Source organism: Indicator indicator, chromosome 9 (assembly GCF_027791375.1).
Source record: "Indicator indicator isolate 239-I01 chromosome 9, UM_Iind_1.1, whole genome shotgun sequence".
NCBI lineage: Eukaryota > Metazoa > Chordata > Aves > Piciformes > Indicatoridae > Indicator > Indicator indicator.
The window spans coordinates 4,085,774-4,157,862 of record NC_072018.1 but is presented as its reverse complement, the minus strand read 5'-3'; the positions used below and the strand labels follow the sequence as shown (position 1 = coordinate 4,157,862).

Sequence of the window (72,089 nt, the reverse complement as noted above, 5' to 3'; positions counted from 1 at the left end):
AATGATAGGGGCCAGAAGGGACCTTGAAAGATCATCCATTCCAACCCCCCTGCCAGAGCAGGATCACCTATACCACATCACACAGGAATGTACCCAGGTGGGTTTTGAATATCTTTAGAGAGGGAGACTCCACAACCCCCAGGGCAGCTGTTCCAGTGTTCTATCACCCTCACAGTGAAAAAAAATTTTTCCTCATGTTTCCATGGAACATCCAATGCCTCAGCTTCCACCCATTGCCTCTTGTCCTGTCATTGGGTGTCACCAAGCAGAGCCTGGCTCCATCCTCTTGGCACTCACCCTTTGCATATTTATAAACATGAATGAGGTCACCTCTCAGATTCCTCTTCTCCAAGCTAAAGAGCCCCAGCTCCCTCAGTTTCTCCTTGTAAGGAAGATGTTCCACTCCCTTAATCATTTTTGTGGCTCTGTGCTGGAGTCTTTCAAGCAGTTTCCTGAGGTCCTTCTTGAATTGAGAGGCCCAGAACCATGGTGGTTCCACCACCTCCCTCGGCAGCCTGTTCCAATGCCTGACTGCTTTTCCACTAAAGAATTTTTTTCCTAACTTGCAATCTAAACCAGTGCCACAAGCCTGCAAGGAGAACAGTGTGGGAGCTCCCTTGCCTTTGTGCACTGCATCTCTTCAGCACTCATCTCTCTCCGAGAGACTTCTGTGCAGTATGATACAGATTGCATCAATTTCAAGACAGAGAAGAGTGAAAAAAATGTGGAAGATCTATAAAAATAGCAAGATAACCTTAGAAGTAATAACCAGTAATATCAGGAAGAATCAAACACCCCAATATTTTGACAGTGAAGAGAAGGGACAGTATTATGTCACTTCCTTAACAGGGAAAGTGAGCAAACATGCAATAGGAAGCTGAAATGTTAAACATTAAACTATTCAAATACAAATCCTGGCCAGCCAGCCTTAAGAAGCTCTGCACTCAAGAATGGGTAAGTGAAATTTAAATATGAAGACATCTGTTTACTTCATAGCCAGCTAGTTAAAAAGTAGGGCATCTATCTTTTCTGTACACTCCTACAGTGCTTGAATGGACGTTGGTGTACCAGAAAGCCTGTGCCTCTCTGCCAGTTGTGCCTTGGCTCAGAGAACTTCTGAGGCAAAACTGAAGTTTTTCTGTCGTTATCCAGGAAACTGAAGGGGGCGCTTCGCTTTAGTGATCTTCCATCAACAGACCCAGGAACACAACTCTTCGACAAGCATTTAGGAAGCCTGAGAGCATCTTAGGACTTTCCACCTATTTCTTACCCGTTCCTCTGTGCATCTCATAGAAAACAGCAGGCACAGGTTTTCAGCCCTACTTAATCTGTCTGGTGGTGAAAAGCCAAGTTAAAAACCTAATCAGCAACTTCAAATTCTTCTTGCCAAGTAAGTACCCCTTCTGCTGTTCAGAAGGGATGGAAATGGCAAACTAAGCCTGTCTGAAGTGCAGCCAACAACTCACATTGCTGCAAATTAAATTAAATATATCCATTATGGACTTCATCTTTGATTTTATTTTCAGGTAACAGGGAATAGTACTCAAATCTTCAACTCTAAATATGTTACTTTGTCCTTTCGATTTTAATAAGGCTATAAAATCTAGATCATGACTTCAGAGTGTAAGAACAAAGCAATAAAACCATTTATCACTGGTTATTTAATACAGATAGCATTCCTAATTGTTTTCTACCATTTTGAAGCAATTCACCATTCACTGAACTTCAACAAACGAGACCTTTGAAAATACAGCTATTAGGGGAGATTAATAACATCTCCTTGCCTCTTATCCCAGGAGCACAAGATATTCTCGTTATTGCTATTCCTCTTCACACAGAACTAAAGAAAAGGGCATCAGAACAGAAAAAGCATAAGCAGTTTTCAGTTGTGAAGATACGGCAAGACAAGCAATGACATTTTGCTTCAAAGCACAGCCTATTTACTGCAGTGAAATTATTCTGGCTTTTAAAATGGTAAATCCACTTGAAACTAGACATCATTGAGCATTCAAGCTACCATTTAAGAGCAATACAGTCAGGTGCCTTCCAATGCTTGCAACACTCAGCTGTGACACACTGTCATAGTGCTGATGTCTAGCTTCAATGGTTTTCCATTCACATTTATTACCAACGAATATAATCCCTCACGCTTGATGCTGTTTATGCTAACTACATATTACATACTACAACTACTACAGTATTTTGGCATTTCTGAAAAGGGAGATTTCTTCAGACAAAGGTCAGAGTAATGCTAACAAAAACTTCATTGCTCTGGAAATGTCTAACTGCCTTCTGAATCTGTACAACTTTATTTAAGGAAGGTAGCAGTGAGTAATAATCAAATATCTGCATCAGACATTCCCCTAAGAGGAAAATACTGAGACTTAGAACTAACTATCTGTTCTGGGAGTCACTTGATGTCTACTGGGAGAAACCCTGACCCTTTTTCTATGAAGAGTCCAGCAGCTCAGGCAATACCATACATAGATAAAGAAGAATGTTCAAAACCAGTTAAATCTCTTTGGTAAATCTCTAGTTGTTATAAATCAAAATAAGGTTTTCACTTCTCCTTCATCAAGGTTAATCTACTCACAACCATTAAAATCACACACATGAATTATTGAGGATCTCTTTTACAGCTTCTCACTCCAATAAGCTGAATTATTACCAGCTGAACAGCAAGCAGCAAAATATTTCATATCACAGGTGTGGAAAAGCAAGAAAGGATTTGTGCCATTACCTCTGGCTTTCATGCTATGCTTTTAGGTGTACAAGGTAAGATCAGTAGGAACTGGTCAGCAACACATATCAAGGCAAAGCTATAAAAACTGGCATGTTATTGAGTTTGGTTGGTTGGTTAGTTTGTTTTTAATGGAAAATATTTCTGCACAGCAACAGAAGTGTTAACCCATCTCTTCGAAAGAGTAGGTAAAAGGTGACCAAGCTAAGTCTCAGCATTCCCAGATGCTGGACATTAAGGGAATATTGAAGCCCAGCCTGTACTCCTAGCCTCCTTTGCTAACAAGCTGAAATTTCATTTAGTTTAGCTGACCTTGATATACTAGGTGACAGATATCTAAGTAAAAGATATCAAGTCTTCCTGTAAAAAATCCTGAACTGCAGAGGGAAATTCTGAACCCTAATGTACTGTTCATAGAACCACAGAATGGCTTGAGTTGGAAGGGACCTTAAAGATCATCTAGTTACCCTTGATGTACCTGGCCAACTTTAATTCTGTCTGAGCTTTCCTAACCTGATCTGTGGCTGCTCAGACAATTTCTTTGTATTCTTCCCAGGTTACCTGTCCCAGTTTCCACCCTCTGTAGGCTTACGTTCTGCAACTAACAGTGTCCAGGAGCTACTTGTTCATCCATGCAGGCCTCTCTGTCGGGATGCATTGCTCCTGGGCTCGAAGGAGGTGATCCTTGAAGAGCATCCAGCTTTCTTGGGCCCCTCTTCCCTCCAGGGCTTTATCTCACAGTACTCTACTAAGCACATCCTTGAGGAGTTCAAACTCTACTCTCCTGAAGTCCAGGCTAGTGAGCTTGCTATGCACCCTTCTTGCTGTCCTAAGGATCATTAATTCAACCATTTCATGGCCATTGCAGCCAAGGTTTGAGCATTGCAGTGCATATCAGCCCCTCTTTGTTAGTAAGAACAAGGTCCAGCATAGCACCTTTCCTTGTTGGCTCCTCTACCTGTTGGAGGAGGAAATTATTGCCAATGCATTCCAGGGACCCTCTGAACTGTTGTTGCTTTGCTGTGTCATTCCTCCAACACATATTGGGATGGCTGAAGCTCCCCACGAGGACCAGGGCTTTTGAACACAAAGCCACTCCTGTCTGTAGAGGACCTCATCCACTTGGTTTTCCTTATCAGGTGGTCTGTAGCAAACCCTCACTATGATATCAATTGGCCCTTCCTTCCCTTTAACCTTGACCCATAAACACTCAGTTCCTCAATCTTCCCAGTGAGTCCATGGAATTCCATCTGGATGTTTATGTAGAGGCCAACACCCTCTCCTGTTCTCCCCTGCCTGTCTTTTGTAAAGAGCATGTGTCCATCCATTCCCATGCTCCAGTCAGAGGACCGTGTTTCAGCAATGCCTATAAGGTCATAGCCCTGTAGTCGACCCTGTTTACACTGCCAGGCAGCACACAGAGACATCTAGCTGTAACAGAAGTCACAGAATGCATCATGTTGGAAGGGATCCTCAGAGATCATTTTGTCCAATCCCCCTACCATCAGCAAGGATACCTCCAACTAGATCAGGCTGCCCAGGGGCACATGAAGTCTGAGCTTGAATGTCTCCAGGGATGGGGCCTCAGCCACATCTCTGGGCAGCCTGTTCCAGTACTTCACCACTCTCATTGTGAAGAACTTTCTTATGTCCAACCTAAATCTACCCTGCTCCAGTTTCAAGCCATTTCCCCTAACCCTATCACTACAAGCCCTTCTAAATAGTCCTTCCCCAGCTTTCATGTAGGTCCCCTTCAGATATTGAGACGCAGCTATAAGGTATCCCTGGAGCCTTCTCATCTCCAGGCTGAACAGCCCCACAGCTTCCAGCCTGCCTTCATAGGAGAGGTGCTCCAGCCCTCTGATCATCCTTGTGGCTCTCATTTTGATAAGAATAGGCAGACTACTCCTTTGCAAAAAGAGCAAATCAATAGCAGTCTTACAGCACCTGAAGATTTGTTTCTCTTCCTCTATGGTAACATATTTGTTTGCTGCAAACCTGAGAGTACTGTAAATCTGTGCTAGCTCCAACCAAAGTCTGAGTAAAGACAATGACAAAAGGAAGATAAATGCTAGCTGGAAGATTGTTTCCTCCACCACCAACAAGAATTGTTTCAAGGCATATTAAATTCAGGCTAAGTGCATTTAGTGATCCACTAGCATTTGTTGCTGAAAGCAGCTAGATTTGAAATGTTAAGCCTCAGCTTTGATTAACTATACAGTAATCTACAAGGGCAGCTCTAAGACACAGAACAGATTTATCTTTAGAAAAAAAAAGAAAGCTAAATGTTTCCTCTCATTAACTTTTGATAAAAATTAATTGGAAAGGCAGTAAATACCCAGATCAGATGAGGCACCTGCATTTTTAATTTTTTTTTCAGCAGAAGTAAACAATGTAAATTTCAGATTAAGTGTCCTACTGTTACCAGAGGTTACCTACTGTTACTGGTGCAAAAGATGAAACTCACAGCAGTGGCATGTTTAGCATAGGCAGTGCATTAGTGAATGGGAAAGCCAAAGGTGGAGGCTGAGTAATTTGTCTTACATTTAATAAAAGTCACGAGGTCCTCCAAGATCCATCCTGCGTGAAATGGCTGTGCTGATTATGTGGCTACTCCCGAGGAGCACTCAGGTGGATGCAGAATGAACAGGCAAAGAACGGCTTTGCAGCAGCAGGCATTCAGAAGCTGAAATGTGCCATTCACAAACAATCCAATCAATCAGGTTTAGCAGGCTATAAAGAGAGATTTCAGTGAATTACTATTTCCATGAGTTCATCCCTTGCCATATGCTTTCCAAAGCCACATTTTCACAGAGTAAAGCAGCACCAAGCTCACTGCATAACAAAAGCTGTAATTTTGGGCAAGGAAGATGACTGAAGCTTTTTATGAAGACCTGCACAGGCAGCACAGGTTTTAAAGGGGATGAAGGTTAAGCTTCTTAAGTTCACATAGAATAACAACATCACATTTAAACATTTCATGTAATGCTTCATGTCACATCGCCAAAGGAGCTGTAGGTCCTTCATAAGAATATGGTGAATGATGCAGGGATCCCCAGGAGAGCTGAGGAAGGGCAAGTGTTACACCCAGGACAGAGTACGTGTCCTGATGCTTTCAAACTAGAGAAGATTGATGCCCTCAGGTACTTTTTCCATGTGCACAATTTCTCAGTGCAAAAATTCACTGGCATCCTCTCACCACTCTGCCCTCTGTGTGCTCATAGCATGGTCTTAACCTTTTCATGTTTCTCTAAAAGGAAAAGTGCCATAAAAACTATCCACTATTTAATACAGTAACTCAGCTGGAACCCAGACCATCAGATCTACACAGATCACCTCTACTCTGCTCTTTTACAGACTGAATCTCAAAAAACTGGTGGTCCTTCCATCCACATCTCTGCTGAGTAACTAATTAGGCTAAGTGGATTGCTGGGCTAGGGGATTAAATGCAAAACTAAAAACAGGTTCGTGGAGCTTTCCCTTCCAATGTCATTTCTCTTGTAAATTAAGCAAACAACTGCTCAAACTGGGCTCCCAGGCCAGGAAAGGAACAGTGTCTAAATGCAAATACAGGTAAAGACAAATACTTTTCTCACCACCTGGATTAGTGATGCCAGCTGGTTCAGGCAGCTGCAACCGTTCAGCATAGTCAGTCAACATGAAGAGAAGACTTTCTGACAAAGCATTAAGAATGGCCATGTTCTCTGCCAAGATTTAACTTTAAATGGATCCCAATGTAGCCTGAAGTAAACAGCAGCACAACTGTACAACACTGATAAAGCTGAGGCAGGGTTGATTAGTAGCAAGTGTTTCACCCAGCTGCATAGCCAGATGCTGGCAGGAGCAACACAGTCCTGATTGTGACATGGTCATTGTAGGCCAACCAGATGTCTAAGTAGCACAGAAAAAAATTCACAAAAAGAAACATGCTCTGAAAACCATATTTGCTGTTTATGCCCACTTTCTTTCACCTGCACGAAACCTTCTACATTTGCATTTTTGCATGCCCTACCCTCTTTTAGGAGCTAACAGAATTTTAACCTTTCTTTTTGAAACAGACAGAGGGAGATAAGGTCTTCTGCATACCGGATAGTCCCCTTGTTCCCATAGCTCCACACCAACTCTTTCAATCAATCTACAACACTCCTAATCACTACTTATCATGGTTTGAGGCTGATGCCTTAAAAAAAAAAAAAAACAAACATAGAGATGAGACTCCAGGAGGACCAGAAAGGTTCAGGAATGGACTGGAAAAGTGTAAACTGTTTATTTTATCCCACAATTATGCTATCTCTTTATAAGCTGGCAGCAAGGCCAACTCGGTCTCTTTTCTCCTTCCTTTCAGCTCTCCAGAGGGAGTCCTTATCTGATAACAATATGGGGGAGGCTTGTTTGTGGCCTTGAGAAGCAAGACTAATTTTTCCTGTGTAATCTTGGCCTGTTTAGGCCTAATGGAAGGAAGGCATGGAGGGAGAAAAGGAGCACTGGGACTTGTAGTTTAGTATGTTTGGGGGAAGGAGAAGGTTTTTGGGGGGTTTTCATGCATTCTGTATATGTATTAGGTGTTAAGGATTCATGCATTCTGTATTTTCCTGTCTATTTTTGAATATAATTCTGTCTTTCTCTTCAATTCAACAAGAGCATCTTTATTTTACTTCCTTTGGGGGTAAAATTATTTCTGTCTGCTCTTTAAACAAAGACACTACTGCACGTTCAAGATCACGATGTGCTCGCCCCAGCATTCGGTGTACCAAAGGCAAAATAGCTTAGAAAGAAGTGAAGTAATTCCAAAGAGGAAGACACTGTTGAGGTTTTACACACCATTATCTAACAACAGTGTCTTAGTTTTACAGCTTGCATGCGTAGGCATCGTAAAAATCCCTCTGCCCTTGGGAAGGGCTACAGCTTGCTTTAACATTATGGCATCATGGATTTTCTTAATCTCTCCTCAAAGCGTTGGAGTGATTCTATAAATTTCCTGACTTATCTTGCAAATTAATTTGGAGCTGCAAATATGGCACTAGAGGCTGATTCTCCCTATGTCTGCACTCTGTTTAATTATGCTCAAGGAAAAGCAGCAACAGCCGAGGACAGAACTACTGCTGCTCTGCCAGCATAGCGTTCACCATAAATGAGGAGAAAAAGCACTGCAGAAGCCAGGACACTGGGGATCTGGCTTTTAATACACCCTTACAAGCCCCCTGGAGAGGACACTGCGAGTGGAAAGGGAGGTCCATGTACTCCATATCCTAAAGCTCTTGGTCTCTAGATGTTTCTAAGACTTGGAATAACGCAAGGAGAAAATGCAGGTGTTGCTAGGTACCCCGAAGGGTTCAAATGACATCTCAGAGCTCAAGAAAAAAAGCCCCACATGACTAAAAGCTGCAATCAGCAGCTTGGCATAGGGCCATCCAGCCATAAGCACGATTGCTACTGCGTTTGGTTTCATCAGATGCTATCCCTGTAACAGAACTATCAGCATGTTAGGAGCAAAATGTCTTTTTCTGATGCAATTTTCAAGGCCACCTTTGTAGCATACCAGAAATTTTAATTGAAGAACACTTCTGCTGCACCTCAGTTGGGTTCCAAGTCTTCAGCCAGACCTGTGGCTGCCCTCATTTCCATCCTGCGCTGAAGTTTCAGTTGTCCACATACAAATGCAGTTCATCTACTGACAAGTCACCCTTTGATATTAGCAATGCTTATAATAATTCTCTCTCTACCTGCTGCCAGCAAAAACTGATGCTTCCGTGTGTTCAGTTATTTTTGGTTGCTTGGCTTCAGTGAAGCTTGTCTTTTACAACCACCTATAATTTTGCCTCTTTTGCAGTCATGAAGGCACAAACTGCAAGTAGTTCCCATTCTGCTTTCTGTTTGTTTTAAATGACTGAATGACTGGCTGAAAATGTTTGTAGCTTAAATTCTTCTCCATGTAAAAATGGGGCTGTGAGCATAAGATGTAACATTAAGGTGCACAGCTTGGTATTTTTTTCTCCCCTCTTTAAACACAAATAGAAAAGGCATCCCAATGGACAGTTAAGGTCTGAAATGTGAGGGCACAGTGAGACTTTTTGGAAAGGTAGTTTCTGATGGTGAGCAAACTAATATTAGGCAACAGAATCTGTCCCCAGTCACTAGCTTCTATTTGCTCAGTCCAAATTCCTACAGCTCTTTCACAGGCAATCAAGTAATTCAATTCCTCTACTATTAAAAAATATATTTAAAATAGGCAGATACTAATTTCCCCCTGCATGTCAACCCCCCACCCCAATCTCTCTTTGGAAAGATTGTCTTCTATTATGTGTGGATAACACAGCTGAACAATAATCTGCTGGATGAGGATGTTCTTCTGCCACATCATCATCATCCCTGACTTTTCATTCAAATATTTGTTGTCTTCTTCAATAGCTTTGTCCAAGAAATATGTTATCAAATCTTTGGTCTTCATATCAGAGCATTTCAGCAACTTGCCATACTACCAGAGGTTAAACAATGTTACATCTCCAAGGATCTTGTCATTGCTTCATAATGCATTTACACTGACTCCAGAGGCCAGTCATCATGTCCATAAAGAAATCTCTTTAAAAGGCTATTTCAATAGAAAAACATAACATTAAGCTCTGAAGGACTGCAAAGAATTTAAACAAAACAAAACCCCACAAAGCCAAACCAATCAAACAAACAAAAAAAATCATGAAAAACAACACCCCGGCTTATATAAATTTCCTTTCACAGTTTCTCCAAAGAAAAAGCAATTTCTTCTGCATATTTTGTGAATTGACTTCAATCTCAAGGATAGAATAATGTGTGCTATTATCCCAGGAAAAATAATTTTAGAAGAACAAGCGCTGTGACATTTCTGGCTGCTGTGGTACCAAACTATTAGAAAATAAATGTTAAATCAATTGAAATAGTAGCTCCTAATAAAATCTAGCATTTGCTGAGCTAACAGTTTACAGATAGATTCATGTGCTGGCCAGTGTTGATCTGATTCAGCATGTCACCCAACAATCAATAACTCCCTTTGTGATATTCTAGCAATCCAAAACCTGGGTTTGAATGCTACCCACTTCTATGCACTGTCAAATCTGACCCTGTTTCACATAAATCACTGTTTTTTAGGCCAACTGTTCCTTCCTGTGTGTAATGTTGGTCAGTTTCTTATCAGCTGCAGCCATACCAGACCAAGAGTTGCTCAGACCTCCCTTATTTTCCTCCTCCTCCAGCCACAAACTTACAATACAATTATATATGGTTGCACATTACTGTTGCTACTACTATCTCCCAACCACGTAGCTGTTGTGAGCCAGGTGGAAGACCTGACACGTGGCCTTGTTGAACTTCATACAATTAATCTTGGCCCATCAGTCTAACCTGTCCAGATCCCACTGTAAAGCTTCCCTACCCTCTAGCAGATCAACACAGCCACCCAGCTTGGTGTCATCTGCAAATTTACTGAGGGTGCGCTCAATCCCCTCATCCAGATCATTGATGGAGAGAGTAAAGAGAACAGGCCCCATTACTCAACCCTGGGGGACACCACTAGTGACCAGGCACCAGCTTGATTTAACCAAGTACAACAGCAGCTTTTCATGACTCATTCTGACACCAAGACTGTGGTTTCGTGCCCTCAGTAGCCTCAAATGAAACTACCACTAGGCATTATTCTGATGAGTTAGAAGTCATTTCAAGTGTGTGCAGAAATAGCCAACATATGTCAACTGCAGTAAGGTTTTCACAGTATATTAATCCCTTTCTCAGATTAATCTTGAACTCCAAGAGCCCTTTAAATCTCAAGTAACTACCGAGGGGAAAAAAAAAAAAAAAGAAGAAAAGAAAATAAACTATTAACATTTAACGAAGCACCAAAAAATTACACAGACAGTAGAATGGGGCATGGGCTTTAAATACTTCATGTCTTGCCACAGGGATAAGCTGGAAACCTGAAGTAGACGAGACCTTCTGCAGGTGCCTAAGCAAGCCACACCTCTGAGACTCTCACTGCTTGATGCAAAAGTGCTTCATAATGACATGCTATGGATGGTAAAAATAAGGAAAAGGGGGGTGTCTTTTAGGTAAAAGGTGTCTTATGGGAACTGCAGAGGGAAATTCTTCTGCCTGCCATGGCAGAATCACAGAATGTTAGAGGTTGGAAGGGACCTCAAGAGATCATTGAGTACAACCGCCCTGCCAAAAGCAGGCAGTCTGCACAGAAATGCATCCAGCTGGGTTTTGAAAGTCTCCAGAGAAGGAGACTCCACAACTCTTTGAGCAGCCTGTTCCAGTGCTCTGTCACCCTCACTGTAAAGAAGTTTCTCCTGACGTTGAGGTGAAACATTCTATGTTCAAGTTCATATCCATTGTTCCTTGCCTTATTACTGCACACCACCGAAGAAAGATTGGCCCTCTCCACTTGACACACACCCCTCAGATATTTATAGACATTGATCAGATCCTCTTCATAGAATCATAGAATGGTCTGGGCCAGAAGAGACCTCTAAAGGTCATCTAGTCTGACCTCCCCACAGTCACAGCAGGGACATTCCTCTCTTCTCAAGACTAAGCAGCCCCAGGTCTCTTAGTCTGTCTTTGCAGGGGAGATGCTTAGGTCCCCTAATCATCCTTGTGGCTCTCTGTTGAACTCTCTTCAGCAGATCCCTGGGTGAAATGACAAAATGGAAATTGCAAAACCTCCACAATACTCAGAAAGGTGAAAGAGCAGGATTCTCTCTGTGGCAAAAGAACAGAAAGTAATGTTCATGGAATAAAAGGAGCAGAAAAAAAATAAAGCTGTTGAAGAGGTGATAATACAAATCAAAGCTCTTTGTCAACAGAGAATAGCAACGGCAAAAGACAGCTCTGATCACTCAGCTTAAACTTGAGGCTGCAGCTCTAAGGGATGAGGGTTAAATGTTTTAATAAATGCAGCGTTCAACTTCTCCCACTTAGACCTCCAAAGAAGTCTGCACATTTTCAGAAGAATCTATCTCCTACTGAGACAATTACATTAAAATTGCTCCATTTCCAAACACATTCTGCAGCTCATCGCACCCACTGAAAGAGAAGATGCAGTACTTGTACCTTTGAGTAACATCCAAAATAAACAAGATTGCCTCTGAAAATCCAAAGGAGCAACAAGCCTGACTGAGCTGTAGGATGCATTAAGCTTGTTATGAATGTTTCTACATTCAAAGGCTTTTGACTATGCAGTATGAGTAAAGGAGTTCTTGAGGAAGAGGCGAGATCCAGATTTCAGATCTGGATAAGAGATAGTAAAATGAGGAATTAAAGCATGACCAATAAAGTTCTATCTGGTGCAGCTAAAAGACGTTTAATCTCTTCATGCACAAGGCACGAGCTCTACATCACAAAATTTCTTCACCAACAAGCCAGGAAATATGTCATAAATCATTTGGGTATGTGTAATGTAGTCCAGGAACAGCAGCATAGATTAGATGATAATCCTGAGATCTCTTTCCAAAATGTTTTTTTTTCTAGATGAGCTATGTATTACTTTCAACTTAATTCTCTGAGAACACTGTTGAGAAATAAAGACAAACTGTGTGCCTTCTGCAGTTGTTAACCTTGTGTAGCACACATTCTTTTGTACACTGCCCACAAAAGCAGAAGCAGAGGAAAAATTCAAATTTCTAGGTAAACTCTCCAAGCTTTGAGTTTGAGAAGACATTCCTAGAAATTCAAACTAATTGCAGTAACATTCCTTCAAGGTCAACATCAAAACCAAACATTACAGCTAGCTTAAACTGATTGTTACCTGCAATTGGCAAAAAGTCTCCAAGCCCTTATCTTTGCTATTTCGTATATTGGCATAGAAAAGGCAGAATTTACAGCAATGTGGCTTTTCAGGAAACTCTGGAAATTAGGCTGACCATTTTAGCTGAAAATTAAGCAGTCCCTGAGTGATGACTGGGATTGTTGTGAAAGGGAAGAGTCTTAGCCAAGAACAAAGCTGGTAGGTGAGCAGGGCAAAGGAGGATCTCTTAGGGATCTTCTGCCTTGCTGCCATAGTGAGGATACACATTGCTGCATGATGCCACTGCCTGCCACTGGCACGTTAGTAACCCCAGAGCTCTGAGTGTGCCCAGGTATGATTTGAGGAGAGAAGAACTTTGCCTTCTGCTCAAGAGAAGGGGTTGTGGTAACAGGCATTTGCTCTTAGGGAGGCTGAGTTGAAACCACAAAACCTAACACATACAGAAGTAGAATCATAGAATTGTTTCAATTGGAAAAGACTTCCAAGATCATCAAGTCCAACCATCAACCTAAGACCACCATGACCCTTAAATCATGCCCTGAAGCGCCATGTCCACACATTTCTGAACACCTCCAGGGATGGTGACTCCACCACCTCCCTGGGCAGCCTATTCCAAGGCCTGACCACTCTTTCAGGAAAGATATTTTTTCCTAACATCTAAGTCTCTCCTGGCACAATTTCAGACCATTGTCCTCTTGTTCTGCCACCTGATATTAGGGAGAAGAGACTGACACCCACCCCCCCTCCCCCACCCCCCTTCACTCCAACCTCCTTTCAGGGAGGTGTAGAGAGCAATGAGGTCTCCCCTCAGCCTGCTCTTCTCCAGATTGAACAATTCCAGTTCCCTCAGCTGCTTCTCATAAGACATGTTCTCTAGACCCTTCACCAGCTTTATTGCCCTTCTCTGGAACTTCTCCAGCACCTCAATGTCCTTCTTGTTGTGAGGGACCCAAAACTGAACACAGTATTAGAGGTGTGCTCTCACCAGTGCACGGGGACAATCACTTCTCTACTCCTGCTGGCCACACTGCTCCTGATACAAGGCAGGATGCTGCTGGCCTTCTTGGCCACCTGAGCACACTGCTGGCTCATGTTCAGTAGGCTATCAACCAGCATCCCCAGGCACTTCTTTATTAGGCAGCTTTCCAGCCACTCTGCCCCAAGTCTGGAGCACTCATGGGGGTGTTGTGACCAAAGTACAAGACCCAGCACTTCCAGCATTTGTCCTAGTTGAACCTGATATAAGTGGCCCTGGCACGCCCAGACAAAGGTGGTATGAGGAAAGCAATATCATGACATTAATAAAATCAAACACCTCTCTGCTCTCTCCTTCCCAGGACTTTTCCACAGCCTAAGTCATTGAAACAGCTGACTTTGGTGGGATTACTCCTGTTTGGAAATTTTTGTCAAACTCTATCCAAAAGTTACTTTCCTCTACAGAAACCCTTTTATGTAATAGAAAAATATGCCTAATTCTTGATATCAGCAATTCTAGTGTCCTCTGGAACATTAAGGTCTGTTACATGTTTTTAGATTTATTAAAGCCCCTGAGATGAATGTCTGGTTGGAGTCTTGAGCAGAAATATAGATAGTTGTAATCCATGAGTGCTGATAGCTTTTGTCCGCTTTTTCCAAAAACTCGTAGGATGTCTGATGACCTTTGGAGGTCACTTCCAACCCAAACCATTCTATGATTCTATGCTGGTATTGTCACATTTCACCAACTGATTTTGTAAAACTCCATTTCTACTTTATGCAAAGCTTAAAAAAGTCCTCTAGGATTAATCATCTCACTAAGAGTCCAATTTATTTAGCAATTAGGAAAAATTAGACAGTGGCTGGTGAGTTTACTGCTTTGAAATGAAAGGCCAGAGTCCTTATGTCTGTTCCCAGGTCAAATGTTAGTTTCAGAAATTCATTATGTGAAGTCTCTAAACAAGTGCTTTACACTTTTTTTTTTTTCATCATTTAGCCTTCAAATAACTTCCATGTTCAAACTGTGAGCATACTAATGGAAAAACAAAACCAAACAAACAGGAATTTAAATTGTTTAAATGTGATCGTTTTCAGAATCAACTTTTCTCTCTCTGCCTGAAGCCAGAAAGATTCAGTATTTAGTGTTGTGACACTGTGTTTTGAATCTTGTGATACCATTGTGGAGCCACCAAGAAATGCTATGAAGGAGAAATCTTATCCTATGTAGGAATCCAACACCAGAATCGTGTTCTCTCTACAAAATAATGGGGACACTGAAATACAGTCATACAGCCACAGAATCATAGAAATATTCTGGTTGGAAGAGACCTTTAGGATCACTGATTCCAACCTTCATCCTAAGACCACCATTAAACCACATCTCAAAATGCCTTGTCCACATGCTTCTTGAACACCTTAAGGTACAATGACTCCACCACCTTCCTGGGCAGCCTGTTCCAATGCCTGACCACTCTTTCAGTAAAGAAATTTTCCCTAATATCCAACCTAAACCTTCCCTGGCACAATTTCAGGACGTTTCTTCTCATTCTATCAAATGATAACAGGGAGAAAACACCAACTCCCACCTCGCTCTAACCTCCTTTCAGCAACCTGTAGACAGCAATGAAGTCTCCCCTCATCCTTCTATTCTCTGAACTAAACAACCCCAGTTCCCTCATCACTCCTCACCAGACCTGTTCTCTAGACCCTTCACCAGCTTCATTGCTCTTCTCTGGACATGCTCCAGCACCCTAATGTCCTGTAGTGAGGGGCCCTACACTGAACACAGTACACAAGGTGTGGCCTCACCAGAGTGCAGGGGGCACGAAAAATTCTTTACTCCTGCTGGCCACACTATTCCTGATCCAGGCTAGGATGCACACTGCTGTCTCCTCTTCAGCTAGCTGTCAACCAGCACTCCCAAGTCCTTCTCTGCTGTGCAACTCTCCAGGCACTCTGCCCCAAGGCCTGTAGTGCTGCACGGAGTAATGTAATAGACCACAATCGTGTGATAAATGGATGTCACATATGGGCTGTGGGGAAGGATCTCAGTCACTGCAAACCTCCCAGTGCCCCATTCCCAGGAAGAGGAGGCCTGTAGGCTGCAAAACTTTGGGCTGGACAATGCTGGGACAACAAAAATCCTGGCTGTGCAGACACAGCTGCCCTGGCTGTACTGCAGCTTGGCTGCTCCAGGGTGCTGCTCTTCCCGCACATTCGCACCAGATGTCACAAGAAACCACTAGTTTTGAAGGTACATTTGGGGATTTGTTACACAGCATCCACAGCTGGGAAATCCTCCTGCATATATCCAACAGATTTAGAGCCCTTCCAGTATCACCCCAGCCCTTGCTTTAGCAAGGCAGGCAGCCAGCACAGTTAGGCTCCAGACCTACCTTTTAACTTCTGTTCTGTCCATGGAGCTGTAAAAAGGAGCTGTCAGGACCACTAGTTTCATTCAGCAATTTCTATTCAACAACTACAAAGCACTGCCTCACACAGCACATGCAAATCCCATCAGTTCACAATATTGTGAGTATTTCTGAGGAACAGCTTGACACAGATAGCACAATTACTTGGAGCATGGGGGATGAACAACTGCTGTACAAAAGCTACGTACCGAGTATGAAGTGCAGACTTGGAGGGGCTGTTGTTATCAAGGCTCCAGTTTCAACTTGCCTTGAGTCAATGGGAAGAGACTCTTCTGCAGCAGCTGAGGTTTTAGCCTAAAGGAACAAACGTATTTGGATATCTTGTTGCTTGATTAACTCACTAGATAACATGAGAGAGCTGAACCAAGTCTTAAAGAGATCATGCACATTATTAATGTAAAGCTTGCAAGAGCTCCTGTTAGTGTACTAGCTTTTATTAAAGGACATTTAAGGTTTAAGTGCCCCAATTTAAGGATCTTTTAGATTCCAATGTACACTGCAAGTTCTCAGAATCACAGAATGCTAGGGGGGTTGGATGGGACCTCAAAAAATCATCCAGACCAACCTGCCTGCCAGAGCAGGATCACCTCGAGCAGATCACACAGGGACACATTCAGGTAGGTTTTGAATCTCTCCAGAGAGGGAGACTTCACAACCCTGTTGGGCAGCCTGTTCCAATGTTCCATCACCTCCACAGTCAAATCACTTTCCTCATGTTTACATGGAACTTCCTGTGCCTCAACTTCCAAGGTTCACGTTGCCTCTCCATATTCTTACTACAGTTACATACTTTGTGACAGAATTCCACAAGTGGGGGTCTGTCTGATTTCCTCATTGTTGATATGGCTGTGTTCTTTCAGGATATTAAAAGATCCCTTCACGGTTTTTCAGGTATTATCATAGAATCATAGAGTGGATTGGGTTGGAAGGAGCTTTAAAGATTATCTAGTTACAACCCCCACCTGCCATGGGCAGGTACACCTTCCACTAGACCAGATTACTGACCTTGAACACCTCCAGGGAGGGGGTATCCACAACCTCCCTGAGCAACCTATTCCTGTGTCTCACCACCCTCACTGTAAAGAACTTCTTCCTAATAACCAGTCTAAACCTACCCTCCACAAGCTTAAATTCATCCCCTCTCATCCTATCACTGCAAGCCCTTGCAACAAGTTCCTCCCCAGCTTTCTTGTACTGGAAGGCCACTCTAAGGTCTCTCTGGAGCCCTCTCTTCTCCAGTCTGAACAGCCCCAACTCTCACAGGCTGTTCACTTAGGGGAGAATCTCCAGCCCTCTGGTCGTTTCCTCTGAACCTGTTGTTTAAAATAAAGCCAAGCTAATATTTGTTTTGAATTCTTAATGCTGTCTGCTGGGGACACTAGTGGCTCTTTTATTCCACACATATTTCACATGAACACGTTTCTTTCCTTCTCTCTACCTTCCAGTGATAAGTGCCCACCAGCTCAGGAAGGCTGAGTCTTGGGAGCGTGCATTGTAGGCCACATGGCTTAGGTTTTCTTCTCATCTTCTACATTCTTCACGTCCTTTTACAGCCTCCTCTGGTCTCATCTGCTGGGGACTACTTTATGTGTCCCAACTATGCACCTTGGAAAAACATCCACTAATCTGAATAAAAGGTGCAGAAAAGGACAAAAGATCTGCCGTGTGTTTTCCTTCCTTCTGGAGAACTAGGAAGCAAGAGAAATGCTCCCTGGAGTGTGAGTGCTTCAGAGCAGCAATAGCAAAGAACACCAAGTCCTTAAGGATTCACTGCCACTTTTCTGCTCTGAGTGCCTCGCCTATGAGTTTGCTTGCCTAAGAGGGCAAGGAAAGCTGTCAGCCATAAATCACACAGCTATTCACAGTCTGACCTTCCTTCTGCAAGAGCTGCCACAGCTGCAGTCCTGGAGACAATAGCCAAGGGAAGATTCACAGGGAAGGTCCCTAAGAAAGTAGTTCACTGCCCTTTATCCTCCCTCTTCCTCCTCCTCTCCACCAGGAGATGTATATTTTTCTCCTGTTTCACATCAGGTATAGGTAGCTGCTGTCCAGCACAGACAAACTCAGCGAGTTCAGACCAGGACTTTATACCTTCCATGCTCAAATTTGGTAACAAAGCCGCTCGATGAATTTGATGCATTCAAGGAGTTTAAAGCAGGAAAAAACAACCACGAGGAAGGGCAGTGCTCTATTGTCTCTGTGTTGCACTGCCTCTTTAAAATCAGAAATGCATGGACAGCTTCAAGGTGCCTCCCACTGAGAAAAAGCTTTAGATGCATGCACGGAGACAGCGGAGCCATCCTCCCCTGAGCAGCAGGGAGAGAAATGATCATTCATTCAGCAAAGTCCTCTGACTGCTTTCAGTGATCCTTTCTCTGCTCCAGTCACAGGAGCACATTTCCAGGGGAAGAACCTGGAGGCTATCCCCAGGGTGCTGGAGACCTCCAAGAAGATGAGAACAACTGCAGGTAGGGTTAGCTGGTACTGCTATATCAGTTTGTGGATGGTTATGTTTCCTGTACTAATTTAAAATGCTCCCTTGGTAATTTGAAGGGAACCTGTCTGAAACAGATACTGCACCTTGCTTTGACCAGCATTCAGATTTTGCAGCCAAGTATTTATTTAGTACTTCTCTTAAACGAATGTGCACATTTCCAGGCAGCTGTGGGCATGTCTTGTAAAGAAGGAAATTGTTTGAACTGTTGTTTACTTTTAGGCTTTGTCTTTTTGCTGTTCTTTTATCTTGCAACTCTCAGTTTGAAAAGGAACATGGAGAGAGAAGTTGTACAAGAGTGTTTCTCTCAGAAATTTATTAAGTGTTGGTACACCACGGGCTGAGGGTAGCTCCAGAGAAAGAAGGGGTGAACAGCTGCCCTATGGAGTTTGTCCTTTGTAGCTGTGATGGGCATTGTTCAATAGCATTGGACATCCTACTGCCTCACTGCAGAAAAAGTACTAGTGCCCCCCTGATTCTCTTCTGGGGCAGGGGGTGGGGGGAGCTGTCCTGACAACTGGGAGTCTGGGGTGAGAATTCCCAGATCCAGCATGGCAAGATGCAAAAAGACAGTCCTCTCAACATTTTGATACAGATTAGATCTGTTTCTTCATTGTGGAAAATAAACCCATTTTTAACCTTTGGTAAAACAGGCAGTACAACAAGGGGAGCCTGCTCCTCCCCATCTTCAACAATTCTAGGTGCTTTGTCTTGGTTAAGGAAGATTTTTCCCTTTCACTTCAAAAGCCAGTCTCTCTGAGACCACCAGACTTGCCTTCACACCAAAGCCCCAGAAGCTGGTTTGTGGGACAAAACCTTATCGATGTAAATTGGCAGAGCTCCACTAGTTTAAGAGAAGCAGTAATGGATTATGTTGGCTGAAAATTCAGTCCCCCTACTCAATTAATATCTGCCAAGAGGAAGCATTGGGTCTTGGCAACACTTACTTAATTAAGAAATGTATTTAGAAGCCAGGACATCAGTTCTCTTTTCATTCTCACTTACTGTGACATGCAGCATAAAGCAAAACCTTTGTCCAAAAGGCCCATCAGGCACTTTTCAGCGAATTGATGTGGCATCTCAGTTTTCATATCCTGCACAGGGATAATAGCACCATGGGCTTTAAGGCTGGTGAAGGTTTAAGCTGATTTTACACTTTTCCTGTATTGTCATTTCATTGTCCACTGAAAACAAAATTGCATTGTTGGTATATCAAACTTCTGGGTTTAACAACCAGCATGTTACACAGCTCAAGGGATTTCATGATGCAAGAGGCATCCTTTCACCAGGTATTTCTTCTTACTGAGCATAGCCAGCAACAAGGTGGCTATTGTTTTGCCTCAAGCACAGTATTTTTGTTGAAATCTCCTCTCAGAAAATTTTTTCCTCTTTTTGCTCCCACAGAAGGAGATAAATGAGACTGTTGCTCTGTAATCTCACTGGGACAAAGAGAAGGTGACTCATTACTCCGAAGGAAAATTTGGATGAGGTCTCTCACATGCCATGATTGTGCTCTGCCACCCTCACTAATTCTAACAAAAAACCAAGGGCCAGGCAAGGCACGCGTGTCAAAAGAAGACAGGTGTGGCCATGGAGCAAGCTGAACCTAACCCGAACGCTACTATCAGCCTCAACTTTGCTGCAATCTACGATCTCCACAGCGGCGATTTAACCTCCTTTCGCAACTTCTCCTTCCCGCTCGGTTTCAATTACAGTGACTACGACCTGCCGCTGGACAGCGAAGATGACGTGACCAAAACCCGCACCTTCTTTGCGGCCAAGGTCGTGATTGGGGTGGCTCTGGTTGGCATCATGCTGGTCTGTGGCATCGGCAACTTCATCTTCATTGCTGCTCTTGCACGCTACAAGAAGCTGCGAAACCTCACTAACCTGCTGATTGCCAACCTGGCCATCTCAGACTTCATTGTGGCCATCGTCTGCTGCCCCTTTGAGATGGACTACTACGTGGTGAGGCAGCTGTCCTGGGAGCACGGCCACGTCCTCTGCGCCTCCGTCAACTACCTACGGACTGTCTCCCTCTATGTTTCTACCAATGCTCTCCTGGCTATAGCTGTTGACAGGTAAGAGGGGTGCTATTACTGCACAAGGAGATAAGGCCTCAGCTGCTAGGGCTGGCTGGCCAGAATTCGAACTTAACATGCTCACCTGTTGTGTATAATCTGACCTTATAAAAGTATGATTGATTCAAATGTACAAAAGGATTTGTGAAATATAGGAAAGAAGAGAAAGACAGAAATACCCAGAGACAAGGGTGTTCATCAGCAGTATATGATCCTGATCCACACCATACATCTTTAAGGAACCTTCACTACTGGTCTACACAGCTTTTCTGAGGTTAACCTTTGCTGTAAGTGGTGAAGTAAACACACTTCAGCAAGTTAAATAGCTATTTGGTGATACAGAATTTGACAGGTGAGTTTCCAGCAGGGCTACTGCCTTACAGGATATTCGTTTCTCCCTCTAAAGTTATTTTTCCCAGCTTCTGTTTTGGTGTGAAAGAGAGCAAAATATAAGCCTTCTATGTACCCCGCAAAACAGAGTCCTATTTCTCTGCTATGCCATACTGAGAAACCCAACAATCATTAAGTTAACCGTTTTATAGTGCCTTATAAGGTCTTAAGCTGGATGCTCCAATCCACTTGGTGAATGCATCCAGCACTCTCCCATTAAAATACTTTCCTCTCATATTCTCCTCTGTGTTTACCTGCTTCTCTGAGGACAGCACAGTGGCAAGCCAGGAAAGACCCATAGGTCGTTATGGCACCCATACTTAAAGCATTGTCCAGAAAATGATAAAATGCTACACCAGCCCAGTTTAGCACAGATTTGCCTACGGCCTTCATGACAAGGTCAAGCAGAACACAACAAGATCCATCTGCTACACTACCTGCTTTATTCTACAGTCCTGGGGTAGTCCTATGCCTGCTTCTCCTGCCAGGAGTTTTAACAGCAGAGTTTGTTTTCTTTATGACTCCTGTTCTCTTAGCCTCATGCACCACAGACTCTGACAGCCCCAGGCACTGAGGAACAGCTTCATGCTGACAGAAGTCTGACATGACGGAGTCACAGAAAGCCAGGGAACTGCAGAGTAAACCTTTCCAGAAAGGTCATCACAAGAAGTCATCTTTTGCGTACAAACACAATATAGAGCTTCTGGATACCCTCTGCATTTATACTCTGCATGATTCCCACACCTCCTTCCCTTTTTTTTTTTTCTCTCCAGGTTCTCCTGTGTGCTATTTTATTATTATTTATTTATTATATTTATTATATTTTATTATTATTTATTATATTTATAGTTTAATGTTGCAGAGTTTTTCATGCCTGACCCAGAGGCAGCTCAAGAGTAGCTAATCTTGATGATGATGGTTGTACAGCTTGTGGTAGGTTGTTACTGACATCAGCTCTGTGGAAAGAGTCTGGGGAAGTTCATGGGTATTTTGCCCTGTGTGGGGGAAAGAACAATTGGCTCCTATTAAACAAACACTTTAAAAGTGTCTAACAAAATAACCTTTGAGTAAGCAGCTGAGAACTTGGGGTTAAGCTTCTAAACATTAGCACAGATGCATTATTGTTTTCTACTGGCTTCTCCAACTTCTAAACAACTGTCTTGGAAAGCCATGCCAGTACATCCCAGGTTGATGAAGTCATCTGGATCACTGAGTCCTTTAAAAACAATCCTGGAAAAGATTAATCACTGATGTTTGTTGTAAGAACACCCTGGTTTGGTTTCACTGCCCTTGTGTTTTGGTGAGATTTTAATTAACAGAGATAAAGCTCATTCATTTAACAAATATCCATTCCATATTGGTTATGTCACGTGGATCGTCAGCTTCAGTGTCTAAAAATAATAACAGGCTCTTAACAAAAGTCTTCTCATCTCTAGATCATTTAAGAGGGCTCACCTGTGTAGAGAGGGTGTCTGCCCCCCAGAATTTCCCTAAGCTCTTTTTCACCTTCCTTGATGTCTGTTCACATGAAACATAGGATTTTCACATATTTAAGGCCATGTCTACACTAGAAAATAACCCAATGTGACTGTAAGTGTTTCGGGGGGATTTAGCTTTAGTGGAATCTCTTGGAAGTGCCCATGGGCACTTGGCATGTTTTACATGCAGTTTTGGAGCACATCTTCTAGGGCAGTTTCATTTGAACTCAGTTCATGTGCTCCAGGACCAGTCTGCAAAAGCAGCCCAATGGTAATCACCAACAGTCTCAGAAAATCCACCACAAAAACTCCTTCCTGGCTCTTTTGCAGAGATTTACCCCATCCAGCCCAATATGCTGCTGAGCAGATACGCTCACTTATGATTGCCTACACATACATTAATTCCACAACCTTGTTTCCACAGGAGCCAATCTAAAAATGCTCACATAGCAGCTCCACAATGAGGCTGAGTAATTCTGCTGTCCCTTCACATCTAGCCTGCATTATTAAGAATGATGAACAATTCATCTTCTTCCAAGTTCTGGCTGATGAAAAGAACCACTGACTTCCCATTCTATTTTAGGATTAATATACCCTGTGGATGCTACTTCTGTATAGAATGCATACAGACAGAAAAGTGACTGAAAGAGAAATTTCTCTGTTTGAAGCACTCCTTTGTGTTAAACACAATTGTACTGGGAGCGCTGGAGCATCTCTGATAAAAATCTTCTTTTAGCAGAAATACCCTAATCTTTCTGGGACAGTGTACTCTAATGTAAGCCCTTCTTACACCTACAGTGTCTTTAAAAAAAAAAACACCAACCTCTCCAGTCTTCAACCAAAAAACTCCCTCAGAGTCAATGCCATTTGGTCCAAGCCCCTTTTTAACTCACCTCAGGGTGATTGCTGGAGCTTGCAAATCATATGCTTCCATTCCTCCACACTTCTTTGTGAAACACTGCAGTGCACCTTTGCAGCTTCACAGTCACAAGAAGTGAAAATGCCTAATTCAGGTTTCATGGTTTGGCAGATGTAAGATTACCTAACAATAGTCACCTGAAGCAGAGAGTCTCTTGGTGGCTTGAAAATATGCTCACCTGTAACCACTCATTAGCATCAGCTTCAGCTCTTTGCACTACATGGAATACCAGGGAAAGAATAGAAACTCCTATGTATGTTTGACATTTTGGGTTAAAAAAAGCATATTTAAATTGTTCTCTGCTTAGGGAAAACACTTCCCTTCTTCTATGTTTCTAACTTTTTGGACGCTAGTGCTTGGATGAGTGGACACTTTGCTGAGTTAAGAACTGCCTGGATGCCCAGGCCCAAAGAGTGGTGGCGAATGGAGTTCAAGGAAGCTGGCAGCTGGTCACTAGTAGTATTCCCCAGGGCTCTGTGCTCTCTTTGATATCAATGACCCGGACAAGGGAATTGAGTGCACCCTCAGGAAGTTTGCGGATGACTCTAAACTGGGTGGGAATGTTGATCTGCTTGAGGATAGGAAGGCTCTGCAAAGAGATCTGGACAGGCTGGATCAGTGGGCTGAGGTCAGTTGTATGAGGTTTAACAAGGCCAAGTGCCAGGTCCTGCCCCTGGGTCACAACAAACCTGTGCAGTGCTACAGGCTTGGGGCAGAGTTGCTGGAAATCTGCCGAGTTGAAAATGACCTGAAGGTGCTGGTCAACAGCTGTCCGAACATGAGCCAGCAGTGTGCTCAGGTGGCCAAGGCAGACAACAGCATCCTAGCCTGGATCAGCAGTAGTGTGGCCAGCAGGAGTAGTGAAGTGATTCTGCCACTGTACTTTGCACTGATGAGGCCACACCTCGAATCCTGTGCTCAGTTTTGGGCCCCTCACTACAAGAAAGACATTGAGGTGCTGAAGCATGTCCAATGAAGGGTGATAAAGCTGGTGAAGGGTCTAGAGAATAGGTCTTATGAGAAGCAGCTGAGGGAACTGGGGTTGTTTAGTGTGGAGGAGATTGAGGGGAGACTTTATTGCTCTCTACAACTACCTGAAAGGAGGTTGTAGTGAAAGGGGGTGGGGGAAGTATCCTGCTCTGGCCAGGGGAATTGGACTCGAAGATCTCCAGAGGTCCCTTCCAACCCCTAACATCCTGTAATCCTGTAATAGGTGGGAGTTTAAGACTGAGATCTTAAAACCATCCTCAGATACCCTATATATGCTCAGACTTGCAGAAGTGCTAGCTTTCCTAACAAGCCCTTGAGCCACTTATTCCAGAGATTCTGCCTAGATTTAGGAACTTGACTCAGGGTTGCTACTTCAGAAAACTTCCTTACATCTCCTCACAGACAAATTTGTCAGGCACCCTCATGAAAATGACAGCAATTTCCTTCTGCCTAATTCTGTCCACTTGCATTTTGCAGTGTGTTGTGACGACGAGTGTTTTCAGACTTCTTCATGTTGAATGTATTTGTCTGTTGCAGGTATCTGGCTATTGTCCACCCACTGAAACCACGCATGAATTACCAAACAGCAACCTTCCTGATCGCCTTGGTCTGGATCATCTCCATACTTGTAGCAATCCCATCAGCCTACTTTGCTACCGTAACGGTGCTGTTTATGGTAAAAAACCAGAAGAAAAATTTCTGTGGTCAAATTTGGCTAGTTGACCAGCAGATGTACTACAAATCATACTTCCTCTTCATCTTTGGCATTGAATTCGTTGCGCCTGTGATCACGATGACCTTGTGTTACGCCAGGATCTCTCGGGAGCTTTGGTTCAAAGCCGTGCCAGGATTTCAGACTGATCAGATCAGAAAGAGGCTTCGATGCAGAAGGAAAACTGTGATGGTACTGATGTGCATCCTGATTGCCTACGTCCTCTGCTGGGCACCTTTCTATGGCTTCACAATTGTCCGTGACTTTTTCCCCACCGTCCTCGTGAAGGAGAAGCATTACCTTACTGCTTTTTACATTGTCGAATGCATTGCCATGAGTAACAGCATGATCAACACCATGTGTTTTGTAACTGTGAAAAATAATACCATGAAGTATTTCAAGAAGATCATGTTGCTCAGGTGGAGGTCAACATACAATGGAAGCAAATCGAGCACAGATTTAGACCTGAGAACAAACGCAGTGCCAGTCACAGAGGAGGTAGAGTGCATAAAACTGAAATAAATTCTCTGCACTTCTAATCTCACCTCTTTTGGAGAGGGGATAAAGATGAAATAACACCACCTGAGAAGCTTTTCCCTTGCCTCGGGGAATACCCACCCTTACTGACAGCCCTTGAAAAGCAGCCTACTGTGCATTTCCACCATAACTCTTTTCACTGGACTACTGCATAATCCCATAACTCAGATTGACACTGTGCTTCAGTAAATCTGGGATGCAGACACTCATTTTAGAGTCATTTGGAAGGCAAGATGAACAAAAAACAGTCTGTGAATGCATTAAAACATATTACCATGACTGGAAGAGTTGATTGCTGACTCTAGCAATGACGCCTCTTTGTTTCTTCTTAAGAGAAATCTCTTAACCTCACTGATCTTACCATTTGTAACTTTAAGCTATTTGGTGCCCTTTTCCTTCTGATCACAAGAGGAGGGATGGGGGGAAAAAAAAAGCCGTTTTGGCTTCACATCACTGTTTATCCTCTCATTTTGTCTCTCATAAAGAAGCTCCTCGAATTCTAAAGACCACCAGCTTTCTGTTGTCCAATGCACAGCATGCTCTTACGAAAGGCACGCTCTCCAGCAGGCTAAATACTGCATCACAGTTGAATGAAAAACACAAATCCCTTCCTCTGACACCTTGGTGAAGAGTATTTTATCAACATTCCACTTGGTAGTTTTATGTAGAGTGTTACTCTGTTTATTATGTATTTAGAAATGTCACAGCTGTCGAAGGGACCGGTTTCCTTCTCTCACCTCCAGGCACTCTGTGGCCAGCTTCTGGAGTTGCTGGGCTCTTCACAGAATCAATCACAAAACCACTGAAGTGGGGAACATTATTTCCAGATTGTCTAGTCCAGCCCTCTGCTCAAGGAGGGTCAGCTTGAATGAGCTGCCCAGCATTGTGTCCAGTTGGGCTTTGACTTCAAGGATGGAGACTCGATAGCTCCCCTGCATCACCTGTGCCGGTGTTCAACAGCCTTCACAGTAAATAAAAAAGTGTTTTCTTATGTTCAGATGGAATTTCATGTGTTTCAGCAGCATGTTAGTAGGAGAAAGTCCTGGTGAAACAGGCCTAGACATCTTTCCAAGCCCGTGTAGACCTTTAAAATAAAGTGTAAGTAGGGCCAAAATAGTGTGAAGACCTCAAGGTGATCTGTCTTTCTGTAAGCCAGTCTCTGGCTGAGTAGCTCATTGTCTAGTCAAACACGAGGCAATGGCTCAAGATGAATCCTGCACTGCCGCCCTCAGTGCTTTAACTCCAGCATGGGTGATTATGACATAGCAGGTGATAGTAGAACTCCCACTCATTTAAACTACAAATAAGATACCATGGACTTTTGTGTATTGAAATCAAGTGTTTTCTAACATAATGACAGATGCTTCCTGTTTTAAAGTCCATGGTACTGCCTCCTTTTGGAATAAATGTTTTTTGTAAATAATTTGTCTATTTGTGACTCTAAAGTGAGCAGCAAATCCTGGTAATAAAACAGTAAACATGGAACCAATAACAGCATCGTGGATTTTTTTTTTTATATATATCTTTCCCCTAGCCAGAAATTTCCTCCCCAAGGGACTACTGTGAATTATCCCATTCCTGCTAAACAAAAACGATCAAGATGACCAATTAAATTTAATGGCAAAAGGATATTAACATCCATTAAAGTGCTCGAATCCTTTCACCATCAGCTGCTTTAAAAAAAAAAAAAATACATTGGAGAGATCTCATCGCTTGCTCTGTTAGGCAAAACAATTACTGAAGTAATTCTTCAAAATGACACTTTGAATAGGGGTAAGTACCAAATCCATTTGTTTCCTAGCCTGTCAAAGAAATTAAAAAGACCAGATAGTTGCATAATTTTGTCATCAAGAGGCTTAATCTTGCAATTTCTCCTGAAATCTCATGGTTTCTTCTGAAACAATGCACCTAAATTTATCTCCTGGAAGCTGTCCCAGTCATTGGGGATTAGCTATCAGCACTATCTGTTATTAGGCTCTCCTGATACTCCTTCCACCTACTTTTCCCAGACAACAATTTCCCACAGCTGGAAATCTACCTCAGGCTGGGTTGTGAAAGCAACCAAAGAAAGAAACAAAGAACTCAGTCCCCAGCAAGCAGTATAGTACCAAGCAGAAATCAGGGCAGGGGAGGGAGGAAATGGTGGTGGTGATGGAATTTTGCTTTAAAAATTATGGAAATCATTTTGAGAGCCTCAAAAGGGCTCTTCTGGTCCAGCCATTACTGCATAGCTGTTCCAGGGCAGGAAAGCAGCAGCTTCTTGGGCAGAGCAGTCACAACCTTGTCACGGGTTCGGTTCACTTTCAAGGGACTCCCAAACTGCGCTCTGGCAGCCATGAGCCCAGCGTAGAGAATCCAAGGCCCCTGCCTGAGGAAAGAAGCTCCACAGAGTACTTCTTTTCCTGACAGAATTCATTTTGCTCTAGGCAGTGACAAGAATATGGCTCCCTCCGTTGGCCAGGGCCTGCCTGCCACCCATGGCTACACTGAAACAGGGAATTTAAAAGACTCTTAAAGTCCCTCAAAAATCACCTTGAAACGGGGAAGTGCTCGGGGGACAGGCCCGGATCCGAGTGGTGCCTTCAGGCAGGGAGGAGACCCAGGCCCCACAGACCACCCAGAGCAGCTGAGGGAAAGGTCCAGGACCCACCAGGGTTGTACAGCAAAAAAGAACAGAAAAGCATTTTTGTACCCACACAACTCAGGATAAAGAGTGCAGGGTACCAGAGTGAGGTACCAGAAGGGCCACAAGAATGCTCAGAGGACTGGAAGCCCTGCTGCATGAGGAAAGGCTGAGAGCACTGCTCAGCCTTGAGAAGAGAAGGCTGAGGGGCGACCTCATTACCAAGTACCAGTACATAGAGGGTGGCTACCTGGAGCATGGAGACTCCCTTTATACAAGGAGTCGCATGGAAAAGACAAGCTACAAGTAACTTGGACAAGTTACTCCTGGGGAGATCCCCATTTGACTCCCCAGTCAGACAGCAGAATCATCTCCCAAGGGAAAGAGCAGATCACCCTATGCTGCAATTTATGACTCAGCTTGACAGGATGCTGGTCCATCTCATTTCAACTCTGCCATTACCTACAAAGGTTGGACCAGGAGACCCTTGGGGTCCCTTCCAATCTGTCATTCTGTCATTCTATGTGCTGTGATGTGATAGGACTTTTCACAAGGTCCTGTTGTGATAGGACGAGAGGGAATGGATTGAGGCTAAAGGAGGGTAGATTTAGGCTGGACATGAGAAAGAAATTCTTTATAGCAATGTTAAGTGAGACACTGGAACAGGTTGCCCAGGAAGTCATAGATGGTCCCTTCCTGGAAGTGTTCAAGGTCAGGCTGGATGAAGCCTTGTGAAATGTGGTCTAGTGGAAGGTGTCTCTGCCTGGGCCAGGGGGGTTGGAACTAGAGGATCTTTAAGGTCCCTTCCAACCCAAACCATTCTATGCCTCTATAATTCTGTGTGTGCTCTGGAGATGGATACTCCTTGTCAGGTGGGGGCTCCTCTGTTGTCCCCTGCCCAGCCCCTCCCTGCAGAAACCCTTTTTCACCTACAACAAATGGCAACGTTTAGTGAAGGAATTAAATACATGATGCACTTATGTAGAGCTTTGCTTGCAAGAGCCATCCTTAGAGAAAGAAAAAAATCACAAGCTGGCAGGAAGGTAGCTTCCTCCAGCACAAGCTGGAAGGCAGTTAAAAACTGTAGGGAGACCTCTGTGACCACCAGCTGCCCATCATTACCTCCAATGGCACAGCAGCACCATGATTTCACCACACAGGAACTGTGGGATGCATCTAGAATGAGGAGTGGGTGAGGCTGAAGCATCCTCCTGAGAGCTGTTACCAGGGTTTAGCTAACCACACAATGAAGAAACCAGACACTGCCACATCTCAGTTGAGGCTTGCTCCAATTTGTATTGCCAAAGCAAAAACTGCATTCCTGCTCAGCTGTCCTCCTGTGGCACAGATCCCAAAACCAGAGGCTCACTTCCTTCTACAAGAAAGCTGGGAAGAGACTTTTTACAAGGGCTTGTTGTGACAGGACAAGAGGGAATAGCTTGAAGCTTGAGATGGGCAGATTTAGACTGGAGATTGGAAAGGGTGGTGAGACACAGGAACAGGTTGCCCAGGGAGCTTGTGGGTGCCTCCTTCTTAAATGTGCTCAAGGCCAAGTTGCATGAGGCCTTGAGCAATCTGGACCAGTGGGAGGTGTCCCTTGCTCATGGCACAGGGAGGGAGGGACAGGGGATGGGGAAGGGGGGCGACTAGATGTCTTTAAGGTCCCTTCTAACCCAAACCATTCTATGATTCTGCAGCAGCTCCTCCAGAGAGAACTGAAAATAAAAATCAAATCCTGTTCCTTCACACTGTCTCTGAAAACTGGAAACTGAAATGGTGACACCCCTCCAAAATGGCTAGGAGAGGATTAAGAGAAGAAAAAGCAGTTATTCTCAGCAACAAGCACTAAGAAAATAAAGCATGCATTTTTAAAAAAGCAAGAGCAGGGAAAGAAAGCCCAAGCCAGCATGGGTCACAAAGATCTAGTGAGGGATGTCCCTGATTCACTGCAGGGGGAGTTGGACTAGATGACTTCTAGAGGTTACTTCCAACCCAGTGCATTCTATGATTCTATGATTCTGTGATATGAAACTTCCCTGAGGACTGGCTGATTCACTCATCAGTTCAGACTTCACCATGCTGCTGCGTGTTCTGGGATCCTGGCAGCCTTTCCTGTGGCAACAGCACCCTCCAGCTGCAGCACAGCATCACATGTCTACTGCACACAGCAGGCAACTGGGTGACAGGGCCATGCAGATATTCCCAGGACTTCCATGCCTCCAGGGAACAGCAGCAGATCTTCAGTTTTCATCACTCAGGCACACAGGCACTTATCCAGCACTTCTGATGTCTGTGTTCTCCATTGCTCCCTGTGTTGAGGGGCTTGGGCTACCCCCTTCCAAAGTTCTGAGAGCATCTCTGCTGCAAAATAAAAAAGGGGGGAAGGAAAGGTGTGGAATTTAACTGGGTTTGGGGGGGGGGGGGCTTATGGTTGTTTTGGTGGCTTCTGGGAGGGTTTGGGAGGCTCTATGGAGTCTTAGGAGTGTTTGGGGGAGTTTTAAAGGGAGTTGAGAAGTTTTAGGAGAGTTTTGGGGGTTAGGGAGGATGGAAGAGTTTGGCAGAGGAGGTTCATGTTTTTTTCTGGTTTTAGTGGAGATGGGAAGTTCCTACTATGGAGCTGCAAGGACACTATAAAGATGGAATATGGTATGTTAGAGCTGGAGCAGGACATACTGAATTTTGAGAATGAGCTCAAGGCCAAATAAAACACAAACTGAAACACTGAAGGATATAGAATAAAGTGGCTACCCCCAAAGTCCTGTGAGTGGCCTGTGAAGGAGTTGCAAGGGGTCTGTAAGGATGGAATAGAGAATAAGGGCTGACACTTTATATGGTGGAGCTGGAACATGACATCTGCAGTTTTGACCTTGAGATCTTACTGGCCTGTATAGAAGACAAAGTGAAACATTGCAGGTTATAAGCTTAAGTAAAGGGGATAGCCCTAAATTCCCTTGGGCTATGAGAGATTTGCAAGAAGACTGTAATAATGGAACAAAGAATTCCAGGTGGCTTCAGATTGCCTTCAGAGATGGAGACTCCACAACCTCTCTGGGCAGCCTGTCCCAGTGCTCTGCCACCCACAAAAGAAAGAGGTTTTTCCTTATGTTTACATGGAACTCCTGCATTCCAGTTTGTGTCCATTGCCCCTTGTCCTGGCATTGAACACCACTAAGAAGAGGCTGGCTCCATCCTCCTGACACTCACCCTTTCATCAGTATTACTGAGATCCACAGTCTTGTCTTCTCCAAGCTAAATGGCCTCAGCTCTCTCAGCCTTTCCTCCTAAGGTGGATGTTCCAGTCCCTTCATATCTTAGTGGCTCTCTGATGGACTTTCTCCAGTGGTTCTTTGCCCTTCTTGAACTGCAGAGCTCAGAAGTGGATGCAGTATTCCAGATAAGGCCTCATCTACCTCGACCTGCTGGACACACTCTTCTTGATGCACCCCAGGACGATTTCCACCTGTTCTGTTGTTGGGATCGGTTTCCCCCATGCAAACACTAGGAGAAGGCCACCAGGAGACAGCTTGCAGAGCTGCCTGTCCCACAGGCTCCCTAGGAGCTCCTCAGATGGCTTGATGCTGATGGCTTTCTCGTTAAGTTCACTAGATGGTGCTCCACACCACCCCTTGAAAGCCCTTCCGCGGGAGCGTTTCTCCCCCCGTCGGCGTTTTCAGCTTAGATTCGTGTGGGAGCAGAAAGGGCTTGCCGGGGCGGGGGGCATGGTCCACAGAGACAACGCATGCTGCATGGGCGGCAATGGGGCTTGGAGAAGCAGCCAGAAGTCCCTCAGGTTGTGTTCAAATGCAGTGGGAAATGCTTGAAGGAAGTCAAGCAGAGTGAAGGGCAAGGCCGTTTGTCCCCTCCCTGGAAGGTCTTGGTTTGCAGCGAATTTGCAGTCCACAGAGGACTCATGTCCAAGCCGATGGCATCCAAACTTGCCCCAACCAGGACTCAGCTGAAGGAGGACACTTTAGCCCTCTCCAAACACAACTGTGGGCACGTGGGTTGTGGGCAACCACTTCCAAAAGTGTTCTGGGAGCTTCAGAGCCTCCAGTCACAGCAGAGGACCACAGTGTTTGTGTCTCCCCCTTCCTCTCTTCCAAACCCAAGTGCCACCCACAGCCCTCCCTCCTTCCCACAGCCCAAGCCATGAGCTCAGGCAGGTTAGCACATCAAATCAACCACAACCTCTGCTATCTGAACCATCAGAGAGCTGGAGCACTAAGGCACTAAGTAGGCTAAATGGCAGCCTGCGCAGCATCTCCAGCACCCCTCCAGCTTAGCAAACTAAGCTCTTAAGTGGAGCTTGTCAGCCAACAGATAAACACACTTAGAGTGTGTTTATCACCCCTGGACAGGGAATGTGATGTGTTTATCGGCAGCATGGAAGCAAAGAGGTTTTCTGTCTGGGCAAAGAGATCTGCTCAGCAACAGAGATGGGGCTGTCCCTGGTGGAAAATGTATTTTCAAGGATTTGAGGAGGAGTTTTCTTGCCTGGTTACCACCTCTTGTGAACTAGGTTCCACACCCTTTGCCGAAGGAAGTCTCTTCATCCCGAAGCCTCCAACCCATGAGTCAAGTTTTTGCATTTGTTGCCCTTTGTCAATTCTTTTCAACCCCCATGGGGAAGACAGAAAACACTGCCCAACAAGAAGTCTTTCCTGAAAGCCAGTTTTTGCAGGACAAAGCCCCAGAGAGGCTAACTGTATTCTGTCCTATGGATACTTACAGTGTACACAGTGTAAGACATCTCCTGTGACAAGCTCTTAAGACCTTTCAAGAGGCTCTTTATTGATCTATGCTCCTTGGCTGAGAAAGCTTGAGCAAGCAGGTAGGCTTTGTGAGCATCAAAAGCCAGATCTTTACTCAGATGTGGGCTTTCAGGCCAACTTCCCAATATTTTTAGTGTCATTTCAGTGCACCAAAATAATTGGATTCAGCCTTAAAATCATCCCAAACCAGATCTTAAGCAAGTATTGATGCCACAGGAGGATGGGGGTGTTTCTGTAAGGTTTCGAGAAGGTTTGTCTTCTGAGGCAGCAGGTCCCCAGCTTTTCCAGGGTTGACCAGGTCTCTGTGTGCACACTTTTGAAGCCTTGACGCCATCCAGGCCTCCTAAAACAAAATTTCCTTGGCACACAGAGGAAAGGCAAAGAAGAGTTGGGAACAACAGTCAGAGTTACAGGCTATGATCTCACCTAGACTTGTCCAACTACTTGGACACAGTTTAACACAGAGCAGATCCTGCAGCCCACCGCAGAGCCAGTCAAAGGAGTATTGATGATGTCCACTGGAGATACAGTTGACAGCAAGCAGCAGCAGAAAGTGCTGCTCCAGAAGGTGAAGATCCAGCATTGCTTTGATTTGTGGTCAATGGCTGTTGAAAGACCCCATCACAGCTGATGAAGAAAGCTGCCTTAGTATCAGAGGAAAGGAAAGGGGGGAAAAAGAAGAAATACTTGTCTGACCAGCCAAGTTGGAGTCATTTCCCAGTGCTGTGGAAGGCAGATGCTGGCAGCCATTCCAGTCTCACTCAACACCAAGTGCATTTGCCTTTTGAGAGACTTTTGAAGATCAAGAGGATTACAGCAGGGTGTGCATAGATGAGTAATGAGGAAAGAGCCGTCAGGAGGCTGTTGGGGCCAGGGAGTAAATTGCTCAAACAAGTCTTACATCTTCTGAAAGGCTCAACTGCTTCTGCATCTGGAAAGCATCAGTGGAAGAGGACAAGCAGTAGAAGATTCTTTTCTCCCAGGGGCTTCTCTGTGCTCCACATCAAAGGCAATGTCACAGGAAACCCCACAAGTGGTGTTTAGAGATGCTTAGGTCTTTCCTGGTGTGGACTCCAGGTCCACAGGTCCAAGGCTGGGAGTTGTTTCCTTGCCCTCAGGTGTCAGATAGCCCCATTGGCTCAGCTCAGCAGGTGAAGCTGTTGCAGCACCACGGTCTGCCCAGCCCACCAACACTTCCGATCTCCCCAAGGTGAATGGGAGGAAAGAACGTTTTAGCTTAGCACTGGAGGTTTTACATGGGCCTGAAATCCTTTTCACCAGCACTTGATTTCATGTAGCACGAGAGCTGGTGTGAGCCAGCCCCTGGGACACCTTGTGCTGCTCACTTCCTCCCCTTTAGCAGACGTGAAACACAGAAGAGTTCATTAATATTGAAGATAAATCTCATCTCACTGCACCATCGTGCCACTTTGAATCATCTCAGCTGACTGCAGCAAGCTCTCTGCACCCACCAGTAGATGTCTATGTGCAAGCTGCCCTTCATATGCAGCCAGCACATTAAAACCTGGCAGGATTTTAATGTGAGCTCCATGTGGACATGCTTGGGGCTGGAAAATCTCTCTTACAAAGAAAGGCTGAGAGACCTGGGGCTGTTTAGCCTGGAGGAGAGGAGAGTGAGGGGAGGTCTTACTGATGTTTATAAATATCTGAAGGGTGGATATCAAGAAAGGGCCAGTCACTTCTTAGTGATGACTTCTGATAGGATGAGAAGCAACAGGTACGAGCTGGAATGTGGGAAGTTCCACCACAACATGAGGAAAAACTTCTTTCCTGTGAGGGTGCTGGAGCACTGGACCAAGCTGCCCAGAGAAGTTGTGGACTCTCCTTCCCTGGACACTTTCAAAACCTGCCTGGGTGTGTTCCTGTGTCACCTGCTCTAGGTGATCTTGCTGTGGCAGGCGGGTTGGACTGGGTGAATTCCAGAGGTCCCTTTCAAGCCCTGTCATTCTGTGATTCTGTGTCTGTGAGGAGCTGGAGCAAAGCAAGACCCACCCCAAAAATGATGAGTTCTCCTGGTGATCCAGCCCAGATGCTCATATCCATGCTGTCCCTGCGTGGACACCAAGCCCTCCTCACCACTCCATTTTCTGCCTACAGACCTGTCCCTGGGACTCCCTTGAGGGCATCATCCAGGCAGAGATGGTGCTGCCTTAGAAATGTGCAGGACTTCAGCAGCCAGGAATCGCAACCCAGGCCTTGGGGGTGCCTGTCCTAGATGTAGGATTATAGCATTATAGAATGGTAGGGGTTGGAAGAGTCTTCTGGAGATCACCTAGTCCAACCCCCCTAGCAAAGCAGGTTCACCTAGAGGAGGTTGCACAGGACAGTGTCCAGGTGGGTTTTGAATGACTCCAGAGATGGAGACTCTACCACCTCTCTGGGCAGCCTGTTCCAATGCTCTGCCACCCTCAAAGTAAAGAAGTTTCTCCTCTTCTCTCCTAAGTTCAAGATTGTGCCTACTACCTCTTGTCCTCCTTATACAAGCTGATAATGTGTAGCTGATACCATGCTCAGAACCTTGCTACAGAGAGCAGAGAAATCCACAAGCAGCCATGGTTTGGGTCTGCTGCCAGGGCAGGTGGTGCCAGTTTCCTCAATGCTACTGCACACTGGAACTTCTCCAGGACCAGGACACCTCAGTCTGGTGGCAGCAGACAGGACGGCAGGGAAGCAGTTAGGAGCATCTCATTGCTGATGGCTCTCAACCACTCTCTTCCTCCTCCTCCACACAAAGCCAGTGACAGAAGAAAATGCAAAAGGCTCAGAAGTTGCAGAAGACCTCATTACTATGCTGCCTGCATACCTTTTGTGGGAACACTGCAATAACTGTCAAATGCTTCCTTTTCATTTTCCCAGCCAGGTACCAGCCTCATTGCAGGTGCCCTGTCTCCTTGTCTCTGCAGGAGTGTCCTTAAGAACCACATTTGCATTTGGCTGAACAAGATGTTCTTGTCTGAGGAACCACAAGAATGTTTTTCCTGGTTTGCCACCCATCCTCATAAACCACACCAGCAGCTTTTCTCCCTGCTGTTTGGAGTGGGGTGCATTCTTCTCTCTAGTGTTACATAGGAGGACAATGTGCCTGTCCTTTCCCATCAGCTTTTGGTTAGGTAAGCCCTAGTGCTCCAGGTCAGAGAGCTTGTGTGCCTAACACAGTGGTAATAAATACAGCATCCCTAAACTTAGCTTGGGTGGTCTGCTCCAAAGGAGACATCACTAGCATCCAAACACTGGTTTCTTGCAGAGAAGCAGAAATGTCCACAGTGTTACTGGTGTGTAGGGCCTGTCCTGGCTCTCAAGGAGCAAGCAGACAATAAAGCCCCAATGCAACACCCAACCTGCTCAGTGGGTGCTAGAGGGCACGTGTGTGCCTGAGCCAGTCTGACCATGGCACGTCAGTGCCGCATCAGCCACAAACTGCATCCTCTGCTGGGCTCACCTGTGAGCTGGCAATCAGTCCTCGCAGGACTGCTTGAGGAGTTCATACATGAGCACACAGCTAACCTGTGAATGAGCACCCAATTAATTTATGCAGGAGCCCAACCAGTTCATTTGTAAGTACCCAATTAATTCATTCATGCCTGAGAACACAATCACTCGACATGTGAGCACCCAATTAATTTATGCATGAGCACCTAAACAACTAAAGCATGAGCAAATAATGACTGCAAGTGGGCTGCTTGAAGAGTCCATGCACTGGTGCTCAGCCTGCCCACCCCTGACTATGCTCTGTGCTCATGCATGAGCACCCACTTCAGTCCTGCATGGGGACCTCAATAGTCCATGCACAGGTGACTGATCAGCTCCTGCATCGGGGACCTAAGTCCCTAGTTGCTTGGTTTCCTCTTATTCTTACCAAGCAAATGATCCAGTTTGCCTTAATTGGCAATATATTACATTAAATAAGAACTCCACTCCATCCCCAAAAGAGCCTTTTGCCAGCTGATGCAGAAGTGTGGTGTGTCCTGGGGAGTGGGGATGGCGGGCTAGGGAGGAGGGTGCTGCCAGTGCCTTGGCTGATGCCTCAGCAGCAGTTCTCTCCTTTGAGAACCATCACTGCTCCCCTGCACGTGGCTCTCTGGGTATTCTCCTGCTCTTCTTGCTTTGTCCCATAGTGAAGGCATCACTGCTCTGCTGAGAGCAGTGCTGGGCTGTTGGGTTTGCTCCAGCATATTGTCCCACATGTTCAGCCCATGCAGGAGTCCTGCCCAAGCCCATAACTCCTTTCTGAGAGGCCTTTGACAGATGGAGTTGAGCTAATCTCCTGACACAGGGCTGCCCTGGCTCTATGCAGATCAAATAAATATTTAACTTGAAGGCATTTAACAGTTTTGAAAGAGCCTGGGCTGGTCCAAGTGTGTTTAGACTCAGTGCACAGCAAAGGCTGCTGAGGCCTTTAATCAGTGCTGCATGCACTTTTATCTGGAGATCTTCACAGTCCTCCATGGAGAGGCTTGTCTGTTGATGTCTGCTTTACAGATAAGCAAATGGAGATGCAGCCAGTGGGGGCTGGATTTGCTCCAACTCCAGAGGACGAGTGTTTAGGGCATGATGTTTCGAGTCAGCTGCTTTGTCTTTCTTCTCCAGGGCCAACAACCCTCTAATGAGATGCCTTGAGAAGTGACAAACCTCCAGGAAAAATCTCATCCCTGTTTTCCTGGTGGTGGTGGTCAGCATGACTGGTATCACTTGCACCCATGCCTCAGCATCGCTGCCTGTGTACACTCACTGTCCCAGGCTGCAGCCAGGCAATCCCTGTCTTGCAGATGAAAGGCCATTCTGCTTTCTGCTTTGGTGCTTTGCATCACAGCATAGCATCTCTGCTTTCCAGAAGGATCAAGTTTACTTATTGATGTATCCATAGAATCATAGAATGGTAGAGGTTAGAAGGGGCCTCTGGAGTCCAACTCCCCTGCCAAAGCAGGATTGCGTAGTGCAGGTCACACAGGAACACATCCAGGTGCGTTTGGAATTCCTCCAGAGATGGAGACTCCAAAACCTGTCTGGGCAGCCTTTTCCTGTGCTCCAGACTCCTCACAGGAAAGAAGATTTTCATCATGTTGAGGAAACTTCCCGTTTTCGTTTCTACCTCTTGCCCCTCATCCTATCCCAGGATACCACTGAAAAGAGACTGGCCCTTTCTTGATACAGATCACAGCCAATCTGCTGAGGCAGGATCACCCAGGGTAAATCACACAGGAGCACATCCAGGTGGCTTTGGAATGCCTTGCCTCCAGAGATGGAGACTCCATAATGTCTCTGGGCATCCTGTTCCAGGCATCCTGGGGTGCATCAACAGTGTGGCCAGCAGGTAAAGGGAGGTTTTCCTCCTGCTCTCCTCTTCCCTGGTGAGCCCTCATCTGTAATACTGCATTCAGTTCTGGGCTTCCCAGTTCAAGATGGACAGGGAACTGCTTGAGAGGGCACAGAAAATGGCTACAAAGACGATTAGGAGACCAGAACTAGACTTTCAAAACCCACCTGGACAACTGTGCAACCTGCTCTAGGTGACACTGCTGTGGCAGGGGGAATTTGGACATAATGATCTCCAGAGGTCCCTTCCCAGTCCTACCATTCTGTGATTGTGTGATGACTGATGCAAATCCAGCTTTTGGTATCATGCCTCTGTGACCTAGGGGCCACAGCATACCTGGCTTTGCCAGCTCCATCCATCTTCCAGCCCCACAGGGAGTCAAAGCCAGCCCAGGGAACTCTGGTTGCACCCCAGGCTTGGCTGTGACACACAGAAGCATTTGCTACAGCCCTGAATTGCCTTTTCAGAAAGAAAATTGTTGGAGGTTTTTTTCAGGCTTTGGATTCTTAAAGCCATCAGCTTTCCAAGAAATTGTAAATCTAGCAAAATTCACCCAAATCCTATAATCACTCATGGAAACAAAGGCCAGGCTGATTATTTCTTGCCAAAACATTGGCAAGTTTCCAGATTTCCTGGGAGAAAAGTCTCTTGTGGGCAAAACCACCTATCACTGGAATTTGAAAACAAATGAAAAGAAGGCATTTCAGAGGAGGAGGGGGGGGGGAATAAAAAGCCTTTTAAAAATAGCCTTGAGGCTAACTTTAGCCCCAAGGCTGGCAGAAGGTTCACACTTATTTTTCATTTGTTCCTCCCCCAGTTAAAAGAACAAGGGGAAGGCTAAGTATTTTTAGGGTGCTGTTCCTGCTGCAAATGCAAAGCCACTTTTCCCAGAGCTGGCTGTAAAGCTGTGTGCTGGGAACCTTTGCCTGCCCCGGTGTTCATGGGTTAAGTTGAATCTGCTGCTGATACTCATACCATATTCACACCATGCTGCTGTTATGCCAGCTTCAAAATGAAAGTGCTGGCTGGAGCAAGTATCATGGGGCTTGAAGTTCAGACTGTAACCTGAGAGTGTTCCTGTTCCAGTTGCTGCTTTTGGGTTCTGGGTCTGTAGGTGTTGGCTTCTTCTGCTGCAATGGCAGCTGGAACAGGGAGGGATGGGGAGAAGCTCCCTGGCTTGGGTTTTTAGCTCACTCTGCTGCTTTCTGCTGTGCTTTCTCTGCAAATAGGCTAAAAATTGTGCATTAAGGTAAATTATTTATATTAAACTCTTTTTATCATATCTCAACTCTTTATGTCAACCCAGAGTTGTTTTTTATGTGTGTGACAGGGGAAACAGGCAGGTTAACTCATTACAGGACCTTAACCTATGACACCCAGCTCTAGGGCAAAAGTGCTTGAAGAGGAGTCTGAGGGATCAGCAATTTATTTGTGGGTGGTCAAATAGGGGTTGGGGCCAGCTTAGCCTAGTAATTTTGCCAGCAAGTCCTGGGAAGTGATCCTCTCCCTATACTCAGCACTAGTGAAGCCAGGCCTGGAATACTGGGTTCAGTTTTAGGCCACTCACTACAAGAGGACATTGAGATACTGGAGCATGTCAAGAGAAGAGCAACTAAGCTGGTGAAGGGCCTTGAAGAAGTCTTACGAGGGAACTGGGGTTGGTTAGTCTTCAGAAGAGGCTGAGGGGATGTTGTGGCTTAAGCTTTCCCAGAGTCCAAGAAGCCCAAATGGAACAGATTTAGATTGCCTACCCTCTCCCTTTTCCCTGGCATGAGGAAAACAAATCAGGCAGGAGGAGAAAAGAGAGGTAAAATCACAAAAGAAACAGTATTGAATCGATTTGGAAGTAAAAAAAAGTTAAGTTTAACAAAATATATATGGCATTTGCGTAAAAGTAAGGTTACAAAAGTACAAGGAAAAAGATAAATGAATCTGTATACAAAACCAGTCACAGATGGCAAAGGATTCTCTTGATGCAAAGGTGGATTCTCTTTAGATGCAGTCCTTAGGAGTTTGGGTGCAGCATGGAACAGGCCCCACCATGTGCTTGCAGCAACAGCAGGCAAGGAGCAGGAGCAAGAGGGAAGGGACAGGAAACTGGCTCCCCTTAAACAGGCTTGGTGGACAGGGAGTGGAATAGACTTTGACCCAGGGACCCCTCGCCCTGGGAGGGGGAACCAAGTCTCTCTGCCCACCTGGGTCAGGTTTCTTTGTCCACGGGGTGGGGGGGGTGGGGGGGGGCGCAGTGCTAGGTTCTTTTCAACCCACCCCCCTCCAGGGTTGAGTGTAACCTGACACAGGGGAGCCCTCACAGCCCTCTACAATTACCTAAAGGAAGTGGGAGTGGGTCTCTTCTCACATGCAACAAGTGACAGGACAAGAGGAAATGGCCTCAAGTTGTATCAGGCACTGGAACAGGCTGCCCAGGGAGGTGGTGGAGTCACCATCCCTGGAGGTATTTAAAAGACACAGGGATGTGGTGCTGAGGGATGTGGTTTAGTGGTAGCAGTGGTGGGATTGTCGGTTCTTAGGCAAGCAGTTGGACTTGAGGTTGGAAGAGACTTTTGAGATCATCAGTTATATAATGCCCTATTTGCCATGGGCACTGTTTGCAAAGCTCTTGCTTGGGAGGATGCAAAACCTTCCGAAGCTCCCCATTTACTAACTGCTGCACAGCCTCCCACCCACTACTTACCTTGCCTAGATCCGTTAATCCATATGCCAATGGATTTAATACCAGCAGCTAAGGGACAGGCTGCTGGGAATTTACCAGCTGAGCTCTTAGGAGTTTACAAAATAGAAGTTTAATGAACAGGCACTTGGCAGAGGAGTTTAAATCACACACAGGAACCTGCATCACACATGTCTTGTCCTCTACAGCTGAGGAAGGCATGACCAATGGAAGAAGCTACACCCAGGAACATCCCAGTGAGGGAGGAGCAGTTGGCTCCAGCAGGAGACCAGGGTCACTCTGTTACACAGGAGAGGTGTTTTAGATGATTTACAGAGTTAGGGGGAGAGTAATGAGATTAGCTGGTTTATTTGAAAATAAACCAGCAGCCCAAAAGGACACAAAGGATTGCATTACACAGATTTTGCTCTTTGTCCAATGTAAGCTTAGAAGACTTCATCTTTGGAATTGCACTGGAAGATATCCAGCATCTGAAAGCACCTGCCCACATAAAAACACTTTACAGACACCCAGGAGGCTCTCAAGTAGGCACAGGAAGAAGGCACAGTGGTCTGACAAATCAGTCAATCCCCTTTTAGGCTTCCTAATACCATCTCAAAAGTGGTAAAGCCACATGAGAAAGCACTGATCCAGGATGAACTCACTCTACTGGTTCAAATAAGTTATTTTTTCACTTAACTAGGCTCCCTTTGAAGCAGCAGGCTTTACCCCAGGTCAGGTTTCATCCAGCCTCCTGCCAGAGGGGCTACAAACCATCCTCCAGTGCACAAGCTGTGTACTGCTCACTTGGAATAGCTCAGGGAAAGGCAACCCACCATTCCTGCTGTCCTAGATACCATCTGGCTTACAGGCAGAGCAGGAACAGTATGAATCTGCTATTGTGGGTCCACAGGTAGAGACATAGCAACCACCTTAACTGAAAAAGTCAGGAAAGATCAGGGCAGAGAACCAGATGTCTGAATCTATGCTGAGAAGTGAATGCATCTTCAGTTTCTAGAGCTACAACAAATTGAAATGTGTTGAAGAGGGATGACCTGGGGGTGCTGCCTGAAAATCAGCTAAATATGACCCAAGAAGGCCACCAGCATCCTGGGGCCTGGATCAACAATAGTGTGACCAGCAGGATCAAGGAAGTGATTGTTTCCCTGTACTCAGCATTGGTAAGGCCACATCTCTAGTCCTGGGGTCAGTTTTGGGCCCCTCACTACATAAAAGGTGCTGGAGCAGGTCCAGAGAAGGGCAACAAAGGTGGAGAAGTGTTTGAAGAACAGGTCTGGTGAGGAGTGGCTGAGGGAACAGGGGTGATTTAGTCTGGAGAAAAGGAGGCTAAAAGGAGACCTTCTCACTTTCTACAACTCTCTGAAAGGAGATTGGAGCCAGGTGGGTGTTGGCCCCTTTTCCCTAGTAACCAGTGATAGGATGAGAGGAAAACAGCCTCAAGTTTAACCAGGGAGAGTTAGATTGGACATCTGAAAAAATGTCTTCACTAGAGAAGTTGAAGCATTGTAACTAAAGAAGTGGTTGAGTCACCACCCCTGGAATGACTCAAAGGATGTGTGAAGGTGGCACTTAGGTACATGGTTTCACAGTGGACTTGGTAGTGTTAGGTTAAACAGTTGGATTTGGTGACCTTAAAGATCTTTTCCAACCAGAACAATTCTACACTTCTATGAAGGCTTGCAATTGTGTCAGAAGTGTTCAGTCACTCCTCCCTTCCTTGGGCATCAAACATCAGAGCTGACACAAAAGTAGATCTCTGGAGCTGTAGCATCTGTTCCCATCATGAAGAGGACAGGGAGCAGTGACTGCCTGCAGATCTGCACACACCACTGGGACTTGCAGATACCCAGCACTGAATGGCCAAAGGAATGACAGATCTCCAGCTGCTCACCTTGAATCCCAGGGATCATTCTCCTCGATCTGCACTTGAAGAAAAACAGTGAGCTGCCAAGGAAAGCATGTGAACAGCTGCCTGTGCAAGCTGCCAGCTGCCTGCTGATGGCCCAAGGAAAGCATGTGAAGAGCTGCCTGTGCAAGCTGCCAGCTGCCAGCTGCCTGCTGATGGCCCAAGGAAAGCATGTGAAGAGCTGCCTGTGCAAGCTGCCAGCTGCCAGCAGCAGGGAGCCACAGCTCAGTCATCATAAAGGTGCACAGAGCTGTTCGTCTGAAGGACCTCTTCCTGCACCGATCCAGAGTCACACCAAATGGAGGATGCAGATTCAAGCTGGGGCTGTGCCTAACTGATTTGAGGACAGGTTTGCAGACACAAGCCATCCACATTTTGGATGTGGCAGAAGGAGTTAGAGAAGAGCAGGAGGCAATCAATACTGGAAGGAAGGACCAGAGGACGCCCAGTTCTTTTTCCTCTCTTCAAAGTGTGTGCCACAACATACCAGAGGTCTCAGGCCACTGTGCCTGATGAGTCTGGGGTTCCTGATGCTTCCAGTGGTCTCTTACAGTGTCTCCATGTGACCAGTCCCAGTCTAACCACAAAGATCAAGCAAGTCATTGCCAGCAGGACAACTAGAAAAGAAACACAGAAGTATGTTAGCACGTGAGAGAAAGTGCCTCTTGTCACACAGGGGCTACTCAGGGGAAGAGAGAAGCTCCCCTGTCTAGAAGCCATTGCCGCCCATCAGAGCTGCATTTCAGAGTTTCACTGCTATCCAAACTCCCTCACTGCTTCCAGGTCAAGGCGTATCTAAAAGAGAAGGCTTCATGGACACAGGAATAAAAATGCCTTGCACTAACAGACTAGCTGCACTATAGAAAGAAACATGCAACTTCGGGAAAAGCAGCTCTTGACCTACCAGCCAAACAAGCTGAACCACTCAGATGAAGCTTTTGCTGGTAGAAACTTACCTACTGCAGGAGCACAGCTGTCTGCCAGAGATCACACCTTCCTTCACATTCCTGGTGGCCAGAATCATCAGGAGGTGAATCTCCAGTGCTCTCATGCCTTTGGCAGACAAGCTCTGCTAAGTTGTACTGGCTGCTTTTAGGCATTACCGGGCTCCATCTGCCCTTACAGCAAAAGCAAACATGTACTGGAGTGGTTGCAGTGGTGGTGTCACTCCAGAAATTAGCTTTAGCCACTGGTATGTGGCAGTGGGAAGGCTGAAGGCTGGGAACATGCTCCCTTCTGCTGACCCTGCTATGGGAATAAGCATCTCAAATGTCTATAGCAGGATTCAGAGTTCACACAGCTCAGCCCCTTTCAGGCCAGCACAAAAACAGTCATAATTGCATAGCTTTTGGCAGACTGCAGTTGCAGAGTGTTTGGGCAGCTTAAGCCCTTTTACCATGGATGACTACCCTCACTCAGCCTCAGTGGTCTGCACCAACCAAATAATCCCAGGAAAACTTGCTCAAGCTAGCCTGAGCTCTGTGTAGGAGACAAGCATGTGTGGGGTTTGCTCTGTCAAATTTAGCTACAACCCATTCTTGGGTCAAACTTACAACACTGCTGCTGTATCCCAAATGACAGGGGGCAAATGGAAGTCCATAGCCTTCGCTGCTCTTCTTTTGGCCCACCCTACATCTGACGGAGCTACCAGCAGAGGATCCAAGTGGCTAATGGAGAATTATAGGGCAAACAGATTGTACTGGGAAGTAAACTTGGGGCAACACAAGATCTGAATCCAGCGCCAAAGCTCATGGGCAATGATTTCTGCTCCTCTCTTTGCAAAACGAGAAACCTTCTAAAAAATCCCTAGTTCTGCTTTTTCCACACAACGCTTCCCAAGTGCAAGTCTCCCTTTCTACCCTTAATTCACAGGAAAGGTATGGAAGTGTTTTCTGGCCACAAACAGCCCAAGAGAGTCACCTATAAAAATGCCATTTGTTGTTGGAGATGAAGAAGAGAAGTTCTTGTATGCACTGCCAGTCAGAGCTGTTATGACCACTGGGTAGATGGTGAGGTTGTAGCGGACATACTTGTCAAGAAAGATGTTTTCTAGATAAAACCTGTGAAGAAAATGCGTCACCAAAGTAAGCATTTCTCTCTGCACATTCTACCCTTTGCCCCCACAACAGAAAGTTTAAGAAATAAGTTGGATAAGGAATAGGTTTACTGCAGGCCAGTTAGGACCAAAATCCAAAATTGTTCATTTACTACAAATCAGAAGATTTTTAAAAAATATATACAAGGCAAGTTCAGGGAAAAAAAAATAAAGCCATGCTTCATATCTTTTCCCTATCAAGCCCTGACCTGCAAACCTGTTCCTGTCCTACAGCAGGTTCTTCTTGCCATTGCTGAAGGTCAGAAAAGAAAAGCTATGCCCAGGCTCCCTGTACATTTGTGATGAATTATAACAGAGGAGTTTGTACTTGGTGTTGGTGCAGAGCCAGACTATTCCCTCTGTACTCAGCACTTGTGAGGCCACACCTTGAGTCCTGGGGTCAGTATTGGGGAAATCACTACTAGAAAGACATTGAGGTGTTGGAGCAGGTCCACAGAAGGGCAAGGAAGCTGGCGAAGGGTTTGGAGAACAGGTCTGGTGGAGAAGCACCTGAGGGAGCTGGGATTGTTTAGACTGGAGGAGGCTGAGGGGAGACCTCCCTAAAAGGAGGTTGGAGTGAGGTGGGGGTCAGTCTCTTTTCCCTAGAAATCAGTGATAGAACAAGAGGAAATGGCCTCAAGTTGCCCCAGGGGGAGGTTTAAGTTGGATATTAGAAGAAACTTCTTCCCTGAAAGGGTTCTCAACTGCTGGAACAGGCTCCCCCAGAAGGTGGTTGAATCTCTAGCCCTGGAGATGTTTCAAAGAGGCAGAGACGTGGTGCTGAGGGACATGGTTTAGCCCCAGACTTGATAGAGTTAGATGGTGGTTGGACTTGATGATCTTAGAGGTCTTTTCCAACCAAAACAATTCTATGAATTAATTTGGACAGATAATCCAACCCAGTTGTGAGAGGTGGGAGGGGTCACTCAGGCTTGATGGGAACCCACCAGATTGCTTACCATATTACTAGGCCTAGAGTAAGGATGCTCAGAGAAGCAGTCGTTGCTGTCTCATTGGGCACATCCCACTTGTAGATCAACACAACAGCGAAGTTCAGCAGAGTGGCAATGGTCGTCCATGTTGCATAGAGAGCCAGCCCGTTCTGGACCTGCCAGATAACCACAGGAGGGAGACAAGCAGTCGTGATAAAGGTAATTCCTGATTGCCTTTTCTGATCTATAGGTCCTGGGGCACTTAAACCAACCTTCTGGACCTAGCTGTAGGCAAAGTCCCTCAACGTGGAGAAGAGTTGAAGCTTTGGAATCTCCAAAGTACCTCAGAGATCCACCTCAATGGCAGCTGTGGAATCCCTCATATAAAAAGCCCTTCAGCCCCCATGGGGCTTCACACTCAACAATCCACAGCCTGCCTGGCTGTCCAACCCAATTGTTGTGCACTGCTCTAACTGGTAAAAAAAGATTTTTTAGAATCTCAACACCCACCAGCAAACATCTTTGCTATGTAGAGCCTGCAGCAGGCAACATCAAGGGCTGGAGTCCCTCTTAAGTGAGGATGGGGACCTCAGCTATTCCCATTTCCTAGTGTTCTACTGGTGTCTTGGGAAATGCAGCACAAGGATGTGAAGAACAAAGCCAGCTCCCACTTTGTGCCAAGAGCTGTAGACATGTTTCCAGCACAGCTGGGAGAAACTTTTCAGTGCAGAACCTCCCAGCCTTGCAGCCTGCCTCTCCACTGAAAACCCTCCTAGCTCCTCAGATAGACTTTTTCAGCTGACCCACTTTCTCACTGAGCAGCATCAACATCAAACAAAAGAGCCAAAGATGGATAAAGCAGACCCAGCAGCCAGGGGAGGAACTACAGCATAAGGTGTCCTGCTTGGGGAGGAAGGGATCAGGGTAGCAGGTTCTTGCTGGGAGAAGGCACTGATAGGGAACCAAGGACTGATGAGTATGGTCATCATATTTCCTCTGTGTGGTTTGCCAAACACACACACACACACACACACTCTTCTCAGGGACAGCAGAAAAGGAATTTTCTTCCTGAATTTGGCAGAACTCAGAAAGGCAGCTGCATATGAAATGCTGAGCAGGGTACACTTCTCCATGTCAGAAATTTTCAGTCACATACCAAGGACATCCCCATCAGCTATGGCAACAGAAGCCACCCTTAGCAATGGATTTTCCCTCTGACAGAAATTTTCATCCCATCCCAAACAAATCTGGGCTGAAATTTTCCTGTTTCACTGAAAACTTCCTTCTATGGCACTTGGAGAAGTACAAGGGACATTATTCTGTATCATTCCCAAGTGGGAACAGATGCAATGAATCCTGCATGCACCTGCAGGAGGCACAAATTAAAGTCAAGGCAGAAACCTTCCCTTATCTATTTCCTGCTGTTCAATCTTTCATTTTTGATCCCTTCAGCACCACACAGAGGGATTTTCTTTTGGCATTTACCAACAGCACAGCTTCCCAAATACCACCTACCAGGATGCGGATGAGCCAGAGCTCAGCTTTGTGAGCCTTCATGAACCACGCGGAATGGATGCTCAAGGCTCGGTGTGAACTGAAGAGGGAGGCACATGTGGTGAAAGTGAGGGCTGCCAGGAACACCAGGGCTGGGAGGAGATATCTAAGGCAAAGAACATGCACACACACAAGACAATACATTTTTTACAGTGGTGTCACAACGCCTTAATTCACAGCTTTAATGTTTGACCTTCACTGATGGAGAACGAGGTAGAGTGATGTAGTCAATCTGCCAGGCTTCACCATACTTTTACTTGGACCATCGGTCACCGTACCACAAGGGCTTGATCCGCTTTGCCTGCTTAATAGCAGCACAAATGTCACAGTCATGGATGACTTGTGTGATAGCATCCATGGAAATGTCAATGGATCTGTCACGAGCCCATCGGTAGGTTGCATCTCTGCCTTGATGTCCTGACGAGTCATGGGCCCACCGAGCTAAGAACAGCTCACCTCGGTGTTTCCAGTCAAGATCAGGATCAGGATCAGAGTTTGTGTCCACCTGGGAAACTCTTGCAGCTAGATCTGCCTGATGGTTGTGTTGTTGTTCCTCAGTAGCTTTGCTCTTAGGAATGTGAGCATCGATGTGTCTCACTTTCACTGGGATTCTCTCAATGCGAGCAGCAATGTCTTGCCACAGATCTGCAGCCCAGATTGGCTTTCCTTTCCTCTGCCAGCCATTCTTCTTCCAGTCTTTCAGCCAACCCCACAAGGCATTGGCTACCATCCACGAGTCGGTGTAGAGATAAAGCTTTGGCCATCTCTCACGTTCAGCTATGTTAAGAGCTAGCTGGACAGCTTTTACCTCTGCGAATTGACTGGATTCTCCTTCTCCATCTCTCGCTTCTGCAACTCTGCGCGTTGGACTCCACACTGCAGATTTCCATCTCCGCTTGTTCCCAACAAGACGACAGGAACCGTCTGTGAACAAAGCATATCTCTTGTCATCATCAGACAGATCACTGTAAGGAGGAGCTTCCTCTGCACGAGTTACTCTCTCCTCTGGAGGTTTAGCACAGCTTGTGCCTTCTGGCCAGTTTGTGATCACCTCCACCAAACCAGGCCTTTCGAGATTTCCCATTCGAGCTCGCTGTGTTATCAGAGCCATCCACTTAGACCAGGTAGCATCTGTTGCATGATGTGGTGAAGAACCTTTGCCTTTGAACATCCAATTCAGAACTGGCAATCTAGGAGCTAGAAGAAGCTGTGACTCAGTTCCAATCACTTCAGAAGCAGCTTTCACTCCTTCATAAGCAGCTAAAATCTCTTTCTCTGTTGGAGTGTAGTTTGCCTCTGAGCCTCTGTAGCCACGACCCCAGAAACCAAGAGGCCGTCCTCGTGTTTCACCTGGAGCTCTTTGCCATAAGCACCAGGTTGGACCATTGTCACTCGCGGCAGTGTACAGAATGTTCTTAATGTCTGGACCAGTTCGGACAGGTCCCAGACCCATCGCTTGGACTATCTCTCGCTTGATCTGGTCAAAGGCTGCTTGTTGCTCAGGACCCCATTGGAAACTGTTTCTCTTTCGAGTCACATCATATAGAGGTTTCACAATCTGACTGTATCCAGGAATGTGCAGTCTCCAAAATCCCACTATGCCTAAGAAACGCAGAGTTTCTTTCTTGTTGATGGGATTTGCCATGGTGGAGACTCTGTTTATCACATCCATTGGGATGTGACGGCGACCATCTTGCCACCGCACTCCCAGAAACTGGATTTCTCTGGCAGGTCCTTTCACCTTGTCTCGCTTGATAGCGAAACCAGCTTGCAAGAGAATGTCAAGGATTTTGTTACCTTTCTCGAAGACTTCTTCAGCAGTCTCACCCCAGACGATGATGTCATCGATGAACTGAATGTGTTCTGGAGCTCCACCTTTCTCCAAAGCATCATGGATCACTGCATGGCAAATGGTTGAACTGTGAATCCACCCCTGGGGCAAACGATTGAATGTGTACTGAATGCCTCTCCAGGTGAAAGCAAACTGAGGCCTGCATTCCTCTGCTATGGGAATAGAGAAGAAAGCATTAGCAATGTCTATGGTAGCATACCATTTGGCCTGCTTGGATTCCAGCTCATATTGGAGTTCCATCATGTCTGGTACAGCTGCACTCATGGGTGGAGTTACTTCATTCAAGGCACGGAAATCAACTGTCAGACGCCACTCTCCATTCTGCTTTCTCACAGGCCAGACTGGACTGTTGAAAGGTGAATGAGTTTTGCTGATGACCTTCTGACTCTCCAACTGACGAATCAAGTTTTGAATGGGCACCAAAGAGTCACGGTTGGTTCTGTATTGTCTGTGATGCACAGTTTGAGAAGCAACCGGCAGCTTTACATCCTCTATCTCATGTTGTCCCACAACTGCAGATTCATCTGAAAGCTCAGGTCTAATGGACAACTTCAATTTTCCTCCATCAATTTCTACAGTTGCTATTCCAAAAGCCCATTTGTAACCCTTAGGGTCTTTAAAACGCCCTTCTCTCAGAAAATCAATTCCCAAAATACAAGGTGCATTAGGACCTGTTACAATAGTATGTTTCTTCCAATGCTTCCCAGTTAAACTTATGTCAACCTCTATCTTAAACAACTCTTGAGATCCACCAGTGACTCCCTGAATAGTTATAGATTCTCCCCCTTGATAATTTGATGGTATTATGGTGCACTGAGCTCCTGTGTCAACCAAGGCCCTGTACTTCTGAAATTTTGAAGTGCCAGGCCACTGGATGTACACATCCCAATAGATTCTGTTATCTCCATTATCCCTTACCTCCCCCTGGCGGAAGGCAGGGCACCCCTAATGGTGGGGATTACCTCCACATGTACAGCTGGCACAACGTCCAGCACCAGAATTAGGATCACTGTTGGAGCTATCAGAGTTGTTCTGGGAAACTGAGGAAGCGACAGCTACCCTCCTGGTATTGCTACCTCGGGATCTGCCCCTCTGCAGCTCCCGTAACCTCTTGAAAAGATCAGAAGTTGGTTGACCATCCCATCTGTTCATGTTCTCACCAAACTGATCACGCAGAGTTATCCAGATACTGCCACGTGATTGCCTTTGCTGTCTGTTTTGGTTTGACCTATTCTGGAATGGCCTTCTTGGAGCACGTCTGTTCCTAACAGCTGAAACTTGTATCCATCTGGAGGAAGAGGAATTAGAATCATCCCCCTTCATCAAGTTGGATATGGAGGTTTTAAGTTCCTCCTTCAGCTCTTTCATGCAATTCTTTATCTCTCCAGACAGAGTTTCAATGGCTGAAACCAAAGAAGTACGTGCAAGACTATCCTCCAATTGCCTCATTTGGTCAGTGAAATGGCCAACAGTAGGAGGTGCTCCACCATAATTTCTTGCCACAATCCTGCTTGCCAGAATAGTAGCATAATTAGGAGGAGCAAGCTTAATGAGCTTTTTGGCAAGGCCTGTTCCAACAGGAATTTCATCAGGATTCAGAGTCTTATGATCTCCATACATTACTTCTCTCACAGCAAACTCTCTCAGACGCTTGATTCCCTCAGCTATTGTGGTCCAAGGCTTAGGGTTCCATGGTAAATCATCTCTGCTGGGGTACCTCAGCGAGACTGCCAGTAGGAGGCGTGCCCACAGAGAAACTTTACCAATGCACTTGCCTAGGTGCCTGTCTATGCCTGTATCCTTTGAGAGCATCCCCAACTGAGAGGCCGACTTGTCACCTACCACCAATGCTGGGGCTCCCATATCAAAACACCTGGCTAGCCAAGACAGGACTGGCTCATTATCTCCTCTGATGTAATCCTTCCTCACATGTCTAATTTCCTGTCTGGGTGCATTAGCTGACTGTATGTCATCCTCATCATCATCATCATCATCATCCTGAGGTCGCTGTCCCCATAATCCTATTTTAATCCTCCGTTGAATTTCTTTGAGTTCAGAGGCACTACCAGCAGTTGCTAATCTACTAGGGTCTACATCCTGACCTACATCTCCATCATCCATGTGGGGTCTCAAGAGGTCTACCAGAGTTTTAAGGCTAACCCTCTCTTCCTCATCAGAAGGATCTTTCTTAAGAGAGGGACCCTGAGTAGAAGGACCCTCATCTCCATCTGCACCATCTCCTGCAGCATCTGCATCTCCTCCTGCAGCTCCTTTGCGCTTTCTGGTGATAGTGGCAACCAAATTTACTGGCTTGGTTTTCACATTCACAGCAGAGTTGGAAGAGCAAGTAGCCTTATGTCTTTCTTGATACAGTGCTATCAGTAGCCATATGATTATTCCAAGAAGCAACAAATTTAAGATTAAGGCTAGTACAAGATATCTAGGGTACCACTGGTTACAAAGACCCTCTGTAGTTGTAAGAGGAGTAACAAACTCATATGTGTCTGCTAGCAGATCCATAGTTGAGTTACCATAGCTTCTTAGCCCAATAAGACCATAACAGAATTCACCAACATTCAGTAACTTGTTCTTAACCCAAAGAAACGACTTATATGCCACATATCTCACAATCTTGTCTATCATGCAGGAAACAGCCCATCTGTAGACAATCACACTGATAACAGAGGAAATAAAATTACTCAAAATCCAAAACAGCTTCATTTTGCTTCCTAATCTGAGCAGAAATAAATCAAACAAGCAATCGAGCCCCACGTTGGGCGCCAAAAATAAAAAGTGTGTCGGTGTGAGCTGAAATTCCCCCCCCACCAACAATAACCAGGCTAGCCCAGTCTGGAAGCAAATGAAAAGCTGTATTTACAAGCAGAGTCTAAAATCTACAATGAAATGCAATGAATATGTACAAATATACAAAATTCACAACATTCACAAATATATACAATCAACAGAAAAAGCACAATCGATCTCCCTTTGCTTCCCCCCAAGGGGATCCTCCCAAAGGGGCCTCCCTCTCCCAGGAGCTTCCCCCCCAGACCCCCCTGGACAGAGAAGCAGAGTTAGTTAAGCAGAAAGTTGTTAACTTAGCTGCCAAGGTCAGTGTGTTATCTTCAGCCAGAAGAGAAGAAGAAACAGCAGCCAGACAGCCCAGCAACTGCCCCCACTGCCGAACGCAGAATGTGCAGAGTGCCTACTTTGTTTTGGGTAATAGTTCTTAAACATTTCTATCTATCCAATGGAAGTGTTTAGAACAATCGTTATTTTGCTTTCTTACACCCAATAGTGACTTATTTACATTCTTTCACTTTCTCTGTTTTGAACTTTGCAAGGAAAAATTAAAAAGACAGTTTCAAACCATCACATCAGGCTTTACTAAAGATAATCACTAGACGTAGCTCTCAGTTTAACATGCTCCTCTTCTACTCTGGTGTTCACAAAGCTATTCTTTTCCTGGCTGCTACTGATTTCTTCACCCCTTGACAGGGGGGCTATTATAAGCACTTCGTATGACCATGATTATGGAAAGAATACAAGGCAAGGACCTTAACTGTATTTATGAAGGGAGGCATGGCTCCTATCTTACCTGTGGAAGAAGAAGAAAAAAAACATGGAAGAGCAGCAGCTTTGAGGAGATCTTAGACTTCAATAACTGATCCACCTCATGGGCAAAAATGCAAACATCATGCAAAACACCCAAACTTCTACGAAAGGCACCTTGTGCCAAAGGCCTGCCATAGAGTTTTACAGTTTGGATGAAGTGTTCCCACACAGGGGAAAGGGCAAAATGAAGTATTTGGACAGTCCAGGCAAGAGGGTTAGAAAGCACTTGCAAGAAAAGGCAACTTACTCTCTGTCCCAGAGAAACAGCCATCCAACATTGAAGCCATTGTTCAGAATCCAGACCACATAAAAAGGGGTTGGCAGCAAGGCTGGCTTTATGTAGACACATCCAAGTTCATTCCTACCAGGAAAAAGCGGGTGGAGGGAAAGGCAAACAATGCCTGCATTGACCGACCAAACTTTCCTGGCCTCATTTTTCTCATACTAACAAGGGCCCTACACTGGAGTGAAATATTTCCTAATTTTTCATAATTTCATAATTTAAATTAGGCCATTTCTTCTCTGCATCCTTCTCTCACACAATGCACTCCCTGTGGCTTTCCCTAGTAGGACATTGTCCCACAGTGCAGAGCTTCTTGCTGGTCTTTACACCACCACTCACCATTACAGATTTCATGGGGAGTGAGGACTGCTCCACAGATGTTGATGGCAGCAGTGGCATAGTCATGGGAATTTAGCTCAGCTCCAGGGAAAAAAGGCTGGTGGGATCATTGTGTGGGTGCAGATGTGCATGGATATTTTGTGTGTGCGCTCATACCACTCTTGTACAAACATATACATGATCAGAGGGCTGGAGCTCCTCTCCTGTAAGGACAGGCTGAGAGAGTTGGGGTTGTTCAGTTTGGAGAAGAGAAGGCTCTGAGAGTCCTTACTGTGGTCTTCCAGTATCTGAAGGGGGCCTACAAGAAAGCTGGTGAGGGACTTTGTAGGACATCAGGTAGTGATAGGACTAGGGGGAATGGGTCCAAGGGCAGATTTAGATTAGATGTTCTTCACCATAAGGGTGGTGAGACACTGGAAAAGGTTGCCCAGGGAAGTGGTAGAAGCCTCATCCCTGGAAGTTTATAAGGCCAGGCTGGATGTGGCTCTGGGCAACCTGATCTAGTGTGAGGTGTCGCTGCCCATGGGAGGGGTGTTGCAACTGGATGATCCTTGGAGTCCCTTCTAACCCTGACAATTCTGTGATATATTCTTCTCTCAACATTTGACCCTGGCCAGAATCAATGGAGCAGCTTCTTACAAGTCATGTGAAAGCAGCAGATACACGAGACTCAAACTAAGCAGTCCACAATCCCCTTGACAGAAGAGCTGCAGTGCAAGTCCACCCCTCAGAAAACATCACAGAGTAATACAGATGTGGCACCCTGCTGAATGAAGCAGTTATTGATTGCATAGTCCCAAGAAAAGCTTTAAGTCCAGTTCAATGACCCAGGAGACTTCCCAAATCTGATTCACTGATCTGTACCAGCAAGGAAACTTGAAACATTGGCTCCATAATTCATTCATTTTGCCTCGGTGGGTTCCTAGCACCTAGCAGTGCAAGTGTGGATCTGGGTAAGTCGGTCAGATCCCGTGAATCAGTGGGAACCAAGCCTCACAGACCAGTTTACATGCTTTGTAACCTGTCCTCACATCAGAGCAGTTCACAGACACCCCCAACCTACTTCTCAGCTTTGGATGCTGAACCTAAAAGATGGTCCAGCAGCAGAACATGTCAAGTTAAGAGGAATGGCAGCGGGTTTACTCTGACTGGAAACTTCTGCGAAGGGGTTAGGAGACTGAGCTAGAGAAGGGAAGAGCCACTGTCCCTCCTTCATAGCGCAAACAGGGAGAATACCTTCGGCAGATGCCTGACAAGGCATAGAGAAGCCAGGCAAGCTGCCAGGCATAGATGACGTTCCAGATGAGGAAAGTCCAGCCAGCTGGCGTGAAGTCAGTCTGGTACTTTGCCGAGATGTTTCCAGGGGTTGACCTGAACAGACCTGTGGTAGTGAACGTTATTGCAGGCAAAGGTGTTAATACATGCTAAGGATGGGGAAAGATGATTTCCCTCACCCTGCCATCTCCCTCACGGCTCAGTCCGCATCTTGGCGTATCTGAGGAAAATGAGAGGATGCTCTTGGTAAAACCAAGCCACGTGCTGCAGCTGGCTTGCCTCTGGACACCCATTATGGGATCAGTGTCCCTGTGGGAATTCCCTCTCACACAGAACCAGAAAAGCCAGTTGTATGTGAAAGCCAGAGAGAAGCATTGTGTCACTTTCTGACACACTCAGCTGGTTCCTGTTCAAAAGCAATCACCACTGCCCTCTATAAACCCACACTAGTAGCCCAGACAGCTTCCACCAGTGGTACAAGGGTACCATGGAGAATCATTAAAGTTGGGAAAGGCCTCTATGATCATCAAGTCCAACTGTCAACACACCACCACCATGCCCATTTAGCCAGGTCCTGACATGCCATGTCTACAAAGACTGCCTGGTACCTGCCAATATCTAGTTAAAGTTCACCAGGGAAAAGACCATTTCTTTGGATTCCAAGGGACTAGATAGGGCAAAACCTGGAGGTTGCATCAGCTACTTCCATCTTTCACAGATCAAGGTGTATTTGGAGAAGTAGTGAGGTAACAAACAGATCTACCCCATCTAATGCAAGAAAGCCACCTCTGAGCAATGCCAGTTTGCTTGCATTACCTTTGAATATCCCTGTGGCATTTGCAGCATTCAGTACCACCATGACCATGAAAACAGCCAGAGACAGAAACATCACCAACATTTTCAGCTTGTGTATGATATCCATTTTAACCTGCAACAAACCAGAGAAATTGTTTGGTTATCATAACATGTGCCTGGGTTTGTTCCATGTCCCAGAAACTGGTTTAGAAATAAACATTGTAAATTCCCCAGTTTTAACTGCTGATTTTTCTTTGTGGTGTCTCCATAACAACTAAAAAGGCCTTGCATGGCCTAGGAGCATCTTTCTTTGAACCAGCATCTCCTTATAGAGTCACAGAGTCATAGAATTGTTTTGGTTGGAAAAGGCCTCCAAGATCATTGAGTTCAACCAGCAACTTAACACCACCATGGCCATTAAACCATGTCCCAAAGTGCCATGTCCATGCATTTCTTGAACATCTCCAGGGATGCTGACTCCACCACAACTCTGAGTGCCTGACCACTCTTTCAGGAAAGAAAATTTTCCTAATATCCAACCTAAACCTCCTCTGGCACAATTTCAGGCTGTTTCCTCTCATCCTATTACCTGATACTAGAGAGAAGAGAGCAACCTTCACCTCACTACAACCTCCCTTCAGGGAGCTGTACAGAGCAACAAGGTCCACCCTCAGCCTGCTCTTCTCCAGACTAAACAATCCCAGTTCCCTCAGCCACTCCTCATCAGACTTGTCCTCTCAATCCTTCACCAGCTTTGTTGCTCTTCTCTGGACAGCTCTCCAGCACCTCAATGTCTTTCTTGTAGTGAGAGCCTCCCTGACAGCAGTCAGTGTCCACAGCCCAGAAAATAGCCCAAAACCAGGGCAAGTAACTGATCCTTCCCCAGAATACTCTTCCAACAGCTCAAGAATTTCTAGTGGTAACGGCTTTAATAGTCTGTCATGAGTTTAAGACTCAACTTTCCAGATCCATGAAGCAACCTAATGATGTGGGGGAAAACCCTTCTCTATATCTGAGATTGGTTGCTAACAATCTCTACCAGCCCCTAGCACTGCACTGGCTAAAGACCTCTGTACAAGTTTTAGCTGGAGAGCAAACACCTGGGAAGGCTGCCTGGGTCCTGGACAGCCCTGAGCCACAGAAGCAAAGAGGGCTTGCTAGACTGTAGAACTGAAATGGGAAGCCATGGAGCAGCCAACAAGCAGCCTGCTCTGCCACTACCCATCCCTTTCTGGCATGGTGCAAGAGACACAGTACTGCAAAGGTTTTCAAGGTCTAAATAATTAATGAGCAAGGGTAAAAGTGATTGCAGTTTATCCTACATCCCTGCTGCAGTTTTACTGAAGCAAGCAGGCCTATCAATTCCCTCCTTTAGGAAAGAAATAGGGAAACATTAGTCTTGGTTTTGCAGCCAAGCATCTTTATAGATTTTTCACTTTTACCTCTCTTACCAAATCACTTCTTTTCATGGTGGTATTACCTCGTCATCTACTGGCTGCAACTGAGATTTAAATGCTTTATCAGGCCTCAAGAACTTTATGGATGGTATCTGCATTCTACATAATTCTCAAGGTTTTCAAGTGGTGACTTTCATCCTCATACTACAGGCAACAGCTTTATTTCCCCTCACAGCTGGACACTTGAGCTGACTTCTCTGTACCACACTCTCAGAGCTGGCAGCAGTAAGAACCATGTTGTTTCAAGCTGCTCAGCACTGCACTCCTGAATTCCTGTTCCCGTTCAGTGGATGATTCTATAGTTCTGGGCTTTGTTCACAGACTGAACTGCATCCAGGTGCAGCACAAGAAAGTAGGAGGGAAACTTCTGTTTTCTGTAAATCCACACGAGCTCTTGCCTCTTTGGTTCCATCTAAACTAAAAACCACTCTTAAAAATCCTGTGTGAACAATTTATTTAACTCAAGACACCAAATCCCAATTAGAGTTACACCACAGTCAAATCCCAAAACAACATACTGTCTTCAGATACACTGAATTAGCAAACGCTAAAAAGAAAAATCCACTTGTACTAGTAAAGATCATTTCTGACTCAGGAAATAATTGACCTGCAGATTTCTGAAAGACAGGAAAAGAGAAGAAAGGAAACATCATTGCACACTTGTACTGTTCTTATATCGCTTAGAGAAGTCTGGGCAGTCTGTTTCAAAAGCAGTCAATAGTTTCACCACTGTCTCTCATCTCCTGTCCCCCTGGCAATAAATGGCTGCAATACTTCCCTGCTTGTAGTTATCAACCACCCTTTAGAAGAATCAGAAATTTTACTCACCAGATCCACTCAGGCTTTTTGGCAGCACCTTATAGCTCCAGTCCAGCTCCTGCCAGCACTGAGGAGTCTCCGCCGCTCAGCCTTTTGCAAAAAAAGGTTTTATACAACTTTCAGCAGATTAAAACCATGCATTACTCTAAAAAAAAAAAGAAATTAAATAAGACAATCACTACAGTCAAACCTGATTTCTGTCTGTGAGCTGCAGCCTCCAGTTGGCTAAAGCCTCCCCAAAACAAGCACTTATGCAAGAGCAATGTGATTACTTAACAAGCGTCTTTTATAACAGCCGGAGCCATGCACCCTCCCAGACTGCTGACAGACAAAAGCCAACGAGCGCCTGCTCTCTGCTTCTCGTCTGCTTGGTCCTTCCCTGTCTCTGACACAGGGTGGTGGGTTGAAATTACCCCCCCACATAAAATTGCCAGACTAGCTCAGATGGAAGCGAATGAAGCTATATCTACAAGCAAAACTACAATCTAAAATATGGAATGCAATGAATATGTACAAAATATACAATATCTACATATATCTATGATTCGTAAACAACACAAGGACCCCCCTGGACAAAACCAAGGAGTTACCAACAGCTTCCTCCTCTTCCCCCCCTTCCCCTCTGTACACGGGGCAAGAGAAAGGAGAAAAGCAGAGAGTAGCTTATTAGTACTGAGCCACAACAAGAATGCAGCCAAGGTCAGCAGCAGCCAAGCAAAAGCCACCAGCTAGTATCTGCTAGAGCAAAGAAGCCAAAAAGAGAAAGAGTTTATACAACTAACTTTGTGTTAGTTATCAGACCAATGGGATTATTTAGACCTTATCATTATTTTCCCTTTTACATCCAATGGTAATTTATTTACATTCTATCACTTTCTTACTCAATCTGTGGAAAATTTTCCTAGGCACAGCCTGAAACTATCACACACAGGGAGGGAAACTGAGCATACCAGTGTAAAACACTGCATCTCAGAAACATAAGCAAGGCTTCAAGCCTGGGTGGGAGAGATGACATTCACAGGGGAAGCTGCAGAAATAGCCAGGATGTGGGATTTGGGGAAGCTGGGGATGTTACACACAGCAAGGTCTCTGGGTTCTGTGAGAAGCTACAGATCTTCCTATAGCCCCAGAGGGAGCTGAATCACAGAAGGGTAGAGGTTGGAAGAGTCTTCTGGAGATCACCTAGTCCAATCCCCCCTACCAAAGCAGGTTCACCTAGAGCAGGTTGCACAGGACAGTGTCCAGGTGGGTTTTAAATTACTCCAGAGATGGAGACTCCACCACCTCTCTGGGCAGCCTGTTCCAATGCTCTGCCACCCTCAAAGTAAAGAAGTTCTCTTCATGTTTAGTTGTAACTTCCTATGTCCAAGTTTGTGCTCATTACCTCTTGTCCTCTCACTAGGCACCATTGAAAAAACACTGGCCCCAGCTTCTGACACCCACCCGGCAAGTGTTTATAAGCATTGAGAAGATCGCTGCTCAGTCTGCTCTTCTCCAAGCTAAAAAGCCCCAAGTCCCTCACAGCCTTTCTTCATAAGATGTTCTAGTCCCCTAGTCATCCTTGTAGCCCTTTGCTGTATGCTGTTCTGGAAATGGGGAGCCCAGAACTGGATGCAGTACTTCAGATAAGGCCTCACCAGGGCAGAGTAAAGGGGTAGAAGAACCTCCCTTGACTTGCTGGCCGCACTCTTATTGATACACCCCAGGATGCCACTGGCATTCTCGGCCATGAGGGCACATTGCTGGCTCATGGTCAACTTGTTGTCCACCAGGACTCCCTGGTCTTTTCTTTCCTTTTGAGCTCCAGTCAGGAGTTGGCACTTGGGGGTCATTTTGTCATGTCACACTGTACAGATAGGAATAACTTCTCTTGCATGGCAAGCACATGTGTAGCCATCTTCGACTTTGCTACTTCACATCCACTCCTTGCAGAAGAGTGCATTCTCTGCTGAAAATCCCCAAACCAGGACTCAAAGCTGGGGGTTAAGTTATTTCCAGATCTGGACCTGATGGAGCAGGTCCAGAGGAGGGCCATGAAAATGATCAGGGGGTTGGAGCACCCCTGCTACAAAGACAGGCTGAGGGAGCTGGGGTTGTGCAGCCTGGAGAAGAAGAGGCTCTGGGGAGACCTAATAGCAGCCTGCCAGTACCTGAAGGGGGCTACAAGAAAGATGGGGAGAGAGTGTTTACAAAGGCCTGTGGTGATAGGATGAGGGGCAAAGGCTTCAAAGTAGAAAAGAGCAGATTTAGATTGGATGTTAGAAACCAGTTCTTTACTATGAGGGTGGTGGACCACTGGAACAGGTTGCCCAGGGAGGTGGCTGGGGTCCCATGCCTGGAGATCACAGGATGTTGGAGGTTGGAAGGGACCTCCAGAGATCATCGAATCCAACCCCCCTGCCAGAGCAGGACCATAGAATCTAGCACAGGTAGCACAGGAACACATCCAGATGGGTCTTGAAAGTCTTCAGAGAAGGAGACTTCACAACCTCTCTGGGGAGCCTGTTCCAGTGCTCTGCAACCCCCACAGTGAAGAAGTTCCTTCTCATGTTGAGGTGGAACCTCCTGTGCTGTAGTTTATATCCATTGCCCTTTGTCCTGTCACAGGCTGCAACTGAGCAGAGCCTGTCCCCTCCCTCTTGACACCCAGCCCTCAGAGATTTATAAACATTTATTAAATCCCCTCTCAGTCTTCTCTTTTCCAGACTAAAAAGGCCCAGGGCTCTCAGCCTCTCCTCAGAGGGCACATGCTCCAGTCCCTTCATCACATCCTTGATGTACAGTTTGTGTGTTCCTGCTCTGCACTGGAAGCTTGGGGTGGGATGCTTAAGGTTTGGACAAACCTCCATAGCTCCATCGTGGTTTTGGACACAAATAAAGGAGATACTTACCAGAAAGATGTCAGATGTGCTGCTCCAGAACTTGAAAGCTCCAAAAGAGGAGAGAAGTGTTTGAATTTGCAAATGTGTGTGAGTCTTTTCCAAGGTTTTGGGTTTAGATAACAGTTTCAAGTATATCACACAAGTAAATATTTTTTGCTGGCAGATACAGAAAAGGTTCCTGCCACCCACTGCAGGTCAGTCCCACAGAGGCAGAGCAAGCCACGCTCGCTGGTTATTCTTATCCTGCATCTCACAAAACATCCACTCCTTTCACTTTACATTTCTGCCTGTTTACCCTCAAATTCAAACTATTATAGCCAATTAGAAGTATACTGCAGTGACAAAATGTTATTTTTCTGGTGCAAATAGAATGCCTACCAAGCAAGCAGTCTCCCATGTCAAACATAAACTAGCACCCATCCTTAGCCATTAGAAATAAGATCATGGGGTCGGTATTAAACTCTTCTGGGGCTTCCTTGGGTTTTGGGATAGGAGTGCAGAGCCTACATGAACATGTCAGCTGTGGGGAAAGTCAGGGCATCCAGCCAAGCACTGCCATTCCCTGCCTTATCAGTGTAGGGATAAGGTCCACCCTTTGAAGGTATTCTGATGAGGAAACCAGCAACATAAGTATGATTTAGTACGTCAGACAAAACATTGTGATCCATGTGCACATTGATCACAAACAGGGAACAGGTTACACGTGAAGAAAGCCAAAGCCTGAGCTCACATCATGGTGGCATTAGCATCTTGCTCTCCTCTTCCACCCTTCTACTCCCACACTTTGTGTATGTCCCTAGATATGTACACAGTGACACTCCCAGTGTCCTAGAAACTGCCTGCAAGTTACAATTCAGAAGCACTACTGGAGTAAGTCTGGGCTGAAACACAAGCAGAACCCTGTGGAGATCATATGGCCCTCTCTTCCTAAGGTATCTACAATGGACTTTTCCCACACTGTTCCATGCCTTATGTATGGCTCACTTTATATATAAGTAGTGCACATATGCAGATCCATGCTTTTACTCATCGGGTAGCCCAAATGATCTTATGATGAGAGACATCACATTTTCATGAAACAAATAAGTGGTCTGAAATTCTTCACTTGATACAGACAACTTAGTCTTACACATCCCTCTTGGGCACAGACAACCAGCTAGGTCCACACTGATCCAAGTCCAGAGTGAGTTCTGCATGGATCTACTGGAGAGAGTCCAATGGAGGGCTACCAGGATGATTAAGGCACTGGAGCACTGCCTTATGAGGAGAGGCTGAGAGCCCTGGGCCTTTTTAGTCTGGAAAAGAGAAGACTGAGAGAGGATTTAATAAATGTTTATAAATATCTGAGGGCTGGGTGTCAAGAGGGAGGGGACAGGCTCTGCTCAGTTGCACCCTGTGACAGGACAAGGGGCAATGGATAGCAACTACAGCACAGGAGGTTCCACCTCAACATGAGGAGGGTGGGGTGTGACCCTCTTCACTGTGAGGGTCACAGAGCACTGGAATACTGCCCAGAGAGGTTGTGGAGTCTCCTTCTCTGGAGACTTTCAAGATCCGTCTGGATGTGTTCCTGTGTGACCTATGCTAGATTCTATGGTTCTGCTCTGGCAGGGGGTTTGGACTCAATGATCTTCAGAGGTCCCTTCCAACCCCTAATGCCCTATGAACACTGGCCAAGCAGGAGAACCACCATGCACTTTGCTGCCCCATAGTCTTGCTAGGTGTTCCATAATGCATGTGCCTCGTTGCAGTGAGACAACTGGAAGCAAAGCCACCATAAATAGCAGTGGCTTTTCCCTCTTACTGCAATAAGCCACCCACATTCTGGGTTTCAAAAGCTATTTTTTTTCCAGAATTAATTGCAACACAGGCCTTGGATAAAATATGCAGAATTATTTTATCATGCAGCTCTACAGAAATCCCCTAAAGTATGTTTGTGAAGTACAGAGGAATGTACTTAGTGCTTATAAATGTGTTAAACCTGAACTGCTCTTGCTTCACTGAGTTGCTCAGCACTGCTGAAAGTGGGAATACTCAGTACAACCACTGCTCTGAGGTAAAATCAGCTGGAAAGAACCTCCAAGTTCAAGTCCAACCATTCTCTAACTTTACTAAGTCTGGGGCAAAAGCACGTCCCACAGCACCACACCTCTGCCTCTTTGAAACACTTCCAGGAATGGAGATTCAACCACCTCCCTGGGAAGCCTGTTCCAGTCTTTGAGAACTCTTTCAGTGAAGAAGTTTCTTCTCATCTCTCACTTCAACCTCCCCTGGTGCAACCTGAGGCCATTTCCTTTCATCTAACCACTTGTAACTAGGGAGAAGAGACCAACACTCATGGCTGCAACCTTCTTTCCTCATCAATTCATAGAATCAACAGAACTGTTGAGGTTGGAAGAGACCTTTGAGATAATCAAGTCCAGCTAGAACTCACAATTCCACCACTACTGCTAAGCCATTATCACTAAACCACATCCACAAGTCTTTTAAATGCCTCCAGGGATGGTTACTCCATCACCTCCCTGGGCAGCCTGTTTCAATGCCTCATAACCCTTTCTATGAAGAAATTTTTCCTACTATCCAACTTGAGCCTCCCTTGGCACAAGTTGAGCCCATTTCCTCTTGTCCTGTAACTTGCTGCATGTGAGAAGAGACCATTCCCCACCTCACTCCAACCTCGTCTCAGGTAGTTGTAGAGGGCAATGAGGTCTCCCCTCAGCCTCCTCTTCTGAAGACTAAACAGTTATTTTACCATCATGGTAGCTTTCCACTGATAGAAGGATATAAAAACTCTCTTCCTGCATTACCAAAAACCTTGAAAGAAGACTCTTTCTTTATTCTTCATTTCTAATTTCCCAGAGGTGAAAAAAAAAATAGGCAAAAATGTTGCTTTAAGTAGAAGAGATCTACCATGCCCATCCCTCATCACACACGCTCCCTGCAGCACCATGGTGTGCTCCACCAGGCTCAGTGCACCTCAGATTCCAGTTCACACACAATAGTGGGACTAGCTGCAGCTCTCCAATCACTCCCCATGCATTAGAAAGCAGTGTAAGCATTTACAAGGTGCTGAACTGGCAGGAGCAGACTTCGTGCTGGAGTTAATGCATTGCTGACAAGAGGAATATCCTTTTTGTTTTAAACATGAATCCTCCTGCTAACAGCTGAAATAAGACATTATGAGCACAGACAGTTTGAGTCCCAGCATAGAAAGTGGAAGCCAATTGCTTTTTACCCAAAGGTACCCACTGTGGAGGCCTTCTCTTCAAAGTAACCTCATTTTGCACTGTGCAGGAACTGAGACAAGTTCATCTGTGGGCAGCTCACCCACTTAATGGCACACACTGTCATTAGAAGCAAACTGCAGAAAGCAAAGCACCAGAAGAGCCATGATGATGACTCTAATGTCATCAGCACAGAGGTGTTGATTTCTGTCTGGAGACCAGCACAGATAGTTGAACAAAAGTAGTGTTAGGATTGTGGTACTATTTGCTTCCATCCAAGGAGCTAAAAATAAAATAGCCTCTGGAAAGGAGCTCCCTACACTGAAGGACAACTCACACAGGCAGGGAAGAACTGACCTGAAAAGCAGCTCTGTGTGAGTCCCAAATGCAGATCTGAGGGAATCAACACAATTCCTTGTCCCAGCTGCAGCCACCAGCAGGGATCCTGGGTTGAGTCAGAAACTCTGCTTGGCCTGACCCACACTGAACTGCAAGACAGCCATCACAGCTACCCTGAACACCTCCCCAGCAGGCCAGGAGCTCAGCAGTTCCAGGCCAGACCAAAGCCCTTTGTCCCCCCCCAGCAGCAATGACTGGTTTAAATCCCAAATGCACTCTGCATACTCAGAGCTCCAGTTCCACAGAATCACATAATAGTAGGGGTTGCAAGGGACCTCTGGAGATCATCATGTCCAACCCATCTGGTAGAGCAGGCCACACAGGAACACATCCAAGTGGGTTTTGAAAGCCTCCAGAGAGGGAGACTCCACAGCCTCTCTGGGCAGTCTGGTCCAGTGCTCTGGCACCCTCAAAGTGAAAAAGTTTCTCTTTAAATTCACGTGAAACTTCCGAGGTTCTAGTTTGTGCCTGTTGTCCCTTGTCCTGTTGCTGGCCACCCTCCTCCTGACCTTCACCTTTTAGCTATTTAAATGCATTTATAAGATCCCCTCTTGGTCTTTCCAGGCTAAACATTTCATCTTTACAACTTCTTACAACATCTCCATCTTTACAACCACTTGCTTCAAGCTCAACCTTCCCTAATGTGCCAGGCAAAACGGCACCCAAGAATCAGCGACCTCGTTGGAAATGGTTTACAGGCCAAGTTCAGCAAACACTGACAATCAAATATACTAATCTTCTAACAACAGCTCAGCACTCTAATCCTGCAGTGGGTTAATCTGGGTGCCTTCAGTCCCAGGGATTAGCCTTTCCACAACGCTAGAAGGGGTGGGATATAACTGGGCACACTAGGATGGGCACACAGTGAAGAGGATCTCTGTTAACAATCCCCTTTGGGTATTTTAAGAAGGAAAATTATCTGCTTTTGGTTGTTTGTAGAACAGAACAGATCCACCCTTTGGCAGTAGAGAAATCTCCCTAGGTTTGAGGGAATAAGAATAGTAATAGGAATCTACCACCCACTTATTTTCAGCCAGACCTCAGGGCAGCTGCCACGCTTAAATTCATTGACTGGTCTCCACCAAATATCTTTGCTTGAACTCTAGACTGAAGCCATTGTTATAAACATTTAAGTTATTCAGAACTAACTCCCTTCTTTCTATTACAAGAGAAAAAAGACAATGCACTTCTGCCTTTAAGCTAAGTTTCCTAAGACAAAAAGGAATAGTCTCCCCAGATGTTTTCACTTACTGGCTAAGCACTGACAAGTTTGCTTCCTTCAAGGGCAGCCCAAGAATCTGCAGCAGTGTCTAGCAGCATCTGCAGCAGTGTCTAGCAGCATCAGAGCAGGAGTGCAGCAGCAGGCAGTACTTTCTGAAGCTGGCAGGCAGAGTAGAGGTATGAGAAACCAGAAACTCACCTGTGAAGCCCACACCTTCCAATAGGATGACAATGAAGAAATGAGGAACAGCAGAGCTCATCATGACCACTAAAGTATATCCTGGAGCACCACATCTACACAATTCTTGAACAGCTCTAGAGATGGTGACTCCACCCCCTCCCTGGGCAGCCTGTTTCAATGCCTGACCACTCTCTCAGTAAAGAAGTTTTTCATGATGTTCTATCTAAACCTTCCCTGGCACAACTTAAGCCCATTTCTTCTCACTCTATCACAAGTTACTTGGGAGATGAGACCTACAGCAGCCTCACTCCAACCTCCTTTCAGGGAGCTGTAGAGAGCAATAAGATCTCTCCTTAACCTTCTCTTCTCCAGACTAAACAACCCCACTTCCCTCAGCTGCTCCTCGTATGACATAGTCTCCAAACCCTTCACCAGCCTTATTGCTCTTCTCTGGACACGCTCCAGGATCTTACTGTCTTTCCTATACTGTGGTGCCCAGAACTGAACCCAGTACTCAAGCTGTGGCCTCACCAGGGCCAGGTACAGAGGCACAATCACTTCCCTGCTCCTGCTGGACACACCAGTTTTGATCCAGGCAGAGATGCCACTGGCCTTCTTGGCCACCTAGGCACACTGCTGGCTCATGTTCAGCCAGCCATCCATGAGCACCCCCAAATCCTTTTCCACCAGGCTGCTTTCCAGCCACTCTGCCCCACGTCTGCAGCACTTCTTGGGGCTGTTGTGACTCAAGTCCAGGACCAAGCACTTGGTCTTGTTAAATCTCATCCCATCGGCCTCAGACAATCACAGAATCACAGAATTGTCAGGGTTGGAAGGGACCTCAAGGATCATCTAGTTCCAACCCCCCTGCCATTGGCAGGGACACCTCACACTAGAGCAGGTTGCCCAGAGCCACATCCAGCCTAGCCTTGAAAACCTCCAGGGACGAGGCTTCCACCTCCTCCCTGGGCAACCTGTTCCAGTGTCTCAATCTAACCTGTCCAGATCCCTTTGCATCCCAGAAGGATGGTGCAAAGCTAAGGCCTCCCAGATGGAGTATCTGAGGGATCTTATTGCCTTGGATAAGGATGGAGCTTGCTGCTCAAAACCTCCCTTTAATGGGCACTCACAGGCAGCAAGATTTCACCATCAGTCAATACAGCTTCCAGAGGTGTTGCAGAGAAACCATCTCATCCACAGCACTGAAAAAAACCCAATAACCTAAATCAGTGGTCTTGTGCCTTCACCTAAGTGAAAGCTAAAACCAGCTTGTGGGCAGAAACCTAGCAGACACCAGGGAGATGACCAAGCTCAGCAATCCCATGGTAGGCAACAGGGAGTCTCAGCAAGCCTTGGACAGATGGTGGCATTGACAGGCTTCTGTGCCACCTTCTTATGAGAAAATAAATCAGTTTATTATTTTAAATCTAGACCTGTTGCCTAGAAGAAAATATTACATGAGGTGTCTCCCAAGACAAATCCAGTCAGGAAAAACAAAAACAAAGCCAAAAAACAACCATATGTAACACAAGGAACTTGTGCTACAAAACCCTGGAGGAGATAGTTACTTGAGGGACAAGAAATAGAAAAACAGCAATAGAATTTAGTCATATCAGGGAGCAGCACTGCTCCACAAAGAGAGACAAGGAGACCCCAGACCCCCAGAGGCAGTGCCCTCACCCACAATCACAGTCCCCCAGTACCTCAGCAGAGCTGGATACTGGTGGTGGCTTCCACCAGCAGATTCTGATGCAGAAAAGAGGTGCACCAAGTCCAGGGTTCACAGTCAGTGAAGGGGGGCTGGAGACAAGCTACAATACTTACCCAGGGAGCCCATCCAGACAACAAAACCAGAGACCAATCCACCTTGCAGGCAGCCCAAGGCTAAGCTCAAGTGGAGCTGCTGGGCAGAGAGTGTGGGTGGAGGCCTCAGCTTCTCAGAGGAATTAGGACCCATGGGTGCACTGGGACCCACAGCATGTCAGAGCCAAGAAGCCTGAGGAAGAGCAGGATTGTGTCTTGTATAAGGAGGAATTGCAGCTGGGAGGCTTATTCCCGCTGCATGCAGCAGCACCATGCAGGGCATGGAGCACAGCCCTTGCCTGCTGTGAAAATAAGAATGACTGACCAGCATGGTCTTTTGTTCTTTTTTTTTGTCCTGCTGTTGTGACTGTCAGGAATTGGAAGAATCAGCACCATGGGTTTTGCTATTGGTGCCAAAAGGCAGAGCAGTCAGAATCTCTACCTTCTCATCCTTTCTGATTTAAAATGCTGCAGCCAAAAATGAAAAACTTGGTTGGTTTTTTTTTCCTCAGTGCCACAGAAACCTTGATGAAAACCTAAAAAAAAAAAAACAACTGCTCATCTGGAAAATAGTTGACAGGGAAAATGCCAGTAGGTGGTGTCCAATAGCTTCTGGATTCAGTGAAGCTGGGGACACCAGCCTCTCTTACAGCTGGTTGGCATCTGCACAGTGGAAAGGGGCTGTGGCATGGGGCTGAGGTGGCATCTCTACTAACACAACTTTCAGGTGGTAGCTGTTGGCCTTCTTTGTCTTCAGGCTGTTTTTCACAAACAAGCACCTTTACAGGACATTGCTCCTGAAGCTCTTCCCTTGTGAGGTTTCTCTTCTGAAGAAGGCACTTACGAGCCAGAGTCTCCACATCTCTAAGCATCTGAGGCAAAGAGCAGCATGTGGGTATGACGAAGTGAGCTGAAAATCATGAAGTCACACTGGAGAATCTGAAATGGGAGCTACATCTCTGAATATGCATGTACATGTATGGAGCAGCCAAACATGGAGCAGGTTCAGAGGAGGGCCACAAAAATGCTCAGAGGGCTGGAGCACCCCCGCTGTGGGGACAGGCCACGAGAGTTGGGGCTGTTCAGCCTGGAGAAGAGAAGGCTCCAGAGAGACCTCAGAGTGGCCTTACAGTACCTGAAGGGGGCCCATAAGAAAGCTGAGGAGGGACTTTTTACAAGGGCTTGTAGTGATAGGATGAGGGGGAATGGATTTAAGCCGGAAGAGGAGAGATTTAGCCTGGGTATCAGGCAGAAATTCTTTCCAGTGAGGGTGGTGAGACACTGGAACAGGTTGCCCAGGGAAGTTGTGGATGCCCCCTCCCTGGAGGTGTTCAAGGCCAGGATGAAGAGGGCCTTGAGCAACCTGGTCTAGTGGAAGGTAGGGTTGGAACTGGATGATCTTTAAGGCCCCTTCCAACCCAAACCATTCTATGATTCCATGAAAACACCCATGACCACTTCAACTCAATCCAGTTAAGACAACAAGTTTTCAATGGGACGCTTAAACCAGGAACAGAAGAAGTGTTCACCACATGAATCTCTGTCCTGAAGAACATGTGCCAGTGGCATAACCAGACACAGCTCATGGCTTGTTGGCCACAGAAGCAGAACTGATTGTTGCTCCCTTGAGGATCTGGCCAGGAGTAGAAGGAGGGCCTGAGATGCAGACCCATGTAAGCTTGGCTTACAGTTTTGGCTGGTGAAATGAGGCAAAGGGGAGTGAGTGCTGCTACAGGAAAGGGTTCCTTTACCTTGCTGTCCACACAACCAGCACCAGCCAGTATGGCTTCCAGGGTTCTTATAACCACTATCCATCAGTCTGCTTCAACAAGTAGCCTACACTCAATGCTTGGCCTGGCCAAATCCATCTTTTCTTAATGTCCAAAGCCTCCCCTCACCAGAGCTGCAGAGAGAAACCCCCTTCAGCTGTGTGTATTCAACCCACACTGTGAGACAGGCATCCCCGTGGTGCCTCTTTCCAAGCCAGTGACTCAGAGAGGCTGGCAGCTGCCCACAGGAAGAGAGTTAATGGGATCCAGGCAAAGGAAGCCACAGCAAAGACTTTGGCTGTATGAGCATGAACCAATACTAGCCCTGCACACTGAAATTCAAATGCCAGGGCTTCCCCTGGCAGGTTTCTGGCTTGTGCAAATTAGCTGTCATCCAGGTTTCTGGGCATGGCTTAGGAATTAGCAAAAGCCAGGGAGAGCTCCCAGGAGGCCATGTGGTATCCACCATCATCTTTTGGCAGCTGAGAGAGTTTAATGGTATGGACACAAGATCTTCTCTGCCAGTTGGCCTCAAGACTAGAGAAAGATCGTGGGTGTGATTAATTTATTGAAGCAGATGTGGCCTCACAGAACTTCCTTTCTAACCTGAGTTTCCTCTCCAGCCCTCCTCAGGCTTTTGTCTAACTTGCTACATCACACAGTCAATTCCTTTTTTTTCTTTCATTTTGTGATTCCCTGCATGACAGCTCTCTGATATTTTCTCCTCTGGTGGTCTCGTGCTCCTTCTAGTCCCTTTGCCCCACCTCATGCTTCTACTGTGGAAGCCTTTGCAGCAGGGGCTGTGTTCCTCGGGCAGCAGAGTGCCTGGCTGGAGCCCCATCTTCACCCACCCTTAAGCTTTAGTGGGATAAAAATTACAATTACATTGTCCTGTAGTATGCTGGTCTTTTGCTTGTAGATGGGAGCAAAGACTATGATTCCTATTTACAGGTTTCTCTCTGTCATCAGTGTCACCCCTTGCCCCAGCTGTCCCTAATTCAACCCTCAATAAAAGTCCAAGGTACGAGCAGCAGGATACCTCCTGGCTCTACTGAAGCATGTTATTTCAGCATGGAGTACAAATACCTTCCTATTTTGAAAGCCTGGCTGCTGCAATGCAGTAAGTCAGCACTAAGCACTAGAAAAATATCATTCTGGGCACTTTAGCTTGATTTACTTCCTGGAGTTAGCTAAATGGTTGCAGCCACATGCCACTGTGTTCAGGGAGCTGCAGGGAGAGGAGTCTGATCTATTGCAAAAGCTCAAGGTTACATTCTGACCCAAAACAAGAAAGGGACGTTGCTTGTGTGGCGATGACTTCTCCTCATTTGCTGAGACAACTTCTAGCACAACTGTAGAAAGAAAAAAAACCCCAAACAAATAAACAAAAAAACCCCACCAAAAACCTAAAAGCTAAGTCAGATGTGTGGAGAGACCTCCAGAGAGCCTGTGGAGATGCCACAAGCACCTTGAATTCCAGAGCTGTTGTGATAGCTGCTGGTGCCTAAGGAGGACACAGCTCTGTGCCCAGGCTGTGTAGGCACTGGGGAATCACAGAATCACAGAATGCTAGGGGCTGGAAGGGACCTCGAGAGATCATCCAGTCCAACCCCCCTGCCAGAGCAGGGTCACCTATACCAGATCACACAGGAACTCAGCCAGGTGGGTCTTGAATATCTCCAGAGAGGGAGACTCCACAACCCGTTCTAGTGCTCTGTTACCCTCACAGGGAAACAATTCTTCCTCCTGTTTCCATGGAACTTCCTATGCCTCAACTTCCAGATTGAATATACCCGGCCCAGAGTTGGCAAGAGGGGTGAACAAGAGATCCCTTCTTCTCTTTGGCACTTTTTATTCACAACAGAACACTTCAAGGCTATCCTTCTCCATCATCAGCCTTTCAGGAGAACAATGGCTAAGTGCTGCCTCTGAGGAGTCAGTGCCTGATACCTCATCTCTGCAGCTTTGAGTACAGCCTCTTCCTTCAGGCACGTGGCTCGGCTTTTGGGAACAAGGAGTTGCCCTGTGCAGGTCTCAGTGGCCACAGGTCCCAGCTGAGCCTGCACGGATGGTGAGGGGCAGGTTGGAACAAAAGCAGAACAGGCTGGAAAACAAGAAGCCTAGAGTGGATGGCATAAGGTGTCCATCTCTGCAGCTTCATCCTAGACCACCGACTGGGTCTGAATGAGCTAAAGCCAGAACACTCAGGTTGGCACAGCTGCACTGGTGCAGAGGCAGAGAGCAGCTGGGTGGGTGATGCTGCAGCAGGAACTCTTTCCCTCCAGCAAGCTTTAAGATTATTACAAGGATAAAACTGAGGAACAAACTGGTCTCTCAGGCATACAACATGTGGGCTCCTGATGCTGGTCTGCATTCACTAAATCCCAGAGCCACTTTAGATGGCCATGGGGCTGCCCAGAGACTCTTTGGGCCCCTCTCAGCTTTGTCTCATTGGGACTTTTTGTCTTGTTTATCCCACTGTGATTGCTACCTGATAGAGATGGCACCAGGATCCAGTGACTGGGGAAGGGAGTCAGGAAAACTGGTTTCCGTTCCCATCTCTGCTACTGGTTTGTTGTATATCCATGAGCAGTTAATTAAGCCTCAACTTTCCTTGCCTTAGAACTGTGATAATTACATTTAGCTCTCTTTGTGAAGAGCAAGGGCTTGGAGACAGCTGGATAAAAGCTTTCAAAGAGCCAAGTGTTGTTATGGTTAGTTAGTTGTAATAATCTTGGACCTC

The 72,089-nt window shown here is 45.9% G+C and overlaps 1 protein-coding gene across 1 annotated transcript; it reads left to right on the top strand.

Annotated features, from left to right (window-relative positions):
• Positions 1-16,073: 16,073 nt before the first annotated feature.
• Positions 16,074-25,508, top strand: PROKR1 (prokineticin receptor 1). The gene is made up of 3 exons (XM_054383743.1): positions 16,074-16,106; positions 19,971-20,497; positions 24,812-25,508. Exons 1-3 carry the CDS (start codon positions 16,074-16,076, stop codon positions 25,506-25,508), a joined length of 1,257 nt encoding a protein of 418 aa, XP_054239718.1.
• The last annotated feature ends 46,581 nt before the right edge of the window (positions 25,509-72,089 follow it).

Excerpts from the sequence above, each read along its gene's own strand:
- PROKR1 (XM_054383743.1), top strand. The coding sequence starts at position 16,074 with ATGGGGGATGAACAACTGCTGTACAAAAGCTAC. Across the intron at positions 16,107-19,970 it reads AACTGCTGTACAAAAGCTAC|GCAAGGCACGCGTGTCAAAA; the intron begins GTACCGAGTATG and ends ACCAAGGGCCAG. Across the intron at positions 20,498-24,811 it reads CTGGCTATAGCTGTTGACAG|GTATCTGGCTATTGTCCACC; the intron begins GTAAGAGGGGTG and ends TGTCTGTTGCAG.